The sequence below is a fragment of the Aulonocara stuartgranti genome, assembly GCF_965226115.1.
Source record: "Aulonocara stuartgranti genome assembly, chromosome: 18".
NCBI classification, from domain to species: Eukaryota; Metazoa; Chordata; class Actinopteri; order Cichliformes; family Cichlidae; genus Aulonocara; species Aulonocara stuartgranti.
In genome coordinates, this window is record NC_138954.1 from 29759518 (window position 1) to 29831606 (window position 72089).

General features: G+C 40.4%; 1 long non-coding RNA gene across 1 annotated transcript; it reads right to left on the reverse strand.

The window, feature by feature from the left end:
• Positions 1–31593: 31593 nt before the first annotated feature.
• Positions 31594–56876, reverse strand: LOC309693449. Its single transcript, XR_014272647.1, has 4 exons — positions 56828–56876; positions 42889–43019; positions 33388–33488; positions 31594–33267 (listed from the first exon to the last, which is right to left on the reverse strand). It is a non-coding gene; the product is annotated as an uncharacterized lncRNA (long non-coding RNA).
• Between the last annotated feature and the right edge of the window lie 15213 nt (positions 56877–72089).

The window sequence follows — 72089 nt, forward strand, 5'->3', positions numbered from 1 at the left end:
TGCAGTGCTGTTAATTAAGCAGGTTAATGCTTCAACTGTTTTACTGAGTCCCATCTCTTCATTAGCACATGCGATTTTTGTCTACATGTATGTTAATTTTCTGTCTCTGTGTCTGTAGGTGTGAAGCGGCTGTATTAGTACATCACTGTCTGTCCGTGTCTACATGCTGACAGCCATAAACCAGCAGACGAGCATGTCTCTTTCAGCAGAGTCAATTTTACAGCTCTGAGTCGCAGCTCTGAACTGACAAATCAATAAAATCTGAGGAAGTTAAATAATTTAGCGCTGGATCTAATTAGTCTTCTAGTACTGCAGTATAGATTCCTCTACAATATTGATGACAGAGTGCCTGTTTATGGAACAGACTGGAGAACTAAGCTCTCTTTTTATCTGCTTTATCAGAGATGACATAATACAAATCGCCACCCCAGAACATGAACATGAATTTAAAGTGGGTTTTTCATTTTGGGTGTAGGATGCAGAAGGGGGACACTTAACTGATTGCGTTAAAGTATTGTTTTATATTCAGATGGGTATTTTTGACTCGATTGGGTTGTTTTGTTTGTATGCAGAGGTTACCACCTGATTTTACTCCCATCATAAAGATCATGCTAACTCAGTATGAAGGCTTTATAGTAGGGTCACTGTATTAGAATTTCAAACTATACCACTTTCAATACCATGAGGAAAACTCTGACCCCAGCCTGCAACAAGAAAAGTAATGGTCAAAAGGTAATTTTCTGGAAAAAGCATGTTAATTTTCAACTATTCTTCTGAAATATCAATTAGATTTAACAAAATAACCATTGAATTAATATAGTAATATATATTTTAGAGTCTTTTAATAAAGAAAGGTACAATAGCAAAAATGGCAAACACCTGAATCAATGAAAAAAAGAAGAGAATTATGGAAAAGTTACAAATCAGCTCTGGATAAAGTGTCGTATTAGTTCTAAAAAACAGAGCGCTCACTGTAAAGCACTGAGCCTATTGCTGACTGCATTTTAAAACCGACCTTAAAGTTGGCTACAACAGAGGTGCATATCTGCCTCTAGCCCCTCTCCCAGCTTTTTCTTCAGGCCTGAAATCTGCCTGATTAAACTGTTCTGCATTTCACATTTTTTCTCTGATTAGGTCTCCGCACTCTGGCTTACTGCTCTGTTCAGCTACACTTCCCCGCTGCTCTGCACAGCCAGCAACCTGACGGTTCTCCATGTGTCCATAATCTACTCTGCCACAGCTCAATATTACATCTGTGACACGTTCAGCCTGCAACAACTATTCACCTTTTACCTAACTACAGTCCGCTAGCTGCTATGTGTAATGATGAATAGATATCTAATGTGGCTATTGATTAGTTGCTACTAGTTACATGGCTAATGTTAATGTGTGTGGCAGTCAGTTTAACACTGATGATAACTGCTTAATATTTTGGTGTTTGAAGTTGTATGTGAGTTGGAGAAGGTCAAGACTGCACAGTTGTTATTGTTGAAAATAAGCATATGTATGTTTATCAGGATTTTTTTTTTGTTTAGAAAATTCATTTCTAACATTGATTAATATCAAACTATCTTTTTTGACAACCCCAGTTTATAATTATTGAACTCAGTTAAGTTTTTATTTTTAAATGTATTATAAATGATAAATAAATATCTAATGAGTCATAGTGACATTATAGCTCTTTTGTTTTCTTGTTTTTGATTGTACGACTTGTTATTTATGTCGCCGGAAGTGTCAGTGTTATGTTTTTCCTTTTTAATTTTGAATAAATATGGGTTCAGTACAAATGCAGTTGTAAACATTTAGGTCATTTGTGCATTTTTATATGGAAGAAAACCTAGACTAAAAATTGAAAATTATTTTGAAGATGATAGAAAAAGGGTAAGAACAATCATCACTATTCACCATAAAAGGGGATGATTTTAACCAACCTTTCAGTTTTTGGATACTGAATTTTGTCAGCCTCTCCAACTTTTTTTTAAATGAAACTTCAAAAACACTGAAGAGGCGAGCAGTTAAATGTTGTGTGATTTGAACCAAACCTGCCGTTTACATGTAGTGATCCATTCAACGTGAACAGTGTGACATGCTCATAAGTAATGAATACATCATGTATCCTCAGCTGCTTGAAAATGAGCATAAATCAAGGCATTTTGTGTTATTGTGCCAGAGTTCATTTTTTAATTACCGCCCTCATCTGACCACTTCAGCTTGGAACACGACATTTTTGTGAAACTATTGAGATGCCTGTTAAATTCACAGTGGAGGGAAAAAACATGAAGAACACGGTTGATTACATGGCAGATGTTATCAAAAATACTTTATTAATGGCAAAAAAACATCATAATCTAGTGATGAAATTCACAGAAATGACCACTTTTTTAAAAATTAGAACTTTTTTGTGTTTATAATCTGAACAATGTGCCATTGTTCTGTCCTCACGCACACAGGTTCTCTATTCCTTGTTTTGTTTTTGTGCTTCTTCCAGTGTCAGCTTGCATGGATACTTGGCGAACCATTCTGTGCATTATTAGTGCTTGTGTGCTCAAATGCTTGCATGTTTTCCTGCATCTGTGTGTGTGTGTGTGCGTGTGGTGGTTGTTATCAGTCACTGGGGTGGGGGTTTGGGGGGGGGGGGGGGGGGGGGGGGGCTATCGATCATCTCTTTTAATTACCCCGAGCATAGCGAGAGGCCTAAATTAACTCCTCTCCTCTCCTCTGGCTGCTGAAAAAGCCATGCATATTTCAGGACCAGGAGACCAATCGTATGTCACTCAGCCCTTCTCCTCTCCTCTGACAAGACTTATCACTGTTATTTATCTCTCCCGCTCCCTCCCTCTCTCTCTCCGTTGTGCAGCAAGCATGTTGCCTGTGTGCAAAACAAAAGAGTGAATAATAGATATCTATACAGCTCATGTGTGCTTGTAGTGAAGCAAGTGTAACAAAAGGGGAAAAAAAATGTAAATCTCAAGTGTCGCCATCACTGGTTTGTTTGTGTTTGTGTGTATGAGTATGTAGTCATCTGTGTGTATATGTGTGTGTCCTTGCTGCTATATGAGAAGCAGTCAGAACCCACAGAGATGCATTAGAGGTGTTTTACCATGCTGCTGTCATTGTGGCTTGTCTGCCGGTGATGACACTGAGCGCTATTCTTCTTCAAGTGACTATTCTGTAAGGGCCTACTCTGTTTTCTCCTCTCTGCCTTCCTTTGACCTGAGCTGGACTTTACCTTTGACAATGCCTTCTGCTAACGTACATCCTAATATCTTCCTAACAAACTAAAAATAATGAGTGCTCCCCATTTAAGAGATGGAATTCTAGGCAAATGCATGCAACGTTAAAGACAACCATACAATCATTAAAAGACAAGCAAGTACTTTGATACTTAAATCAGGTGTTGTGTGTTGATTTACTTCATTATTTGGTTAGATTAAAATATAAGAAATTATCTGTAGACAGGATATGCATTCATGAAAATGGACTTCATCTGTATTTTATGTGTAGCTTATGTACTAGCAAAAACATGTTCAGTGGTGAGTGGATTCAAATTTTGTACGATAGGTTCAATATTTTGTTTCTATTGTTCAGTATGTAACCGACTGAACTGTGTTTTAAAAAAATATTTTTTTGAAAATGAAAAAACACTGCACAACACTAAAAACGATCATTTTAAGATTCAAACAAGCAATATGAATCTAACAAGTAGCAAGTTGGTTTACTTGTTAGAATAGCAACTTACATAAGGACCTACCATTTCATGGTTTGGCTCACCTCCTCCTTCTCTTGTTAACCCAAGAAGTATGTGAAATTATTGTGGCTGACTGTAGTGACACAAGGTCATACAGACATTATAGGATTTCTTCTTGGTTTTTTTTTAAGACCCACAGCTTAGACAAAGAAATTGAAATACGGAAGCATATTAGTTCTGTTTACAGATTTCTGCCCTGCTTCCTGCCCTTACAGTCGGCCTTTTTCATAATGCTGCACTAGCTGATTGTCAGGCGAGATCAACATTTTGTTTTTTCTGCTCCTTTTTACCTCTCTCATCTGCTGCTGTCCTCACATTATATTTTTCCTCTCCGAGAGTGTGTCTGTGTGTGTGTAAGTGGGTGTATGCATGCAAAAAAGGGAGATTTGTGTTATACTGGTGAGTTGACATAGTAAACAAGCTGTGCCTATCTGTCTGTCTGTCTGTTTTCCAACAATGAGTCAGTGAGTCAGTCAGTCAGCTACACAATCAGTCAGCCCGCAGTCAGTGAATTATCCCACAGCTACTAATGGTCCGTCCTCAATCTCTCTCTCATTCCCTCTCTACACACACATACATACACACATCCAGAGCAGCCATCCTCTGTGTAATTTAAATGACTGTCAGGTCAGTGGCGAGAGCAGCACCTTGCCACGTTAAAAATGCCAGGCGGCTGCCATCGTCACCGCCAACAAGCTGCCCAAACTGTCACACACTCACACACACGTGGACACGCACACACATAGACAGAGCTGTCAGCCACCGGTCACAATGCATTTACTTAGTGACAGAATTCTAATTAGTGGTCTGGCTGGTGTCACCTGACTTGGAGAGAGAGGGAGGGAGAGAGAAAACGGAGAAAGAGGGAGATTTGTATGGCGGAAGAGATGTGTTGTGGGAGATTGGAAAATGTGGACGAGGGAGATGGAAGGGTCAGGAAAAATAAAGGCGACGAGAGAGAAAGGAAAAAGGGAAGGAGAAGCTTGGAGTGACAGGTAAAGTGATGGAGAAAAAGGAGATGAACATTAAAAGCACTAAACTATACGAAAGAAAACAAAGAAAGACAATAGAATGGAAGAACACAACTACTGTTGTTCGGCTGGTAACATTTACATAAAACACCAAATTATCTCCTACAAGTGACTCAAGCCATCCTAGTAGCTCACGTGCTTAATTGTCAGGTAGATGAGAGTGCTAGAGTTTAACCCCATGTAGCTCGTGACATGACTGCACCCTCTACCATGACACGCCGTCACTAGCAAACAAGAAGGAGGGAAGCAGAGAGTGAGGTGGGAATACAGGAGGAACACAACACAAATGTGATATGCCCGGGCCAGTGTTTAGTTTACAACATCAAACTTGGCTCTTTGTACTGATACTCAGAAATGTATATTCTCATCTATTTGTGGACAGGTCAGGTGGCTCTAGGCACCCACTGACATCTGACAGTTCACAAGGTGTGGATCCATCATGTTTCTAATGTCCACTGGAAAAGTTTCAAAATTCATGGTATGGTCCATAACATCACACTAATCAAGATAAGTAGAAGACAGACTGCAGCTGAATTCTGTTTTTTCATCCCTACTAATTGAAGTGCATATTTCAAGTAACGGTGGCCGCTGTATGACGAAAAACTGTGAATCTGTAGTGAGTGTAGGCTGTCAGTCTGCTGTTTACCTCAGCTGTCAATATGCTGGGTGTCCTTATCTATTTAATTTAGAATAGTGAGAAGTGAGTTATTGTGGATATCCTGAACTTTTCTGTCAGTAAGCACTGTGGTTTTTGCCACTGTCAGTGAAACTTTAAAGTGGTTCTAATATTATTGGACTCAGACATTTAGCAAATAAACCTTCATACGATGTGAGAATGTAATCAAACTGTTTATCAGAGGGAAGGTGTGATTTTCAAGACACTCAAACCTAACTTATCAGCAGTACTACTCATGTAACCGGTCTCTAGCCACATACAAAAAAAAAAAACAATTAGGTGGAACGCTATTGTCCACCTCAGCCACTGTATTCAAGATGACGAGGTAACATGGTGGCCTTTAAGTGTTGGATGGTAAAGGCCTTTACACAACGGACACAAAATCTGAGCAACTATTTTCTGCATTAAATATACTTTTCACATTCACAACAAGCGCCTCACTTTGCTTGACAAATTTGTGGCATTTTTTTTTAACCAAGCTCAATTTTTCCAAATTTCTGAATTTGAATTAGCAGATCTGACCAATGAGACCAGTGCATTTGGGAACAGGTGAAGTGGAACTGAAAATGTGCACCAGCACCAGCACAATATTTCATCTCAGACACATAGCTTGGGGGGGGGGGGGGGGGGGGGGGTTAAACAAAAGCTTCAGTCCCAAGAGAGATGCAGTTGCTGCATTGTTTCAGTGGTCAGTGAAGAAGCATGCTGAACACTATCAGAACATATGGAGAGTTATCCTGTTTATTTTTGTCATATGCATGTTTGTTCCATTGTCTCTTTTGCTTTTTAACTTCTGGTTGTCATGTTAGCTCAAGCTATGTGCTGTATTGCACCAGCTCAGTGTTTACATAGTGAGAACTGATCAGAGCAATTATCCAGTTTATTGTTAATGGCCATCATTAGGCCAGAGTAGCTATGTCTTTTGATCATATAATATCTGGCATGGAGTTGCTATCTAACAGACAGAGTGAATGCTGTCAGAGCTCAGTGGATGCAAGATTGGTTATGTACAGTAGCTCAGAATAGGACTTCAGTATCTTGCTCTCTTTCCTAACCTGTGTTAACCTCTGTGTCTCTTCCCCTGTACTCCAAATCCAAGTTCACCACTCCATTTCTCCACTCAGCTGCCACTCTTCCTCTCCAGGTCCTCATGTGCTGCAGCTCTCCCAGCCTAGTTTTGTTTCCACTGGAGTTTTTCAGATGCCATTGTTGGAGTCACAACTCTGTCACAGCTTCCTTTGTCCAAAATCACAGCTGTACATCATTTTTAGCTTTATCTGCAGGTCTTCTTCCTCGTACTGACACAAATTTTTTTGTCCTATATTACTTTTTTTGGAAAGTTAGACTGATAACAATTAAAGTAGTTGTTGAAATTGAAGGAAAAAAAAAGAAAAACAGCGAGTTTAAAAAGCCTGAGCCCAGGGTACAGAAGAGGCTTTTAATCCCATTGAAGAGTTCATCCAGGCCCTATTACTGAGCTTCCAGAGTAGGGTTATGGGGTTAGCTCTGACCTATCTGGGCTGCAGGGGCGTAAGTCCAGAAGAGAGAGGGGGTTCAGGGACACTGTGAGACCCGGTTTGAGAGCTCTTCATGGGGTCACACATCCAAGAGGTTCCCCTCCATCCTGCTCTCCACTCTGGTACTATTAACTGCCAGTGTGAAGAGGTACTTAATTTCTCTGCTCTGCATTTGTCTCTCTCTGTCTGTTGGCCCACCTAGCTGCTTGTATGCTAGTCTAGTCTACCCCTGAATGGTTAAAGAGAGGGGTCCTTGGGACTCATATTCAGCTTAGAGAGCTCTTTAAGGGGCAAGCAGGTAGTGAAGTGGTCCCCTCAGTCTTAATCAACTTCCACACCTTTCACACCTTCTCAGCAGCTCTTATGTCAAGGACCCACATCAATGTTCCCTCTAAAGCTGGGCATACACTGTGTGATTTTTGGCCCATTTTGAGCAGATTTTTCAGTCGGGTGACTGTTTTGGTGATCGGCCCGATTCTGGCCTTCATCGTGCGTCGTGCATCGTGTAGTATACGTGGGGTAACGAGAAGCGATTAACACCTCACGACCAGCTCCCGATCATGAATCGCTTGGTCGGGAGGATTTCAAATCCTCCCGACCGTCGTGAGGGTGTCACAGCAGCTGCTCACACTGCGCACACGCAATCACATAAACGTCGGTGAAAAAGACAGCGTAGTACGGCTGTGCAGCGTGTGATCTGGACACAAGCGATGGAGGCACAACTTGTAGAACTTTGGCGAGCTCATCCAAGCCTTTTCCATGTGGCCTCACAAAATCATCACGACCACAACAACCATGAAAATAGTTGGATTTACACTGCTGCTCAATCACAGCTGCCTGATCAATGTAACAGACAAAGAGTTACAGGACTCTCTCCCAGACCACAGACTCATACTCATAATACAAGTCAGAGCTTTATAAAAAAAGAAAAGAAAAAGAAAGTTGTATTTTCAAAATTGGAGTTCAAGTTATTTTTACTTCCAATAGTGTTAACATACTACACAGGTCAATGACTACATTTTTGTTTTACATTTTCATTGTAAGTGGCCTAAAGCAGTTAATTAAAAGTAGTCGAACATAAATGTGAATGCTGTAATTTGATTATCTTAATAAAACAGGAAACTTGGATGGATTCGATGCTGGCGTGACCACAGTGCACACGTCTGATGTCGCTCACAGTGGTCCAAGGGATCGCTCAGAGAGTTTGTGTGTTCGCTCAGACACATGAAAAATTAGAGGGAACATTGACCCACATGCAGATCCATAATTGGCAGATTTCTCTTTTCTAATGTGTAATCCAGGAAAGAAGACGCCACATTTTCAACATAAAATTCTGTTAGAGTAATAAGTTACCGAAATACTGCAGATGTGTAAAAAGGTCTGTGTCAAGCTAATAGTTTTCACTTAAAGGCAAAAACGGTTAATGGGTTCTTGAGTTGCTTTGAGTTAGCATACAGGCACCAGAAGAAGGGGGGTTGAGCTCAAAGGCAATGTTAAAGTCAGCCTTTCAAAATACACGTTAATTCTTTTTTACAGGAGTCAGGCACCCTTGCTAACAATTTTTAAATTGTCACTTCAAACATAGATATATTTAATAAAAACAAATATTATTCAGTTTATTTGGGAAAATTACATAATTCCCTACATTCATCTAATGTTTCAAAGATATGTGGTGTATAACTTAAGTAGCTCTCTCTTCTTAAAAGTTTGCTTACTCTAGAGAATGGGTAAATCTTTTCAATACCCTATAATTTCAGGGTACAGTCAGTTCAGTAGACGCTGCCAAGTCAGTATTATATCATTGGGATTTCACATGCACTGTATCAAAATGTTACACCCTGTATACTATTCATTTTTAACTTTGAATTGAAGTCCAGGAGTTAAGATTCCCAATTTTTCTAATTTAATTAAATTTCACTCAGTCCAGCTCTCTTTCAGAGGGAACCCATAACGACACTCGCATCCCTACCTGTACAACCAGTCTGGTGTGGTTTAAGGGTCAAGAGCCTTGCTTAAAGGTACCGCAGTGGTGAGGGTGGGGAAAGTGCTATTTCAATTTTGTCCAGTATTAAATATGCATTGCTAAACTCTAGGCTACAACCATTAACAGGGCAGATGGCTGTGTTTCAAAATATAGTATGTTTCTGTGTTTTCCATTTTAATTGAGAAACTCTTTATCTGAGCTCATGTTTTTAACTTCATATCACAGACATCAAACTACTGTAAAGTTTCTCTTGTCTCTCTTGTCGCTGTACAGTGAAAAATATCTACACTTCTTCCAGGTGTATCAAGAAATAGGAAAGAGCTCCATTTTGGATCTATTTTAATGGTGCACACTGTCACCTATTCATCACTTTAAACCACTATTGACTGGTGAAACAGCACACTGTGGATAATGAGTGTATTAAACCAAACGGACAGAGATTTTCATTTCTCCCATACATCATATGCAAAATCAAAGGGCATGGGGGAACGATTTATGCTAATCTATTAACATTTCTATCAAGGTCTTGTCAATATCATGATTTGGGAAAAGTTGCCACTTGCATTCATGAGCTTCAGTGTGTTAGGACTGAAATGCATATGCAGTGTGTTTAACTGGAAATGTGGGACCGTGATCTCTTCCACAGCATGTCTTTATCCTGTCTTCCTTCTCTCACCCCAACCGGTCGCAGCAGATGGCCGCCCCTCCCTGAGCCTGGTTCTGCCGGAGGTTTCTTCCTGTTAAAAGGGAGTTTTTCCTTCCCACTGTCGCCAAAGTGCTTGCTCATAGGGGGTCATATGATTGTTGGGTTTTTCTCTGTATCTATGAAGCGCCTTGAGGCGACTTTTGTTGTGATTTGGCGCTATATAAATAAAATTGAATTGAATTGAATTGAAAATTGAATTGAATTGAATTGAATTGATCAAGTAATCCTGCAATTAGAGAATTAACTTGGTAAGGGTTGGTCAAGTTAGTTCTCTATTGTCACAGACCATATGACACTTTTGTCAGAATGCATGGTACAGGTACTACAGACCAGCATAAGGATGTCCCCTGTGAAAGTTCAACTTATACATGCTTCTTTTCTTGACCATGACTTGCAAGCACTTCATTGAACACAAATAAGGATTTTCAGCCATGCTAGTGATACAGTTCTAATGAGTGATTCACCATGCATGTATTTTTTTAGGGAGACACATTTCCCATCCGTTCACATTCACTACCACTCATGGCAATATAGGAAACTATATAAGGCAGGATGGGGCGAAAGGCAGCGTACATCCTGGACTGGTTGCCAGTCTATCGAAGAGTGGGACCCATTTTTCTGTCAAATATATTCTGTTAAAAGGATGAATTTTCATATTAAACATGGACAGCTTTTTTTTCTACTTTTAGCTTTGCATCTTGAGAACAGATATCCCAACAAAGGCTAACAGGGATAAAGCTGACATGTGTGCCTTAAAAAAATCCCCACCGATCACCTATTTAAATCTCTAATTGTGACAGGCATTGTGACATTTCATGATCTCAATGCATTTCTTCTTTAGCCATGTCTTTGTTGCCTTATAAGTATTTTGGGGTTATCACCATGCTGGAAGAAATCCATGATTCGTTCTGAGGAAAGGGAGGAAGGAGATTCTTATCCAAGATTTTACGGTATCTGACCCTGTCCATTGGCCACACAGTGCAGTGAAGTCATTGTCTAACATTAGCAGGAAAACCTGCCCAAAAATTTAACATTTCTATCTCCATGCCTGACCGGGAGAGTGGTATTCTAATGGTCATACTCAATATTTAGCTTCCCCTAAACACAATGGGTTAAACTAATGCCAGAGAGCTTGATTTTACTTTTATCTGACCACAGAACTTTCTCCCAAGCTTTCTCCGAATCATTTAGATCTTTGCTGGCAATCTTAAGATGTGCCTGTACATGTACTTCCTTGAACAGGAGGACCTCCCAGGTGCTGCAAGATTTCAACTCACTGAGCTGTAGTGTGTTATCAATGGTGTTCTTGGTGACCATAGTCCCAAATGCTTTCATATCAATAACAAACTCCTGTGTAATTTTGGGCTGATCCATCACTTTTCTCATGATGATCCTCAGCCCACAAACCAAGATTTTGAATGGAGCTCCAATCCAAGAGTCACTTTATATTTCTTTCATTTTCGCATAATTGCACCAACAGTTGTCACCTCCTGATCAAGCTTCTTGATGATCATCTTGCAACCCACTTCAGATTTGTGCAGGTCTATAATCAAATCAAAGACTTTTCTTGTCTTGTCTTTGGTTTGCCCATGGTAGTGAAGAGGTTGGAACAGAAGAAACAGATTATATCATGTGGACAATATGTCTAATATGCATAAAAAGTTGAGATCGGAATTATCTGTATTGATTGACTGATTGATATATCTGTGTTTTACATGGACACAGAGCCAGTATATGGGAGCCATAATTCTGTCTGAGTTCTGGGGGATCAAATACTTATTCCAATCAATGACATAAAATAAACTGATACTTTTATGTAATTTTTTTTTTCTGGATGTTTTTGTCTCCATTAAAATGAAACTACCGTAAAAAATTAGAGAGTGAGTCATTGTAAGTGAGGAAACTTAATTATTGCCCCACATTATTATCTCTTAACAATTAAATGCATTACTTTTGGCATGCTTTTGGATGTGATGTTTCTTATTTCAACAGAATTTTACAAAAGCATATCTAAATAAACAAATCCATAAACACAAAGAAACAAGAAATGAGCTCATATAGCAGAAAAGACCCAGACAGAAGAAGCCATTGTTACTTTATGGCCTCTGTGTGGTCCCTGTGGCCTTGACTTCCACTCCGAAGTGACAAAGCAGTGTGATGTAATTAGAAGTAGGTGTGTTTGTGTGTGTGTCTCTGTGCTCATATAAGAGGTGTAATTAGAGTCATGTCAGTGAGTAAATGTGCTATGACCCAGACCTCTGTCAGAGCACAACGTACTGACAGCACTGCAGAGACCCGAACACACACATTCACACATTAATAACCTCTGTGCTCCATTTGACCTATTCAGCTTGCTCTAAGATGCTTGCCCAGCTGATGGACGGGGTGCATGTGTGGGTGTGCATATATGTTTTGCAGCAAATAATGGCAGAATAAGACCAGCATGAGCAAGAGTTTATGTCTACGTGCCCTCTTTCCTGAAAAATTTTATTTGCGCTCTTTTTTTTTCTTTCAATACCCCCATTCAATACCGCACAGTGATGAAGTCATTTTTGGTAAATGTTGCAGGACAACAGTCAGCATTAGGATGTATGTACTATTACACCATTGGACAACATCAAGTTACTGAATCACTTAACTTTCCTCCTAGGTTGTCCACTTTATCCATTCTGGCCTTTTCTTGATCATCTTCCATCTTTCTCCAAACTTTCGATTCAATATTGACCCTCAGTTCTTTAATATAAAAAACACGTTTTTGTTTTTTTTAAATTGTCTGGACTGTCACAGAAATCCGCAGGTAGCAGACATATATGATTTGGCAGAGATTTATGCTGATGCAACCACAAAGTAAAATTATTTAACATTAAAGTATTATATTACATTATATATAGGTCTTTAAATGAAAAAAAAAAGTGTTTCTGTCTCCATCATCAGTGCTGGGGGTTAACAGAATACATGTACTGCTGTTACGTATTTAAAATACAAAATATGAGTAACTGTATTCCGTTACAGTTACCGTTTTAAAGGGTGGTATTCAGAATACAGTTACTTTGTTGAAATAAATGCACAACAATCTTTTCCTGTTTCACAAGGTTATGCCCTCTCTATTTTTGGTAATTCCACGCTGGTGGAAGCCCAAACAAAACACACATTAAGAGGCTCTAATGCCTGGGTCTCAATCTCGTGACCCATGTCACCCCTAGTTACATAATGACGTGAGGAAATATTTTTTAAAAAATGCTCTAATATGAAGGCAATAAGCAGAGTGTTAGAGGCATAGCCTTAAAGAATGTAGCCTCATGGGCAGTGTAGTCCGTGCTGCAGGGAGAATGAACTGCCATACCAGTTATGTGTCTGGGAGCCAGGGAGGGAAAAAAAGGAGAGTCGAAAAGTACGAGTTGTCACGGACCAGAAACGGGAAGCAAGCAAATATAATAATAACCACTGCAGAGTGCCTGACGAGCCAAGTTGTAAGTAAGCTATTAAGACTCGACCGTACGCTGTGTTCGTTTTTTCCTCTGAAACAATAAGTTCTGTTGGAGCAGCCTTTCAATGCTTCTCTCTGTCTCTCGCAGAGATGCAGAAAACCAAGTAAAGCTAGTTTTCGGCTACAAGCCCAACACGGAACCCGACGTAGCCAGAAGTGCCTTTACGGTTTTACGCCTTTACGGTTCGGAGCCGCAGACCTGTTTTATATACGCGTGGAATAGTTTTCTATATGAGATCGCTGCAAAAAGTGCAGCCTTACCCAATGTCCACCCTACTGTTACTCATTTATATTAAGATTTAAAAATCTAGTTGGTATTGGTATGGCGAGTAACCTTCAGTAATAGTAACACATCACACAGCAATAGTACATTCATTAAGCTGTAAAATCCATTACAATATATTAAGTAATCTAAAGTATTCAGAATACTCTCATTGAGTAACGTAATGGAATATGTTACAAAATACATTTTGGGGCATGTATTCTGTAATCTGTAGTGGAATACATTTTAAAAGTAACCTTCCCAACACCGTCCACCATAGGTTAACATTTTTTATTTTAGCTCTAATGGTTAGTCAGTACTGAAAGGACTGAATTTGAATCTGATACAGGATGAATGAATGATCTGGACTTTGATCATCTCTGTACAAAAATGCAGTCATTTAAAAGATTCCACACATTTCATATGGATACTCCATTTGGTGTGCAGTTTTTCTTTTCAATTCATTCTCATTTAGTGGGTTGTTGCAATTATGAACACTGCTACAGTGTCAAGGTAAGTTAATACTCAAATGTTTGATTTAATTTCTCTCTTTTTGCCTCCCAGAAGGGTTACTAAAATAGTTATTCACATCCATGAGGCAACATCATTAATGGTGCATGTCACAATATTATGATCCCTGACAACAGACACCGAAGAAAAGTTGGATGAGAAAAGCAAAAAAAAAAGAAGCATGGAGTGAGACAATGGCAACAGGCTTCAATGAATTACACTTATCTTTCCACTCTTACCAACTTCATTCATCTGTGATGGCATGCATCCTATGAATTATAGAAACAAGCTCATAATAAAACAACAAATGTATTTCTCAAGGAGAGCTACTGAGGTATTAACTAAAACATTAGCATAAGCTATGTCCTCTCCCTAGCACAGTGATTAACTAACAGCATGTACAGTATGTGTTTGTGTGCTGTATGTACAACTCAAAAAGAACAGACAGGACTTTACACCATTCAGCCGCAACATTAATGACATTCTTGTAGAGTGAATAACATTTTTTTAATCTTGTTATGAAGTAATATTGTCACGAGAAACCTTGGGCCCTAAAATCATTTAGGCGTTACTTTGATACACACCACCCACTGTGCATACGGAAGTTATTCACAGCACTTCACTTGTACCACATTTTGTCATGTTACAGCTTTATTTTGAAATGGATTATGTTCATTTTTCATTTCAAAATTCAACACACGATACTCCATAATGGCAAACTGAAAAAAGTTTTCTTGAAATTTTTGCAATGACTGGAGCTGGGCAAACCGAAAGACTAGCAGCTTTTCTTTGGTGGTTTAAACATGCACATTGTGGATAAACTGATGGAAAACCAGCGTGCAGGGCAAGCAGCAACTGGCTCTGCTTTCCCTATTCTGAGGGTTGGGCAGCAATTGTCTACACTCGCCTTTCTGTAAAAGTCCTCGCATGCCATTGGTGTATTCCCTAACCAGTTGTGAGCAGTTGATGGTAGTTACTGGAAGTTGCTGTGACACTGATTGCTAACACCTCTTTCACACAGGCCTAGGGACTGGTCCATGACCCCCTGGTAACTGCTAGAGAAAAGTATCCCATTCCTGTGTATTCCACATAGGGACTGATTTGATTCCTTATCAAATTCCGTTATCGATTCTCATTGGCTGGGCTTTGAGAGTCACCGCCATTTCTAATCAGCACATCAAAGACATTACATTCAGGTGAATTAATTACATGCTTGTGCAGGTTGGACGTATTTCCCCTCTTTGTTGTGATCAGTGCTGGGGTCAGTAAAGTAAAGAAGTTAACACACAAATACACAGTACAGTAATGCAGTTCGTTACACCCAGGAGAAAGACATTCGTTATATTACTCGTTACCAGTGTTGGGACTAACGCGTTATTAAGTAACGCGTTACAGTAACTACGTTATTATTGTGGTAACGAGCACGGTAACTAGTTATTATGCCAAAACCAGGAAGGCGTTACTCGTTACTGGGATTTAAATAGCCTCGTTATTCGTTACTTCGTGTGGTGGCTATCGCGGAGCTTCCACAGATTCAATAACATTAGCAAGTGGTGGAAGCCAGCAGGTGGATGAAGGAAAAGGCAAGAGGAGAGACCCGAAGCAGCCGCCGGTCCGAGTATCAGGTGAACTGAACTTCAGGTAAGAAGTTATGACCTGCAGTGTATCTGAGTCACATATAAATCAAGTTTAGTTGGAGTTTATTTTCGTTATGCTGACTTTTTCGTACTGCGTGCTAGCTAGCATGACGGGGTTTCTATACAGCTGGGTGGGTGCTATGATGTTACTGATGTTGAACTTTATTTTGTTCATACGGTTAATTATTAGAGTTGCCAACTGTCCCGTAAAAAACAGAATCATCTCGTATTCAGAGAAAATATTACGGGTTTCGTATTTAGGTGAAAAGGAACACAGTTTGTTCCGGACTTCAGCTACAATGAAAAAGGCACAAAGCTGGAGTTATTCTGTGTTTACGCTGCACAGCTGCCTCTTCTCCTCCCATTCTCTGCCCCTCCCTCTCCTGTTTCTACTTCAATCATGAAACTGATCAATGATCAGCTGATTGGCTTTTCTCTCTTGTTTATTTATCGCCCACTTTGCGCCAGAAAGAGGAAACGAGCGGATGCCGCGCTAAACAACAGCAGCACGTTTAAGCTTGATCAGCTGTTGTTAGAATTTATTTAATATTACTTTCTACTATCAGCTGATGTTTGCTGGAGCCAAGCTGTAAAGCTGCTGGTCATGATATCAGTTTGGTTATGTGGTGAGAGGGAAACATGAAGATGAAACCAGGAGATGTCCTTACTGGATCATCAGAGCTGAACAAGTGATGGAGAAACAAGTTTACCTTTTAGGTGACATGAATGAGTTGAAGGGAAGTTATGAACTGTTTCTGAGAGACAAATAACACCAGGATCCTTTTTTTTACTTAGCTGACAGCTGGTAACTGTGCAGGGGCGGGTCTAGCAAAGTGTTGCCAGGGGGCAGGTAGGGCATTAACAGGGAGAGGGGGGCACAAGGAAATACTTTTCTTTCTTATTCTCATTTAAAATGTCTCGCTTTTAAAAAAATAATTATCTGAGTCTTACAACAAACGACTGATAGATTAATACATATATACCATCAGAACAGTGTACATCACTGTCACAACAGCGTTTGTTTTCATTCAAAGGCTTTATGATTTTTCCTATAATGGTGGGTCGGTCTCTAGTCAAATTCCTCGGGACGATTTTTTTTTGTCCCAGTCCAGCCCTGTAAGCAGCTCATCTGCAGTCTGGTGTTACCTACATCTTCCTATTCAGAAAGCAGAATTTCCGAGTTCTGAGTACAATCGAAAGCACCACGACTGCAGTTTTTGTGTTGGATGTAAAAATCAGGCTAGAATCATGCGGCGGTCAACGACGGTCCAGGCGTGGGATTTCTCTCATGGAAGTGTGCACATTATTTTTTTCCTTTCTATTGGTAGGTGGCACAGTGCACTTGTGGCAAGTAAGCAAGCTAGAAGACTGGCAGTCTGGCTGGGTATTCAGTTACAAGAGAATTCTGAGTAAAACCAAAGTTACTTTCCCTAGTAACTAGTTACTCTGAAAGTAACAAGTAACTTGAAGTAACTGAGTTACTTTTGATAGAAGTAACTAGTAATGTAACTAAGTTACTAATTTAAAGTAACTTACCCAACACTGCTCGTTACGTTACTTTCATGTTACTCTGTAAAATTATCTCAAACATACTGTCTCATAGTTACCAATTAACAATACAAACCTACAGGTTACAGCCCTCTTCCTAATGAGGACACACGTAATCCTTCTCTTAGTCTTTAGGTATGAACCAATGACTGTAGAAGGGAGTTTCTACAGTCATTGGTATGAACACAAAGCCGACAGCACAAAGCAAAGATGAAAACCAGCACAAAGAGACTTTAAAGTGATCTGATGAAACATGAGCAGGTAGAAACAGCGGCTCCAGCATAACTGCTCATCAGTTAGTTACCTGTTGAAGTTCTGGAGCAGTCTCCACTTCACCGTCGCACTTTCATCATTTTGTTGCCCCAACCCAACTTTTTGAGACTTGTTGCTGCCATCAAATTTAAAATGGGCTCATTTTGTTTTTTCTTTAAATAGTAAAATGTTCCAGTTTACACATCTGATATGTTTTCTGTGTTCTATTGTGAATAAAATATAGATGCATGAGATTTGCAAATCATTATATTCAAACAGGGACATGGTTTTATGCTAATATAATCTAGATGCTCTTGCATTAATGTATAAATACACACGAGGAAGGGGAAAGTCTCCTAACTATAAATAACCACCCCTACACAGAAACCTAGTGCCATTTAAATACATGCTGATGTGGAATTAAGTTTGGTTGTCCCCTCAACATAAAGGGGAAACATATTTATCCTTTATAACAATGCAGAGAACAGATTTACAACTGGTTAACAATATAAACCGCTGGGATGATCTTATGAGTTTTTCCTCCAAGTCCAGTAAATAAAACCACCTCATTAGCATACAGTATGTAGTGTAATGAATAACACTTAACTCCTGTGTGGTATCTTTATTTGCAGCAACCCCCACACTGGCTTCCAAATACCATCATTATGTTGTTGTGTGTATGAATAATATTTAAAGATATATATGCACAGGCTCAGTAATATGCCACTTCAACCCTAAATAATTCCACTGTTTAGTCCAAGAAGAGCAATAATTAATTAGAATGTTTCCACATGTCTCTATGGGCAACATGCAGCTTTGAGATACAGGTTTATATATGGTCATCTGTTTCTTTGACTCTTCCTGGAAAAACAACCAGGGGTTTTATTATTTGTGCTTTTATTTTTACATGTGCTTTGACCTTATCAGAGGAATACAATCACATAATATTTTTGCATTTTTCAATAGCTGCTAGAATAGGCAGTTACTGAGTCATAAAATCTTAATTTTTGTGACTGAGAAACTTGACAGACTTCACATTGTTGCACTGTTGCAATCATGACTGCACAGACATGATAAGCTGGTTGAATTTAGGTGGTGCGTATTATACTGGCCTCCTAGTAGTAGTTCATTTCACTGTTCCACCTCAGCCTGTTCTCACTCCCGAGGCGCAACATCCCGACTCTTTCTCACGTCCCGCGGCGTTCCTGAGGAATGCGAAAGGTGACCTTCCGCGTTCTTAAGCTACGTGCCCGGTTATGGGTGAAATCCAGTAGAATGACTGTCCCGTGGTAATACACATTCCAGCCATGTATTCCAGCCCTAACCCTAACCTTATCCTTAACCTTAACCAGCACTTTAATTTAACATGTGTAGACTGATTCCAAACGGTTCTCATGTTTCCTTGTTTTTCCGATCTTGTCATTTAGGGACGTGTTGGATGCCCGGAAGCGTAATATGTTGACGATTTGTGACCTAGCTCTTTGGCATACTTTCAGACAACCGGCAGGACTGACTGAAAGTACTGGTACTAAACCAATTTTTGTTTCCAAAAGCCACACCCTTCTTTGTTGATATCCTGTAGTCTGAAAAAAAAAGTGAAACCTGCAGATGAAGACATGTATTTACTAAAGCCTTATTGTATTTTTTGTATACATAAAGTATTTCTATTAAGCCCGATCTTTTCTGTCCCACCAACAATCTAAACTCCTCTAAACAGCAGGGAGGAATGGAAGTCTCTCCATCGTTTCCCTCCGCCCTCTCCTCCTCTTTCTTGTCTATTTGCAAGACTGCCTTATTAGCTCTGCAGTTTCTCATCCTCACTAGATGAAGACCCGGTCATTTTTTAATGTTTGTTCGCACATGCCTGTGTGTGTGTGTGCAATACAAGCCACTTTGTCTCCCCATAAACTGAACTTCTCTCCCTAGTTTGTGTCTAATGAGCGATGAGCGCAGCACAGCCACTAATGACGTCTTTGTGTGTAAGTGTTACTGTATACATTAAGAGTGTGTGCGTGTGTTTTAAGGGACCGAGATGCTAGTTAGCAGTGTGGGTGTGTCTCATAGTAGCAGGTTTTGATTCAATGCATCCCTGATGCAAGGCACGAGAGGTCGTGGGGTCAGGCCAATTACTTCCTTGTTGAGAGATGTCTGCTCTTTGATTTGTCAATTCCAATGGTTGCTGGGACTCAGAGGGCTCTGGTCAGGGTTGGGGGTAGGGTGGGGGGCTGCTGAATGCCGATTAAGGGGGTGTTAATTGGAGCATGTTGTTTGGACTGGACAGGAATATACGTGTGGTGTGTCTGCAGTGGCTCCATCCCTGCTAATTTAGCATGCATTATTATACTGTAATGCCGGTATGTTTTAATACAACTGTTACTGTTACTGTGGAAAACCACACTAAGAGGCCTTAAACAGCAGTGTGTGTCTGCTTGACTTGAGGTACTGTATTTTATTCATGTGTGCCACTTCTAGTTGTCTAGAGCCATCCTTTACCTTCTCCCCCTCCCCAAAATAAAGAAGGAATGTAAAAGCTCTCATCGCTGTCCCATGAATCTTTCTCATGATCAAAAAGCCACACGCTCAGGCTGCAACACATGCTAGCACACCATTAGCACTGAAAAAAAAACTGCACATTTGTCATTGTTAAAAAAAAACATTTTTTACTTACTGAAACTTTGCTAAATACACTGCATCTTAATTTTCATTGTAGGAAACTAGAGCCATTCAGCCCATTGTCACTGTTTTGCATGTTGCAGCCCATAAAGTTTTGGAATTAAGATGTTTTGGGGGGGGGGGGGGGGTTGTGGCTTTTTCACCAGTTCCTGCAGGCAACTGACGTGAGCTCTCTCACCTCCTGCTCAGTGAAAGAGTTCAGCAAACAGCAGGACCTGGGCAGGCTCTATGAGCAAAGATGTCATGTTCATTCCTGTCAAGTTAAACATCTCAGCTATGACGATTTTTTAGTCCATGTCTACCCAAAGGTGAGCGTCTTTTAAAGTCAGCAAGTTTAGATGTTTGAGTTTAGTGCACTGTCATTTGGGGTATACAGTGTAGAGCAGTGTGCATGCTGTACGCTACTGCTGAATTTAGTTTGGAATATAAACCTCACATTAAATTAATTTAGAGCATGTGAAGTTCTAAAACATCTAGTCTGGCTTTTGCTACAATAAATTTCAGTGCTCACCTTTCTGCTATTACTAAATGCTAGCTATTTTTTCAGTTTTGTCTTTATTATCGTGGGTTGAGATGTAATATAAATCCTGACTGTGTACACCTGTATCCATGCATGTGGACTTTTCCTGAGTGTAACTGTCACCAATAACAGACAATTTGCTACGGAATGAGCTGTGGCCTAGGTGTGTGTGTGTGTGTGTGTGTGTGTGTGTGTGTGTGTGTGTGTGTGTGTTTCTCATCAACACCGCACAGTTTGCTCTGTGCTGTGATGAAGTATTGAACTGGACAGCTTCTCTCTGGGCTCGTTTCACTTGTCATAAAGCATGCTCCCTTTACTGGCCTGGCTATCCACACATGTTCACACACACACACACACACTAGGCACTTAGTGCCATGCCACCCACCCACCCCCATACCTCACCATTCCTCTTATGAAAAAGCAATCTCCTGGGTTTTGCGTTGTGTACTATTTAGTATGCGTGTGTGTGTGTGTGTGTGTGTGTGTGTGTGTGTGTGTGTGTGTGTGTGTGTGTGTGTGTTGTCTCAGAATCAATGTTGTGTTCTTGTCAGAAAAGTGTGTATTTAAACTACAGGGCAGCCCAGGGAGCAAGAAGACGAAGGAGGTGTTTGGAGGATGTGGAGAAGGTGGACACGATGAGAGATTTAATGTGTTTGCTGTACTTGCTGTTAAGTAATGATTCCCATATCCATCAGAGCCCAGAGGGGAACAGTGTTCATGTTCACAAATCACAGCTGAGAGAGAAAGAGAGAGAGAAACCTACTCAAGATTCATTGTGCTGTAGGCATTTTTTGGTTATCTGATCTTTACATTGACAGTCAACATGTGCCTAATGACAGTTCACCTTAAATGTTTGTAACTAAGCACATTAAAGGAAGATCCATACCATCTAAAATAAATCCTAACTTTTTGTAACGTTTACAACTGAATATGAAAACAATGAATACACATATTTCTACAGTTGCAGCAGGCCTTGAGGATACTCTGCAAAATAAAGCCATGGCTTCCACCTCTTCCCAAGGCTTAAGTTGCCAGAAACAATGTTTTTCATGTTTTTAGTTTCAGGTTGAAGTTGTGTAACTAACACAACTTTTCTCTCAACAAAACAGAACAAACAATAAATAAATAAATAAAAATAATTAAAATGCTGAGGCCATGGTCCTCAGCCGGAAAAGGGTGGAGTCCTCCACTTGGGGCAGGGACGAGACCCTGCCCCAAGTGGAGGAGTTTAAGTATCTCGGGGCCTTGTTCACGAGTGATGGGAGAAGGGAGCGGGAGATCGACAGATGGATTGGTGCTGCAGCTGCAGTGATGCGGACGCTGTTTGTTGTGGTGAAGAGAGAGCTGAGTGTAAAAGTCAAGCTCTCAATTTACCGGTCGATCTACGCCCCTCACCTGTGGTCACGAGCTGTGGGTAGTGACCGAAAGAACGAGATCGCGAATACAAGCGGCGGAAATGGGCTTCCTCCGAAGGGTGGCTGGCCTCTCTCTTAGAGATAGGATGAGAAGTTCGGCTATTCGGGAGGGGCTCAGAGTAGAGCCGCTGCTCCTTCACATCGAAAATTGAGGAGCTAGTTGAGGTGGTTCGGGCATCTGACAAGGATGCCCCCTGGGCGCCTCCTGGGTAAGGTTTTCCGGGCATGTCCCACCGAGAGGAGGCCCTGGGGATGACCCAGGACACACTGGAGAGATTATATCTCTTGGCTGGCCTGGGAACGCCTTGGTGTTCCCCCGGATAAGCTGGAGGAGGTAGCTGGGGAGAGGGAGGTCTGGGCTTCTCTGCTTGGGCTGCTGCCCCCGCGACCCGGCCCCCGATAAGCAGAAGAAAATGGATGGATGGATAATTAAAATGCTGTAAAGGTAGTGAAGTGTTTTTTTTTTATCTACAGTTTGTAGTTTAGTTTTAATGAACCAAAATAACCTTGATATCCCATGCCAACATAAAAATGTACATATGCACACATTCACAAAACCAAGACTTTTAGAAAAAGGAGGTACCCCACTGGTGCCTCCTCGCTCTGCTGAGCTAGGGTCATTCATCCATCCTTTCTCCCTCTCTTGCCCTCTCTCTCTCCCTACCGCTTTATTTATGTATTCACTGGTTTGTTTTTCTAAGCAAGACAAATTGAAAGGAATAAAAGTCCAGGCTTGTACAAGCGGCTGCTTCTATTGCCTTTGTGTCAAAAGGCTGCACACTGGGTTATGAATCATGCGTGGCTGCAAGACTGTTTGTGTGTGCGTGCAGTGTGTGTGAGTACAGGTAGTTAGTCCCGTGTGTTAGCTGTGTGTCTAAAGCTCACAGCTGGTGGCATTTTTAGATTGGTTGGTTAACTTATATACGTATACATAGGCTAAGCAAAAGATCACTGTTGCTACTCCCTTATAAAATATTCCAGTTAAACAGATCCAGCAGCTTCCATTCACTATGATACAAATTCATACTGATGTAAATATACTGTACAAAGTTATAGCAGTCTGTTGGAGAACAGATGAATTGCAGGATTATAAAGCTTTGGCAATAAATATATATAAATAGTTTTTCTATTTGTGGCAGTGGGAAACAGGTGGGAAAAGTATGTTTATATGCATACATCCATCCAGCCGTCCATGCATTTTCTAAGCAGTCTAAGCAGAGACCCCCTGTGAGGGACTGTGCTGGTTAGACATGAGGACACAGTAGTAATTTTGGAAATAAATTGATTTCATTTTCCCTGAAAATGAAAAAATAAATTGCAAAAATGTCAAATAACAGTACAATGCCCTTCAAAGAGGTCAAATAAAGACAAAGAGAACTTAAATACTGGCTGATCCAACCAGTCTAACACAAGGTGAAACAAACACTACAACAAGTTATCTACCAAAAAGAAACAAAGCAGGTTAGTTTAGTAGTTACTTCAAATTGCAGCAATAGTCATCAAACACAAAACTAAACAAATACTTTACTTGTGAATCAAAGAAAAAAAAAATCTAACATTTAGAGTAAGTTACAAAATCATACTCCCCGTGATGGAGCTGTGCTTGGTATAGCCCAATCAGCACTTCCTGTATATAATAGTGCTGCATTCAGCAGCCAAATGGAGCCACAGCACCAATAAAACAGAGAAAGAAACTGATCGCAAATAAGATAAAAGAAAGTTGAACATATATATGCAGACGTAATCATAAATCCACCAAGCTATAAACTTTGTTATGAACAGTCCAGTTAAATGAGTTCACCAACCAAACACAAATGTGCACTTACATGCTGCAAATGATGACGATCGTTATATGTCTGTCTCTGTCTGACTGAACACAACACAACCTAACATAAGCTATTTTCTTTAAGAGGTCAGCTGGGGGAAAACAAAAACCAACACTAAACCACACCGAGTGTGCTCGTGTGAGTGTGTGCGTATGGGTGTGAGCATATGTGTGGTTGCTGAGAGTGCTGTTAGATGCGCTGTCACATACTGCTTTCATATCTTGGTGTGTATCTGCGTGACTGACGAACTGGGAAGAGAATCAGTGTTTGTGTGTGTGTGTTTGTGTGTATGTTTGTGTATATAAATGTGCACACGTGCAGGTGTGTTTAGGAGAGTAAGTGACAGGGTGGAAACAGGATTAGAGGCCCGGCTGTGAAAGACAAGCTGAGTGGAACACGGAAGGATCTATCAATCAGGGCTGCAATGGCACCGCTCTCTCTCTCTCTTACAGACAGACAGACACACACGTGCACACACAAACACACACTCAGACATCATGTAGTATACAAATAACACACAAAAAATAAGTAAATCCAAGGTAAGTGGAAAATAAAGAAAAAAGCTTTGTGTGTGTGTTTCTGTGTTTATTATCACTACAACAGACACACTAAGTTTTTACAATTATCCTTCTGCGACTTGATTGCAATAATATTTGGAGGGGAGGGGGGGTGCTAAATTCTACTAAATCTGCTTGGGCCTTCATGAGCTCTTGTACACACTCGGTCTCTTTCACATACTTTACACACCCTTGTGTAACACACTTGGTGCTACACAAGGTGAACATGGTTTCATGTTTCTTGGAGCAAACTTTAGCACTCAGCTGAATGAGCGACAACATGGTAAAAAACACTTTTCCTTTTTGAAGCGTGCACTCAGAGTTTGAAGCAAAGCATTGGCGCTGCAGTGCAGAGTGACCCCAGGTGAAATCAGCTATAGAAAAAGAGCCTCACGAGCCAGCAACTCTTTTTCTTGAGCTGACAGCAACTATGCTTGTTTCTGTAAGTACTGTGGTCCTTTCCACAGACACAAACACGCAGGAAATTGATTTTTTCTCTACTGTTTCTTCCATTGCTGATGTGTTTTGCTTTGTAGAACGCAGGTTTGTTAAAAGCAAACTAAAATAAAATATGTCATTCACTTAATCTGCCGTATAACTTCAAATCTGGCAGATTGTTTTTTAACCCAGTGCTCTTCTCTGTTACTGAAACCTGCAAGCAGGGAATCCACAACACCCACAGAGGCAGGGTTAGGGACTACTATGAATGACTGGCACTGACTAAAGACTGTGTTCTTTATTTGCTCTAAACTTTACTTAGTGTTTCCATGTTAAGATTATTATTTACTTTTATTTACATGTTTCACTAAGACATTACTAAGTGATGTAGCACCTGCAAACATTACTCCTGCTTCTTTAGAAAGTAACTTTATCATCCAAATCTTGTCCGAGTCACAGGAGATGTCTCATTTTAGAGTTATGCAACCCTCAGATACTGCATATTGCTATTTTGAACTTTAGAAAGCGAAAAATAAATAACAAAATACTGCTCAACAAAGTACATTTAGGTAGCATATTACAGTTCTGCAGAAAGAGCACTGGAGTGGACTCTGAAGTACAGCACGGCGAAACTCTCAGAGCACACACGAGCTATCTTGTAATCCATCATGGTTTGTGGGTGAGAATGTTGTCAACACCTTGACCAGACCAGTGCATTGTTCTGGTAGGCTGATCTCCCTTGCTGTATGTAGTTTCAGTCATAATTTGCAGAGAGAAACTGAGAAAGATGGCTGAGGTTAGTAATAGTAGAGACAGACAGAAAGGGAGTGAGAGAGCAAGGGAAGAGGAGAAGAAGAAGAATACAGCGAGGGAGGAATAGGAACACAGAAAGCCCTGGAGTGTAACTCAATATAGGAGAAAGTGTCACATTGACAAATGTAACACTGTGTGATCTATTAGTTATATCACTGACTATGTTAAACAGCTGCCCTGTGCTTTCCTGTTGGATTGCACACGCACACTTAGTATAGTGGCCATCTCTGTCACTGGCTGCCTGTGGAGAGGAAACAACAGTTAGACAGCTTGTTTGTGACAGAAAGCGTGGGGAAACTCATTTATTCTAGCCGTTCTCTCTCCCCCCCTTTCCCTCTCGCTTGCTCTTTCTCTTACTTCCCCTTCCTTTCTTAGTTTTGGAACAAACAAATATTTGTTCTCATTACTAATTAAACAGCACCAAGAGAAAGTGCACAGAGGGAAATTGACGACGCTGCGCACTCCCGTTCATGAACAAACACGTAGGCCCTCTATCTTCAGGCTCTGTAGTCTTTAAAAAAGAGAACGTGTGTAAGTGTGTGTGTGTTTTGATTTATGAGCAGTGTTTCTCTGTTGCTGTTGTAGCATCCACCTGTAAGCCATTCATAAAGCGAGCAGCTGAATAATGAATGGCTGGTGTCTGGGGCCGAGCTAGGCTACACCGTGCCCTGGTGACTATTTTAAATGAATAGGAATTAGTGGGCTAGAATGGAGCGCCGAGCTCCTTCTGTGTGTGTGGGTGAGTGTGTGTATGAGAAAGTGGTTGCTGTTTATAGGCACAGGGGATGGCCATTTATCAGGCAAACGCCATGGTGGTAGGAGCATGTGTGTAAGGGTTGCTAGGTTTGGACAATAGGACATTTTAAGGGACAGTAGGGTTTTATTCAGGTTGAACTTTGTACTCAGGTTTGGACTTTATTCAGGTGGTTGCTGAGATTTAAGAATGTCTCAGTTTCCCTCCGTTTCTTCAACGTCAAAGTATCTGGTTTCTTAGTTAGGAGTTAATTTTTTAGGGGTATTTCCTTGTGATTACCATTTTAAAATGTCATAAATAGCTTAAAATTATTGTATGAATACCTAATCTCACAGCGCCTTTTAGAAGTTTAGCTCCAGTCTGTCTACTCTCAATCTGCATCCTTGGAGTATGATACTGAGCCCTTAACTACTCATGATACATACATTGGAGTGTTAGTGCAAGCTTCCCAATTAGAAAGCATTTAAAGCACATAATAAAGTATAAAGTATAAAGTTGTGAATCAGTGATTCTAACTCATAAACAGAACTCTGAGTGCTCTGAGTAGAAAAGTGTTGCTTTCACTGTTGCCTCACATTAAGAAGGTCCTGGTTGGTTCAGGAACGTTCTCCCTGTTTTTCCTTGAGTTCTCTCCAGGTACTCCAGCTGTCTGCCACTGCCCATAGACATGCCTTGTAGGTTGGCTGTAGGTGTGATTGTGAGTGTGAATGGCTGTCTGTTTATGTGATATAATCTGACTCTTGTACTACAGAAACTGGGATAGGCTACAGGTGAAACACATACATCCGGAGAAATCTCACATTCGTTAGAGCTTCTTCCAATGGAGCTTTACATACATATTGATTGGTGTATTCTGCAATCCTCTTGATTTTATTTTGATGAAAATTCAAATTCATGAAAAAAAATAATACAATATCATTTTTGAATTTCTAGGAAAAAATTCTGCGATCGTGCACTTTAGTTGTCTTCTGTGGTTTACCAGTGCTTTTGGTGTTGCTAAACTGGCCAGTGCATTCCTTCTTTTTAAAAATGTACCAGATTGCTGATCTGACCACTTTGCAATTTCTGTCATAGGCTTTATTCATTTTTCATTTCCGTTATGGCATCCTACAATAGTCTCAACATCCATGTGGACCTGATATTGAGAGTTCTAGTAAAAAGCTATGAAAGTTCAACAAGTTCAACCCTTGAAATCAACTCCAGATCCTCCATCTTTATGCAAATGTACTGTTTATAAGATTGGGGAAACCTGCAGTCAGCTGAGACTGAAGAAGTCACTTGGATGAGTGACGAAACGTTTCTCCCACAAAACGCTACGTCCAGATGAACAGAATCAACTTTTGGAGAGCTCCATCTGCTTCATCTGTCATGGAAAAATAAGGGATGAGGCCTCAACTGACCATGAAACTGTCTTTCAGTCAAGTCCAATTACTTCTAAAGCTCCAAAAGTTTAAATTATGTATAAAATGGCTACAATTACTGAACCTATAATGTGATATTTTTGTTAATAACCACTTGAGATAAAGCTCGAAGTCTGAATTTCACATACTGATTGTTTGGTTCTGAATCTTTTGTGGTGCTTTACAGAAATGACAAAAATTGTGTCAAAAAGCTTCATGTAAATCATGTAACCTGTTCATGGTTAAGAATCAAGACAGGAGATCTAAATCAGTTTGTTTTTTTGGGTTGCGTGGGTTGGTCACTGGTGTTAAATCTCTTCAAACAATCTGCCAGGTTAGTAAAATCAAAGTGAAAGAGATATTTAAGGCACAAATCTCTGAACTTCAGATTTGATCAGTCTGTGCTCTGAGCACATGCTCACACCACTACAAATTTTTCAATACATGAAATACAACAGGCACCAGAGGTAAAAATATGATGCATAATATAATAAAAACCTACACATTTGAAATATACTTGAATTTAATGTAAAAAAAAAAGTGTCAAAATCGCAGCAGTACACATTAATGACAGTGTGAATAGAATGTTTTGGTTTTTTGTTGTTTTGTTTTTTAAAACAAGATGATTTATGAATTAGTATTTTAATTTAATGGGAGCTGGAAATCAGTAGAAACAGTCCTAATAGTGCAATCTATAAGTAGTGAAATGAATCAACACTGCCCTTAATGACTGTACCTCTCCAGTGAGTGACAGCTAATGAGTAGTTCATTATTTATTTATGCACATCTTCATGTGCAACAACACCAGTTGTGAGGATTTCCAAGAGTTACGGGCATTTCCTTTTGTGCATTAACTGTCTGACTTACTCACTGCGGCAACGCACACATGCATATGCTGACAGACGGGATATTGGTCTACAGGGATACACTCCAAATCACTAATGTCACAATTACTCTCTGCCTCTGTGTATTGTTGTAGGCTTTAACTATGGGAAAGTATTATGCCAGGGCATTTGTGTCTCCAAATTGGCTCATTTGTTGCCTTGGCTGCTCTGTCAGCTCCTGTGGTGCTTTGGTTCAAATGGACGTTGCACAGTATGGTAAGCGAAACAGAGCCGAGAACGTGAGATAACAATAAAATCCCTCTCCTCATTTTACTCATTTTACAGCACTTCAGTGGTTGAATATTTACAGAGACTGTGACATTTCAAACCCTTTTAAATATGATGTGGTGATCTCATCAAGTGGACCGCATACATAAGTATTTAAGTCATTTCTTGTTTGCTATCATCTCCAACAGCAAGGAAGGAATAACTCGAGAAACCTATTTCAAAACTTAAAGATTTATACTTCGTGCACCACCTAAAAAAAGAATTAAAAGCACTCAGTACCAAACAAATTGGCTAAATATATGTCTCTGGTAAGTTACAAATGTATGAATTAATTATCTGCCCTTGCACAACTTAAAATTTGGTTTTGTGTGTCATGTAGTGTTGGAGTAATAGTCTATAGTCTATTAGTATAGGCCAAACAAAGTAAGTAATTTCCAATACTACAAATATTATTTTGAAATGATACTGACAGTTTTTTGAAATCTGTTAATTCTTCTTAGGAACTTCAAACAAAATATATTTTAAATGCACAGCTGGTAAGTTATTTTGCTTCCATTGTGAACCAACACAGCCATCACTATTGCCAGTAGGGATGATGGATTTTGGGGAGCCTAGTGAAACTCTGGCAGTGATGTGTGTGTCTCCCCCAGCAGATGTGAGCATGTGTATGTATGATCCCAGTTTAACAACCACCATCTGCTGCGATCACCACCCTCTATATGTGTGCGACATCAGCCCAGTGCAGCTGACAGTCAAACAGCTCACAGACAGTGACCTTTTCTTCTGTCTATACAGTATCTACATTGACACACATACACGCATAAATTCACAGTGCATATGGTCTACTGCTTCTCAGGCTTTGTGACAGCTGTCAGTCAGCGAGCATGCAGTCAACACGTGCACAGTTAGGGGCAGTGTTGTGGTTTAGTGGTCCGTATGATCAGATTGGTGGACAGACAACGTACGGGCCACATTAGAACAATAACAGCCCTTCGAGACATGATCTGTGTGTGTCTCTGTGTGTGTGTCAGAGAAGCCTCCAGCTCTGCTGCTGGAAATACCAGTTTGACAACTGCCACCCGAAGCTGACTGACACATCTGGGTTTAAACAGGACAGGCCACACACACTGGAACAAACACACACAAGTATTCAAATATTCACTCTGGTCAGGAAGCCAAGTTTCTGAAGCCATTTTCATGCCCAGCTTTGGCATGATCCAGCTGTCAAATCTCAGTTGGTGGGAACAAACTGATGATGACATGAGTCAAATTTCTCTAACTCGTCTTTGGTTTATATTCGCTAACAATGAAAAGGCCAAGCGGGTCACGGCTGTGCACCAGATGCACAGCATCTTTTGGATCGGTGCTCATGAGATGCACCAGCTGGAAGTCACCCATGCAAGCTGTGCCACACACTTGGCAGCCAGCTGTTCGTTCAGCAGCATGCCATTGCAACGTAACTGCCTGGTCAACTGACTTTCAAATATTCCACAACAATTTGCCTAATAAATGTAAGCTGTGGTAATCTAAATTTTTATACCAATAGCAATTGTCAATAATAGTATAAAAAGAAGAAAAAAAGAAAAAGAGTAAAATTAAGGCCTGTCTCACTGTTATCTCGAGACATTTGTGTTCATGAGCTTACATGTGACTGAACAAGCCCAAATGGCACTTTACACAAGGTTGAAAGTCTTTGAGGTTATCAGTAGAGGAGAGAATAAGAAAAGATGGGGTAACAATTCTAAAACTGGGGAAACATTCTCGATGGATTAAAATACATGACTTCAGTTTTCTTAGTTAAAATGACAGACGTGGCTTAGGAACAGTTAGTTCAGAGAAATGTTGATTATTGGTCAGCCTATTAGGTACAGTGTATTGTCACCCATCAATCTACCCCAGTCTCTTTCTGTGCAAACTTTAGCCTGCATAAGTACATTATATCCCTTACATGCAGGGTATGGTTTAGGGCATCCGTACAAGTGACCCAAAATACCATATTTTATGGAAGGCCAGACAAGAGTCAGAAAAAAAATTGTAAGAGGTGCCCAAAGTTTTTCACAAACAACAAAAGAGACAAAGAAAGACAAAGAGAAAGACAGAAACTGATGCAAAAGATGGGCACCATGGAAGAGAGAGAAACTGAGAGAAAGAGAGATGGTGACACACACACATACATACACACAAGTGCCTTTGGGCAGTACTTTCACCTCCACTGACATTTAACTAAAAACCAATCTCCATGTCTGCCATCTACAGCCCCTAACCTCAGGGCTAGAGGATGAAGAGGGCTGTGTGTATAAATCTGTGTGCGTGTGTGTGTGTGTGTGTGTGTAACGACAGCAATTTGCAAGCAGGGATTCTGGGGGATAGAACACATGTATGTATCTGTTTGCACGTTTGCAAGTCTCGATTTGTGTGTGTGGACATCTAGAGAGAAAGCACAGGGATGTCCATGTCCCCTGGGTGAGGTCAAGGTCTCTGTCCCCACTCAGCATCATCCTCCTCTCCATCCACACACACACACACACACACACACACACACACACACACACACACACACACACACACACACACAGAGATATTGCTCCAATAATCAAGCCATTGAATCAAATATATAATCAGAGAGGAAATGTCCTCTCTTCACCACCATGCCATAATCCAGCAGGAATTGCAATTGGAAAACTTATACAAGGGTTAGCTGGAGCAGGCAGATGGTGCCCCAGGGCCTCAGCAGAGCAGGAGGGAGAGAAGTGATAGTGGAGGTGAAGAGATGACACACAAGACAGTGAGAGACACTTACACAGAAAGACTAAGACAGGTTGGAAACTGAAGAAAACAACCCCCCCAAATAAAAAAGATTGTGACAATATGACAGATTCGAAAGACAGACATTGATGATGGTGACGGTTTGAAAGGATGCGGTATAAATCAGGCATGTCTCTCCTTGTGTTTGACATGGTACTCAGGGAGTTACAACCCCTTTCTGGCCTACCTATTCTTTTCTTTTACACCTTAACAATCTTCAGCATTTCATAGGAGAGGGTATCTGAACTCAGGTTAACTACTACTGCCAGCCCCTAACCATCTGTCTAACCCAGCACCACCTTCTAGGGGCGACAGCACAAGACTACAGTACGTTTAGAGGCACAACCTTACACTCCTTACACTCTAATTATGTCCTATTGGTTGTTAATCCATTTGTATCTGAAAACAGAGAGTGTGCTTGTGAACTCCTGCCAAATACATTTGCTTTGAAACCTTCTCGACAACTTTCTTATGTCAAGCTAATGTTGGATAGTGCAAACACAGAGGGGGTGATTATGACACGTTTGTAGTATCCAGCGGTACTCTAAACCAGCGGTCCCCAACCTTTTTTGCGCCACGGACCGGCTTATGCCCGACAATATTTTCACGGACCGGCCTTTAAGGTGTCGCGGATAAATACAACAAAATAAAACTAGTACCGGTACCGAAAAAAAGAAGATTTATTCATAACACATGTGAAAAGACCCAGGAAAACCGAGTTAACGATAAAAACGATAACAAAATAACGCTGAAAACCGATAAAAACCCTGAAAACCATACATTTCACACCTAAGCCTCAACTCTCGCGGCCCGGTACCAAACGACTCACGGACCGGTACCGGTCCGAGGCCCGAGGGTTGGGGACTGCTGTTCTAAACCACTGATGGACTAACAGAATAGTGTATGTCTTAAGGCAGACAAAAAAATAAACAACTTTAGTTTATGTCAGGGTTAAATCACCACATGATCTGCTTCTCGGTCCAACATCTCCAATGTCAATGAACTGTTTTTTGTCTCATTCCTTATCACAAGACACTCTCGTGCCATTGATTTTTTTTCTCGCCTCTCCCTTTGCTGTTTCCCTTTTTTCATCCAGTCTTTCTCCTTCTCATTTCTTTTCATCCGTCTCTGTCATTACCCCAATTTGTTTCCTCCATCTTCCCACATTGTCTTTACCTCTCGCTCATTCCGTTTCCTCATCTCTCTCTTTCCTTGTTGTCACAGGGAGGCTACTGCTGTCGGGGAAGTTTTCCCAACCTCCTCATCCTCTCATTTTTCATCAGCACCGCTCTGACCACCCCCTGCTTGTACACACACACACACACACACACACACACACACACACACACACACACACACACCTTCTCCCATCTCTCCATTCATCCCCTCTCTCCCTGTCCATCCGTGGCACAAATGCATTTGTTCAATACCTCCAGCAAACAGATTAGTGGGCTGTTATCAGCGACAGGGAGACGATGATAATGGTTTTCACCACATCTTCTCTCTGCCACAGATTAAAATGGGCCAGGTCATCCGCCACACAAGCACACCCACACACATTCATGTTCACTCACTAACACGTCAGAGCACCTGCACCTGAAACCATGCCAAATATTTAAAGTCAATACACAGTTTTATCGAATACACATTAAAACACGTAAATCCTAACACATGCATATATTAGGAAGATGCAGTAATATAAATGTTCACACGCACCTACACATCGAGCACGCTGACAATCTATTTTCCTTCTGCTTTTCCATCCCCCTCTTCTGCTCTCCTTGTCTTTCAGCTTGCCATTGGATTTCCTGTCCAATCTATTGTCACAAGCCGGGGCCAAAAGATACAAGGTGAAGTCAGTTTCAATCTGATGGGCCATTGTTTTGGCTTTTCATATGCAGGCACACACACATACAAATATGTTCACGCACACATTTACCGTAGCTGACTCCCTGTTTGGCCATCGATTGTGACTTTGCCCCTGCTGCCTGTCACCTTGGTGCATGTGTGTTTTGTAAAATCTGATCAACTTGAACTTGATAAACAGGATGAGAGACCTATTTTTTCAGAGTGGTCAAGCTTGGCTGAATTTTTCAAAGCTTATAGCCCTCCAGTTCAGATCTACTTTCCTACATTCTGGATGTTAGTATATTTAATTGTGACCCAAACCTGTACAGTATTTGTCCAATCCTGAGACTAAATTTAGAGATTCAGTTTAAGAGGATAAAAAGAAAACAACATCAGAAGTAGACTGGAATGGAAAACTAAAAAGGGGAAAGAGTGAAGCTTCTACTCCTGGATCAAACTTCTGTCCAGTGGAGTATTTATTTTAATGAGGGATGACACAAATAATTGTATTTCCAACAATAAATATTTATCAATAAATTTCACATTTTCAGCATTACGATGTACAAGTGGGCTTGTTTAACTGCACAGTTGGTTTAATCCCAATTGCCAAAGTATCCTTGCTCAACACACTGGAGCTGCTGACTTTATTAATATTAATGTAATGCCAGCTATCACAGGCATATTACCATCATCAAAGGCAGATGTCACAGCCAGGGGATGTTTATTGTTAAACGTTATTTAACCTTTTACTGTTTACATCACCTCTGAGGTTACAAATAAAGTACAAGACCTTACAATATATGACACATATACTGTATATATATGACATTTATTTACATTTGATTATGAGCATACTTAGCAAAAAGAGCAACACCATAAAGAACCCAAAATGAAATGCTTTTCACCTTAACATTGCATTTACTCCACGCCCAGGAATCAGTCTCGCCAAGTTAGATCAGATGAGCCATTTTCAAGCAAGGTGAATAACACACACACACACACGGTTGAAATGATTAAAACTCGGTGTGCAGAACCCGTTGATAATTTCCATCAATGATTAGTACAACTTCTTGGCTAGTAAGAAACCTGTGGACATCCACTGTAGTTTGGGTATATCCAGTGTTCAGCTGTGATCAACTGTGCTGGTGGTCAGTGTCATGTTTTCTCCCCTTGTAAACCCTTCTAGCAGCACCTCATCCATGTCAATAATTAATGCTGAGGATGCAGTGTTTTATAGGAGAGCGCAGCTGTCTTTTATCACTATACCACATCATTTTATTAGGTCAGATTCGATCAAGACTCTTTGTATACAAAGACAACAGAAAGACATGTCATTATGTCCCTTCTGCTATCGTTCCTCTTTCATTAATCGTTCAGTTCTCTCTCTCTCTCCCTCTCTCGCTCTCTCCCTCCCTCTCTCTCTCTCTCTCTCTCTCTCTCTATGTATATATATATATATATATATATATATATATATATATATATATATATATATATATATATATATATATATATATATATACACACACAACCCTGTCGCTGTCATTTGGTAGCACTTACAACTAGCGAGTAGGTGTGTGTGAAAGAAAGCATTTGTGAGATGGTTGCATGATAAGATATACATATTTAATGAGATGGAATGAGATGTGGGTGAAGGCAAGGTCAGAGGTGACACACCCATCCACGTACACACACAAGTACACTCACCACCTCAAACATGCATGTGCAGTCACTAGTTTTAATATATACGTACTAAGTGAATATGCAAACGCACACACAGACCCTCAAAGGTGAGTGTGTGAAGTACGGTCTCATTAGCCAGGCTGTATGGGATTAACTGCAGCCATGACATTTGGTGGCTTGTAAGCGGCCACTCTATAAAAACAGACAGAGGATAGGTGTGTGCGCTTGTAGCAATGAGCCTGCATATGTCTGTGAGATATAAAAGCGTCCACATTTTCTTTTTGTTTTTTTCTCGCTTGCTGTGTTGCTAACACATACACAGACACACTTTTATACACATACACCTGGCAGCAGATGGTCCCAACACGTTTGATAGGGGAACCTTATTATTTGTCCCCTGGGTATTTTAGCTGGTCTGGTTTTCCGCTGTAGTCAAAGTGATTATGTGATCTTACTTTTATTACGCAGCTTTGTCCTAATACAAAGCACCCTCAAAGGATTCTGGGTAAATGTGTTTGTATGTGTGCCTTCTTACACCACTGCCATTTCCTTACTTTGTGTCTGTCATTCTTTTTTCTCTGCCAATCCCATTTTTGCTCACCCCCAGTTTGCTTGCCGCCTATCTTCAACAAACACATGTAAGTACACCTACACACTGGGACTGCATATTCTAACAGGCACGCACCATCACCATTTACTGTCCTGAGGATGGTGGATGGCAGAAGTAGCTCAGCATGTGGCAGCAGCCGGATAAGCCGATGTAGAGGAGTTATTCTGGTTAACGAGCTGCAAAAAAACATCTGTGTTAGAAGGTGCGTTTGTTTGAGAGAGAAAACAAAGAATAACAGTGAAAAACTTAATCTCAGATTGCCTATTCTGAAACTGTCCATGTTACCGTGTCTATATTTGCTCGTTTTAGTTTTGTTTTTCGCACAAAAGCTGGACCAAGACACATACCGTCCCCCTGCTTGTTGTATCTCCACTGGGGAGTTGGAGCTTTCCATTTAAGCTTCAGGGGTTTTCCTGACTCAAAAGAGGTCTTTGTAGGGGTGACCGAGGTGCTAAGGATGATTTGTCCACAAAGAAAAAAGCCAGAAGTCTTGTCTTGTTAACATTAAACATGTTAACAACAGAAAAGCCATATTAAACGCAGACTACTTTAGGCCCGGAAGTAGGATTCGTCACGTCATCACTTAACAATCGGATAGAAGTCTACGGGAAAACTTTAGCTCTGTGAATAAGTTTCTGTAGATTGCATTGTCTTACCTTACAATTTGAAGACCATTTTTCAGATTGGTGAACATCTGTCCAGCTTTACTTCTAAGAAACTATGCCGCTCTAAGATGTTCTTCTTATACCCAGTCATGTTATGTCCTGTTGTCAGTTAACATAATTCACTTCAAAATGTTCCTCGTGCTGTTTGTTTTTAGTACCACATCATGGAAGCTATTTCAAGATTTCTTGCTGCCATCAACTTTACAGCTGAAACTTGTTTTCTATTTATTATTTATTTATTATTGTGAATAAATTATGAGTTAGCAATTTGCAATCAGTGCATTCTGCTTTCATTTCTGTTATATACAGCATCTCAAACACATCTCAACAATACTTAAGTACAAAACTGCACTTAAGGACTGTACACAAGTAGATGTTACAATTGGCCACTGGATGTGTGCTTGTATTTTGTTTTTTGTTATTCATTTACATTGTAGGCAGGCTATTCTGTCTTCCTTCAAAACTAATATTGGACAGTCACAGGCATGAACTGTAATCAGGATTTTATTAGACTCATCTGGTACAACATGACATGCAATGAACCTGCAACATGGCTGTTATTGTGCACTACTGAAGGGCCTCAAGGTAAGACATGGTTAAAATGAGGCAGTTAAACCACCTGGTTATAGGGAAAATAGGCAATAATAGCTGAGTCTGAATGGGATGCATTACACACCAATCCATTCTTTTTTTAAAGAACAAGCTGCTTCCTGCATTGCCACTGAATATTGACATTTGATATAATTTACTAGGTTGAAGACATTCCTAACCTTGGACCATAGCTTCAAAATCTTGCAGGGGTTTTTGGTGCTGCCTGCGGTTCCAAGCATCTCATAATATAACTATCACATCCTAATCATAGGGAAAAAAGACAGACAGGTAACACTGCTACAGTTCACTGCAGCAACACTGGTGTGCAGTATATTCATTACAGGGGTGATAAAACAAAAAACAAAAAAACCCAGAGCCAGTGCAGAAAGACCACCGTGTTCTCTGTCCTGATTGTTTCATTTCTTCTACTTCTCCACTACGCTTTCTCCTTTCATTCCAGCTTGCAATTAAATCCCAAACCATTTCACATCACCTGTTCTTCTATCGTACTCTCTCCTCCCTTCCCCTCTCTCCACATCTCTTCTGTCACAGCAGCGATGATTATGACTAGTGAGCATAATGCATAGCCATGAATAGGACTGTCCGGCTGATTGTGATGTATAGTTTTTCATTACGGCTCCCCAGCCCTCGTCATTAGGCACAGGGTGAATGGGCGGAGTTGGCAAAGGAGAGGGGGTGAATGGTGGTAGTGTGGTGGGGTATCTATTTATCCACTAATTTGTAAGAAAAAAACCTCTCCCTCCCTGTATGATGGCAATCAGGGGACAAGGTAATCGTCTGCATGTGCAAGAGGCCCTGACGGCCAGCACCTGATGAAGAGCTATGTGGTGTCACGAATTATGTGAAAGAGGGGACCAGAAAAATCAGCTAGGGAGGAAGAGGATGCATGTACATTGCACACTTTAAAAAATATCCATCTTATTGTATATAAGTAAGTGAGAAAAGCTGCCAAGGTGGTAAGGTAATTCCACTTTGAAATCAAAATGAATTTTCTTGGAAGAAGTAGTCTACCTTACTCCAACTTATTTCAGTGGCAGCCATTCGGCTACACTGAGGACAAGTGAAAGTGAGCGCAAATGACTGAACAAAATGACTTGTTCACTGGATTTAAGGCCACTTTGTGCTGGATCCTCTTAACACTTTCTTGGGAAAAGAAAGTGCTTCTTAGTTTTCTTTTGAGAAGTGCCAGTCTCTTAAGGAACCACTCCAATAATTTCAGAAAATTCTTACATTAGCAGTTAACAGACCAAGGAACAGATATCAACTCCTTCTGCTTTAAAAATGTATTGCAAAGGTTTTAGAATTTAGACTAAGCAAATCTAAAAAAACTGTATTAACAAGATGACTTAAAAGTAAACAATAACAGTTTCACCAAAAAACCTTGAACATCCGACAAGCTGCACGTCAAGACACAGTGCTTTGGTTTCTATTTATAAATGTTAAAGGCAAAACTGACAATCAGAGACATCAAAAAGCAGACAGACATCAGTGAAGGACATTTGATTATAAAACATATTAAGAAGATTTTCTTAATGCCAAAGATAGTGCTGTCCCACCTTATCTGTGAAAGAGCCAATCACCTGCTTTATATGCGAGATGGAGAGGAAAAATGGAGCCTGGACATGTTGTTGCTCGAATCATCACGGTGTAAAAAATTGTGTTTAGTGTAAATATCAGCTTTCTTGGTTACTCCACATGAAAGAGCATCACGTTTGTTCAAGTACTCTGACACAGTGAGCAAGAGACAAGGACTGAATCTGCTCTCAGAATGAAATAATGCAACAATGTTGTGCAGATCCATAGCAGAAGTATACATTGCTGGGAAAGTATATATATATATATATTAGGGGTGCAACGATATTCGTATCGATATTGAACCGTTCGATACAGTGCTTTCGGTTCGGTACGCATATGTATCGAACAATACAAAATTTGTAATTTATTTTATCAACTTTCCTTCTGCCGATGCTGTCTGTGTTGAGCGCTCAGTGAATCTGTGTTCGACTACTCCGCCTAGGGTCGACAGTGCAGCCTAGGCGGAGTAGTCGAACGCAGATTCACTGAGCGCTCAACACAGACAGCATCGTCAGAAGGAAGAGCGCACGCAGGGCAAGCTAGCGAGACAGAAGTTAAGCTCTCCTTGTAACATGGACCTCCCCCACCCTCATTCAGATCTGGCGTTTGGAATTATTTTGGTTTTCATGTGACGTATGACCCTGAAGGTAAGCGAGTCATGGACTAAAGTAAAACAGTATGTTGGATGTGCCATGCAATGCTCAATTACATGGGTGGGAGCTAGTGTGTTAGCGCAGTTAGCTCGTTAACGTGTTGGCCGTCTAGCCCCACGCACGGAGCGATCGGCGGTAGCTCGTTAACGGAGATTTGCCGTGTTGTGGCGTTAAGGTCATTTCAACGAGATTAACCTGAAAGCACTAGTGGGAACACAACGAATATGACTGCACATTTACGCCGACATCATCCTAGTGCAAAGACAAAAACAACAAGCATGCTACTAACTTTAGCCGAGTCATTTAGACAGCTGTTTAATATGCTGCTGAGAATATAGCCCAGAAGAAGCGGATAGTATAGCTTTTATTTTAGAAAGAGACATTTCTCTGTAATAAACTCTCTTTTCCAAAGATGAGTGATTCCTCAATCAGATACAGGGCTCGCAATATCGCTAGCCCAACGTCCCGGGGCTAGCGATTTTTTCAGTCGGGGTACCAAAATCTATCTCTGCCCTGCCCGTCGGGCTATTGTAGGAAGGAAAAATATATGTCAATGCTTTTGCATCCTTTCGGAAATGTAGCTGGGTAATTATGTCATTGGCATCGGTGAGCCACTGTCAATATGTGACATATTGAAATCGCGTTTGAATTTGCGCTTGTTTTTTGCTTTCACTTTGCAATCATGCGAACTGTGTATAGAGAGCGACAGCACTGATCTGTGAGTGATGATAATTTGCGCACCAATTCCTCTGACATCGTCTTATTAATTGTTAGCTTACTATGCAAACATGACAAGTGAAATCTCCCGCAGCAAGCTTAAACATGTGAGAGGTTGATCGCGCAGAGAATCGCTGAGCTTATGTGAGTGCGTGTGTAAAAGCAGCAGGATATATATTTGACTACGATGACCTGGATGACTGAGAACCTTCACAGACAAATATATATTTTAGTTCTGCTGAGCCAAATAAGACAGGTCAGGGTGAAGAAGTGACAGCCAAAGATAAGCTTACCACAAAACGGAAAAGTTATGACAAATCAGACTATAAGGCAAAAAGAAAGTGCAGCTTTATGGTTTCATGGACAAAAGAATTTCTGTGGCTGCAAAATGACGAGCTAAATAACCAGGGCTGCACATAAGTGGTCCGCAGGTGCGCATTCGCTGTCAAAATAAAAAACACGCACAAGGGTTAGGGTTAAATTTAAAAACTGTACTTTTGAGTTAAAATATATATTTATAATTTTAATAAATGACAAATTAAAAATGCATGAACATTTTTTTGTATCGAAAAAATATCGAACCGTGACACCAAAGTATCGAACCGAACCGTGAATTTTGTGTATCGTTGCACCCCTAATACATATATATATATATATATATATATATATATATATATATATATATATATATATATATATATATATAAAATATAGGAATACATTTATGTAAGCACAAAAAGTCAACATGGCAGTAGCAAGACTAAACTGTATTCACGTGCTCATTCTCTGACCTAATGCTAGCCAAACTCTAGGTTAGGTTAGCCAAACTCTACAAACTAATTTCTGTTTACCTTGGAAAGAGGTACTAGGACCCCTGCTTTAAGGTTTTATGTTGAGCTAAACTAATTTTCTCCTGTTTCAACCTCCATATATAACATGAGAGTTACATTGATCCTGATATTTGACTTTCACAACAAGAAAAAAGAATCAAGCAAACGTATCTAACACACTTAACTGAGACATATCAGTTTGTATAATTATACAACAGCTTGTATAAAGTTTGTGTAATTCAGTATATATTGAGTCTTCCAAGATATTGGATCTTTTAGTAAAAAAACCGAATAAGGAATAAAAATATTTTCTTTTGCAGTTCAAGAAAAATGCAACTTTCATGTCATAAACTGGCTATTTAACCGGAGCGTATTTGCACATTTAGCAGACTCAATGGCAATCTGCCACTCTGATGCTAATGCCCGCTCCTCCCAGTCTAACCATGTCTGGCAATTAATAACCATTTGGTGTAAATGCCATACGGCATAAAGAGAGTAGGCTGCTGTGATTGGTTTCTGATGACTATGTAGCTATCCACATACTTCCATGTGAGCGAGTGGGATAACACCCAGACGTTGCCAGGGGGTCTAAAAAAACCCCAAGTGTATATGTCATCAAAGGTGGAGATGCAGACTACTAGGTGAAAAATGATTTAATGAGAAGGGTGGAATCATGGTTTTCTCATTAACGTTTTCACACACACACACACACACACACACACACACACACACACACACACACACACACACACACACACGGAAACACTGTGATCAAAGTTTTTATTATTTGATTGATGGTGATTAAAAATATACATATAATGTTACCAAAAAGAGCTTGGAAGTCAAAATGCTTAAACAACAGGACAGATCAGTAAATCAAGTAGTTGATTTCAGCAAGAGCACTTTAAATCAAGAGTTTATTTGGCTGCGCTCCATCTATAGATGGGGATACCAGAGCATCATCTTTTTATGATGCTCTGGTAATTTTGTTGTGAAGCACTTTATCAAAAGCTGCAACAGAAATAAAATTTCACTTTACTTGCAAATCATTTAACAACTAACTAATTAATTCATTAACTACAGGTTTTCTTGACATGAGTTGATAAACAGGAATAATCGATACAACAGTCAAGAGCGTCACAGCTGAACATTACACCAAGTGTTTCCGAACTAGTATTGTTGCTATGCTTGAAAAGTTGCTTGTGTGTCATCATTCCTCTGTACAGCTGTGTCCTAGCAAGTCTGCATCAGTACTCATCAGCTGAGTGTCTAAAGCAAGCCTGATTATGTTGTTTTGCCTGTACGGGAAGTTTGATAGCGTGACACAGAGAGACGGTCACAGCTGTGTGTGATCTGGACAAAAACACCGCAGAGACACGACAAAGGAAGCACATGGTTTGCACACGCAAACAAAAAAAAACAAGCAGGATGTCAACACGTTGTCATTAGTTGGAAACTTACCAAAGTCCATAAACACAACATTATTTTATTTTATTTTGTCCTTACAAGGACACATCATGCTTTGCCCAGTAGAAGTTGTTACAGGGAAGATAGAAGATAAACAGATCCTGTGATTGTCAAACACCAAGGCCAGATGCACTCTGATGAGAATAAATATAACAATCTAACTTTACTTTGTACGTCTTTGATTGTAGCTATTTCACAAATAGGTTATGAAGCTGATTATTGTCACCAAAACATATGAACAAATGAATGAGAATGAATTGGCTTGGTTGTCTGCACATTAGACTGGAAGCACCGGCCTGTTATTAGGATACAATGTGTAATAAAACATCAGCTTTGCTCTAAAAATGTTGCCCTACACTGTTGGAATGGCCAGGCTGGTGCTCAGGAATCTATTAGCCTCTGTGTAAATGGCTTGTTGCTTTTACACACCCTGGCTCTGGAGTGCTGCCATTCGCTTTGTAATTAGTGCTGCATTTCTGCCAAAGAACTGCTGGCTCACCCTGCATATGTACTTCCTCACACAAACACACACACACTCAACAATTAGTGTGTTTTACCTGATAATGAAATTATGTAAATGACAGAAGAGTCCAGGAGATGCTTGCTTATTCAATTCAAACAAGTTCAGGCCCCATTACCATATTTTGAAACATCTGACTTAATTAGGAGGACGAGGAGGGTCCGGGACCTGGGGAGAGGAATGAGAGAGATGAGAGAGACAAAGACTTTTAACGCCATCCATTCGCCTCATAAAGAGGTTATTAAGAGTCGGTGCTGAAGATGGCCACTAATGATGTGTTGGGGAAATTAGGCCGATCAAACATTAAAAGCCGAGGCCTCCTCCTGTGGGCAGAGAAGCAGCCAAATGGGTCAATTAGAGAGGTATTATTTCTCCCTTTCTCGCTCCCTCTCTTAAGAAAGGGAAAACAAGTGGAAGCTCATCTGCATAAAGTGTTTATCAAGACAGACGTGTCCACTTCAGGGTGATCACACTGAAATACCTCATCCTGCTAGATGCAAATGAAGGGAGGGGACAAAGCTGGGTATGTGTGCATCTTGGCATGAACGTGGGTTGTCTTAATTAACAGGATAATTTCTTCTTTGAACGTGTTCTTGCCTGTGTTTGTGTCCTTCTGGCCCCAAGCGTGGGCCGTATTACCATTTACCTATTGCAGAAAAGACTTGTTCATGCAGAGTTTACATGCAGCAGGATTTGAAAGCAAGTGGGCAATAGAAGGGGGGGGGGGGGGGGGGGGGTGCTATTAGTGATCCTCAATCAAGAAGTAATTCAGTATCAGCTGCATAATGCCCTGGTCATAAATTAGAATAACCGAATTAACGTGCAAAGCACTTGAAATTGCTTAAAATAAAGCAAAGGCATACATCATTTGAGGATGGGACGAGTAATGTTCCTGGCAGTGCATCTACTATCAATAAATTGTCATTTTTATTTCTTTTCTACTCTGTTTTTATATCACCTGACTGTGGCATTCTTGCAGTTAATTGCTGCATTAAACTGAGTTAATTTTTGATGTCCATGAGCAGATAAAGTGTACAATCTGCTTTGTTATGGGTTGTACACTTTTTTTTTACATTGAAGTCCTGTCTCTCTGTGGGTACTTTGTTAATTTCCTTACTTGTGTTTGAAATTGAAGAGGATGAGTGCTGTGTGTGGGTGGAAGATGGGGAAGTGCTGAGGAGAAACTATAATTCTTGCGCAGGGTTTGAAATAAATTAGCTCCTAGCCATTCAGGGTTAGGCTAACATATTAGAATTTTCCATCTGCTTGCTCTAAATCTTCTGTGACTCCGCTCAGCGCAAAGGGCAAGCTGCTCATCTCTCAACTCACTGGACAGGTTGCATTACTGAGCAATATACCTTTATTTCCCCCATTTAATTCGCAGCACAGAGGAGACCAGTGTGCATTTGGAGGTAATAAGACACAGAGTCATGTATGTGTGCAATTAAACATTGGGTAAATGCACACACAGCCATGCGCGATCCGCACACAAGAAGGAATGACTACACATGAGTGCACCTCCATCGGGTGTCATTTTTAATCAGCTGATAAGGTCTTTGTGTTTACCCACTGCTTTGTGTTACAGAAAGAGGTGTCAAAACAGGGTTGACACATCTGAAACACTTAGCAAAAACCACCCAGACACCCAACACACGCGTCACTCTTGCTCTTCAAGTAGCTGGTGTCTCGTCTGTCTCTGCCTGCGCATCAGTAATCAACCTTGATGCTCGGTGCTGTTGTGGCCATTGATTTTTCTGTTCCACATGTGGGTGAAAATTGCACTTTAAGTTACCCTGAGTGTTAAATTAATAATGAAACCGCAAGAGTGCCCTCTCCTGACTTTCAATTAACACCATCAGGATTAGAGGGGATGGATGGAAAAATGGCAGAGAGGAGAGAAAAAGGAGAGAGAAGGACTATTCATGACACCCACTCTCAAGGTCTGAGTTTCGATCGTTTCGGTGTCCTCTCCTCATGTTGGAGTTAAAAGAAAGGGTCAAGCTTTTCAGAAGTTTTTGTAGTTTAATTGGGAAAACCCTATTTCACAAGAAATTTAGCTATTCTTGCTTCTAGGTGGGAAGGACCAAAGAAATAAATGAAAGGAGCAAAACTGGAGAATAGGAAAACAAATATGGAGGTAAATAAGTTAACTAGGAGGGAAAGAGAATGATTTACTCAAAATAAAGAGATATGGTGAGTCTTTCTCAGATTAAACAGCTTTCACCTAAAGCAAACTGTGCTGTGTCAAACTGAGGAATCCCTGTGGTGTCTCCAGTCATGCTGTCCAGTCAAGCAGACACGTGTCCACAGGAAGCCAGAGGAAGCTAGCACACAGATAACAAGGCAAAGCCAGAGGACACAGGTGGCTGTTGGCAGCTATCCCTACTTGGGACAAACACAAACACACACACGCACACACACATACAAACACACACACACTGCCAGTTCATTGTGACCCTCCTTTCCTGTCTTCCAGTCTGGGGAAGCAGCTGCCTGATAGAGCTCTATATAAAGAAAGTGAGAACATACAGTATTCTGCTCAGCCAGTAATTCTGAAGTCAAACACTCCTCATGCAACAATACTGTCACAAGTGCTCAGTAGGCATCCAGGCATGTAGAAAAACGGACAACTTAGCCAACCAGCTAACCAGATTGTGCATCAGCCAATCAAAACATTATAGAGTTTATTTCATATAACTTGACTTACATCCTATATCCTGAACAGCCCTAATGAGGTCACTTCTTCTTTTTGTTGGCCTTGAAGTTCCTGGTTTCTTAGGTCATTCACGCAGGGTGCACTTAGGACAATAAAACACTGCACTTATAACTAAAATTACTTAACTTAGTAGGATGAGGTTACCACACAGTGTTGAGCAAAATAAACCACAAAATATATCTTGATATTATTAGGCTGAACAGCAACAGCTGAATTGTCACAAGCACGAATGATAAATTCTGCTTTTAAATTAATACAAAGAGCACTTAAATCCATGTTACATGCAGAATTTCATTGTTTCATATATATTAACACAAAGGAAATGTTCATTTGTTTGGAATTTCATATTTATTGATTTTATCTAACCTCCAAAGACAGTTTAGTTTTGCGAGTTATGCTAGGAAAATTGAACGACACGCTGTCAACAGACTGTTCTTTCCTTTATTCAGGTGCTTCCTTTATTTCCTTTACGTTGGAGGTTTACCTGAGTCTCACAGTGTTTTCAGGAAGTGCTGTGTTGTGATGACTGGCTGTGATGCTGCAGGTGTTGGAACAGTGACACACACACACACAACACACACGTAAAGACAGTATAGTCTGGCCTCAGACATCTGCCTATCTCTACAGTCTTCCTCTTCCTTATTTTGCACACCATAATGCCAGGTGCAGTAAATGTGCGTGTGTGTGTGTGTGTGTGTGTGTGTGTACACTGTTGCTCTCTTAATGTACTCCACAGCCCAGTGTGTTCAGATCATCCTGGCTAATAACTTCCTGTTTCCTGTTTCTGACTCTGCTACTTCCTGCCCACTGAGCCACATGGATTCATGCCCCAAGAAAACATGACAGAGGTGTTTACCACAGATTTACACAATACATCTTCGACCTTTACCATTTGTGCATCTGCACTGAACACACATCCTTGTGTTATTGTAGATGACTTATAGACAAAGACCCTGAAAGTTCATTCAAATGAGGATATTACATGCACTTACTGTGTTACATTGTAACAATCCAAAAATATACATGTACGTCACACAACAACAAAGAAGTAAACATGTGTTCCATTCTCCAAAGCACACACTGTCGAATGATAATAAAAAGGCTGGTATAAGACTTAAAGCAAAAGATTCACAACAAACAAAAATACAACAAAAACAACAACAAAAATTCATATGGCAGCATGTGAGTTAAACTGAAAAACAAGTCTAAGAAGTACTGATTAGTAATTAGGAGAGTCCTTGCAAATCTGCTTGTTAATTTAATATATCATTTGAATGGGGAAGAAACAGGAACATGGAGAACTAACATATAGAGTACAAGACCAAGACCAAGGCCTATAAACACAACAAAGGAAGTTGGGGGGATGCAAACAACTCTTTCCACTATTTAAGTAAATGCTAACCAGATATTACCAACTCCCCACCCAGAGATCAGTTCACAATAATCAAACTGCAAGATGTCAAAAGATTGCATTCAATAAAACCAACCGGGTAAGAGATGTGATGCAAGAAATAAATGTTTATTTGGCAAACACTTGTAATGTTTGTGTCCAAGCCCTTAACTAGACGAGAGCAGTTTGCTTTACAAGTGGTGCATAGTTATATATATCCACAAAAAACGTGATTTCCACATATTGTGTGACGCAGCTGCATCATAAGATGAGTGAATCAGCATTGTTCACTGTTGCTCTACTGTCCAGTTGTTTGATGTTGATAAAGAAACAGAGACTGAGTACCTCACAGGATGTTTACAACGCCTGTGTCCCACTGTAACCTCACCCAGGGCTCAAACTCTCCATTCAGCTCCCTCTTCTTCCTCTACTTTGCCCTGCTCACTGCCTGTTCCCTGCCCATCCTCCTCCTGATTTCCTCCCTTTCTCCACCCTATCTGCCCAGCCCCTGTCAGACTGCATTATTCAGCTTGTTAACAGCTCACTACAGTCATGGGAAATAGCATGATGGTGAGCTAATGTCAGCTTCCTGTTTGACACATTCATGTAGTGTTTTTTGACACTGGTCAAGGTGAAACCCGTCACACGTAAACAAGGGCAGGCAGAGCAGGACATGAACATCAGGGGTTAACTAGAGGTTGCACTGTGGCTCATAGTGGGTAAATAATACATCACCCCACACGTTAATTCCAGACAGTGACGCGGGTTAAAAACTCGGTATTTCCTCCCCTTGTCAGTCGCTTTCCCGTCTTTATTTTGTGGTACGCTAAAGCAGAAATATGATCTTCAGCAGCCTTTACCTGAAGTGCTGAAGATTATCTTGCAGTGACCTGACCAGTCAGCAGAAGTGAATTTAGGTACTGTTAATTTCAGTAAGGTGGGAGGCAACATGTTTACTACATGGTCTTAAACTTGTATCAAGGCCCACTGAGGGTTGCTTGTGGCTGGTTGGTCTCACACATTATTCACTAATGAGTGAGTGACATCTGCTGGGGACCTGTGTCACAGAGCGCTGTCTCCCTGCCTGACACTGGGAAAACATGTCTATTTATCCAGCCAGCCAGCCAGCCTCTGCCCCTCTACTGCAGCAGGCAAAATGTCATGTCTGAAAATTCTCCTTCTAAGGACAGATTTTAAAAAATGGCAATAATTCTGTAAACTTTATTTAAATTAATATGTCCTATATTCAAGAATTAGCTGGAGAACAGGAGCTTCATATAGACCATATTACTGACATCCAACCCCCCCTTTCCCATCTCACTCATAAAGTCACTGTGCTTCTGCTTGCCTCAGCACTCAACCTCATAACAATTTGTGAGCAGTGGATTATGAGCTTCTTTTGCACAGTAAGATTCACACTGGTGTTCTGACACCTGACATCTTCACTTTCCCTTCCTTTTAGCGCCAGTTGATGGGTGACACTTTCCTGTGTGGAGAAAATGGTGATGATTTACTGTAAAATGCTCCAATTCTTTTTTACCAATTCATCACTCATCATATTTCTCAGGTTTCTTGGAGATAAATGGTTTCTGAGCAGTATATCAACTCTTTTTCTGCAAGATTTCTCAATGTACTGCCTTAACCCTAGAACACTATCGCTATAAATAGTAACACAATCACTAATGCCGGGTGATTTTTACCCGATATAATATAACCAATAAAAAGTAATCAAATATATCAAAATATGACAACACATGACAAATTAGAGTGGTCTTCTTTTACTTTCAACTGTGCCGTGTCTAACAAAATGAAAAAAAAAACCTAAAACAAAATAATGACTCTGGAAAGCTGGTCTTTGGTCCACCCATTCCTGGGACATTTGAGACTTCCCTGGTGAAGGCACAGGCTCCTCGACACGCAAACAGCTGCAGGAGAGAGAAATCATGTAAATGTATTTGCTCGGGTGTAAATCACCCAGCGATAGTGTTCTAGGGTTAATAAAGTCAAATGAAATCTGAAAAATGCACACACTACTCCTGCCTTTATTAATCAATGTAACTGAAACTACAGCTTAGGGATTACTGAACTGATGAGCACATTTCCATTTTCTCTTATGTTATAATTTACCCAGCTCATCCCAAGGTAACTGACAACACTCTTATCAAAATTATTTTACAATGATCTAGTTGTCTGTCTTCTGCACTCTTCATTAGAGCAAGACATTGAAGACCAGTCGTAGAGCATCGATCCACAAGTTAACCTGACCTTTAATCTCTCAACTTTCTATGGAGCAGAGAATCAGATGTTTCCCACTTATGTCAGTAACATAGTATTCATTTCTGTGATTAGCACTAGAGCTTAATTACTAGATATAACTAAAGTAACCTATGCCAACAGGATTTAGTCGTATCATTAAGCTAGACTGGGCGTTATTGTTTCTTCAGTTCAAATACATGTTCTGAAGCTGCTAGTCTAAACCCAAAGTCCAAATTTCACACTACACTGGAATCCGTTACATGAAGGCCTGCATCAGGCATCCCACTGCTTTATAAATGATGAAGAGCTATGAGGAGAATGAGAGGTTGAGCTGTGGATGGAAAGAGTAGAAAGGGAAGGCATGTGAGAAGATGACATCTGCACACTATAAATTAGCTGGAGGTGGCACATTGCTTTGTTCAACTCATTTAAAATGAATAATCTGGCATCTTAATAATCCGTGATCCCCAGAGGCATCTTATGCCTAACGGTCAATACTTTGGGGCTTCTGGTGGAGCCAATGGATATTTGGGCCAAGACTTTTGTTTCATGTGCTGATAATTAATGCTAATGCAAAGCATAAAGTTTTAGAAGCTAGCAAAAAGGTAGATCAGTGTTAGACAATAGCTGGTTGTTTTAAGGGTGCATTTTAGTAAAGAAATTACAGATTTTGCACTTTAAAAAAAACCTTGTACACCTCAGACTAGAGTACAACTCCAGATTGTGCCGCCTACAGAAATACTTTTAATTCTGCACTGGTTGGATGTATACGTGATGGACAGGGGGAGGAATACAGAAGTCTAGTCTGATTTTACAGAGTGAACCTTGAAGGAATCACCTGCTTCTAAAAGTGGAAAAGTTTAGAACGATGGTGATCAACTTGAGAAGGAAAAGGACGGCTAAACGGCCCATGTCTTTCCTGGGACAGGATGTTGATGTGGTGGAGGAGTTCAAGTACCGGGGTATCCACAGCAACAACAGGCTGAACTGAAACACCAACTCTCTCATGGACGCCAGTTTCTTTCTTACTTTTGAATCACGAACACTGACTTTTACTAAAGCAAGTGAGGTCTGCAGTTCTGGGTTCTTTTGTGACCTCATGGATGAACCGTTGATGCGTTCTTGGAGTTATTTTGGTAGATCAGCCAATCCTGGGAAGGTTCACCAATGTGCGAAGTTTTCTCCATTTGTAGATCATGGCTCTTACTGTGGTTTGATGGCGTTCCAAAGCCTTAGAAGCAATGTTCCCTCCAATTTTCCATGTGTCTGAGCGAACACACAAACTCTCTGAGCGATCCCTTGGACCACTGTGAGCGACAGCAGACGTGTGCACTGTGGTCACGCCAGCATCGAATCTATCCAAGTTTCATGGTTTATTAAGATAATCAAATTACAGCATTTACATTTATGTTTGACTACTTTTAATTAACTGCTTTAGGCCACTTACAATGAAAATGTAAAACAAAAATGTAGTCATTGACCTGTGTAGTATGTTAACACTATTGGAAGTAAAAATAACTTGAACTCCAATTTTGACAACACAACTTTCTTTTTCTTTCTTTTTCTGACTTGTATTATGAGTCTGTGGTCTGGGAGAGAGTCCTGTAACTCTCTGTCTGCAATATACAGTATATAAAGACCAATGTTGGGCAATTAATTATATATAGTTACTTCTTCAAAAAAGTAACTCAGTTTGGGAAACAACAAAGTTTTTTGCAGCTATTTTATTTAAATGCAGCCAAGGTGTATTTTTTTAAATAAACATTTCAAACTATTTACAGAACAATCAGGTGTTCTGCATCAAATTTGATGCCACACAAATTATTTGTGCCACAGCAAAAATAATTTCTGTCAACTATGAGATAAAGGAGAACAACAGCCTGATACCTTCAGGCCTGACAACAGATGTGTGACTCCTGTAACACCTGTAACATTCAGCAGTCGCCTCAGTGTTCTGACCAGAGATGGGCAGTAACGCGTTACTTAACGCGTTACTGTAATCCGATTACTTTTTAAAATAACGAGTAAAGTAAGGGATTACTATTGCAAAAACGGTAATCAGATTACCTTTACTTTCCCGTAGGAACGCTGCGTTACTGCGTTACTAAAACCGTGATTTTTTTGCGAGAATGTCTCATGACAGTGACGTAAGCAAGTGCGACGGTCGTGACAACAGCTGTGTGCAGATCAACAGTGGATCATATATCGAGTACGGGAGAGAGTATGAGCGTGCAGCGTTTAAAGTGTGGAAGTACTGACCTTACTTTAAGTTTGATTCCATAAAAAGTGACAAAAACGTTAGCGTCCATTAGCATTGTGCGTGGGAAGAAAACATCTTTTTACAGCGAAAAAAACCCCTAAACTTCCAAGCAAGCTCCGAGTGCGCTACCACGTAATGGGAAATTCACAGAGAAACTCAGGGATTCTTCCACTGACCGCTGCGGCACACCTGCACCAGGGTAAACCTCCGCCTACCCAACTCCTGCTTTACAGGTGAAAATAGAGCAACAGGACCGCTAGTCTTTGATTTTATTTATTTTCTGCTGTGTTTTACTTGCATCTATTTGAAAGACTGAGTGTAAACACAAAAAAAAATATTTTATGTGCTGGAATGTGCAGAAAATAGGTTTAAATATTAAACAAATTTCTTCCAGTCAGAGAATGTTGCATATAATTAAATTTTTGCTTGATGCATAAAGTTAAAAGATTAAAATTAATAAAACTATAAAAGTTTTAAAAAGAGACTTTTCCATTTGATTACATTTTGTATGATGGATTATGCAGAAAAAGTAGAATTGGGCTGAAAGATCTATCGCTTTATCACCTATTCAGGTTGTAAATCGTGTTTTTAAAAAGTAATTAAGTAACTAAGTAATTAATTACTTTTGAAAATAAGTAATCAGTAAAGTAATGGGATTACTTTTTGGGGGAAGTAATCAGTAATTAGTTACTGATTACTTTTTTCAAGTAACTTGACCAACACTGGTTCTGACACACACAACAAAACTACTGACTACACTACACACTAACTACTAGGGATGGGTATCGTTTAGGTTTTATCCGATACCGGTGCCAAATCGGTACTTTTGAAACGGTGCTCAAACCGGTGCTTAAAGAATGGAGAACACAAACTTTGTCCAAAAACCTCTCATGTTCAGCTGGTTTTTTTTGTAAAAAGATAACAATGTTAGCCTTTTCTGCAGCTATGTGGCATATATGGCATCACTCTTGGCTGGAAGCAGTGCTTAAACAATGGAAAAAACTTAAACCCTCTCATGTTTAACTGTTTCCCACTTTTTCTTTGGTCATTTTAGCCTTTTTGGCCAGGGTGAAGGGAGTATCTGCCATCAAACAAGAGGACAGCCGCATGTAGCTATGATGATGTTTGCTAGTTCACCTTACATGCATTAATGTAATAACGTGGTTAGCCTACTCAACGTAAATTACACACGAACAACATGAAGCTACTCACGCAGAGAAGAACGGCTGCTGCTGCCATCATCATCCGTCATCATTTCTGCTACACTGGCAGGGCTAGGGGCCAGGACTCTATTCTTCGGGTTTTTGGGGGATGTTGCTCCGGGTCCGATAACTGGCAACCCACCCGACGTGCACGGTGTGAGGTCTCGCAGCAAGCTATCAAATACGGCGCATTTCTCGGCTTTTAAAAAAAACGCTATGCGTCGCCAGCTGTTTAATCGGATTCTTGGTGTTACCTCCTTTGACAGTATCACAGTATCAGCTTAAAGCACTTGTTGCAGGCTGCTGAGTTTGCATATTTTGCTGTGAAGTACAGCCAGACTTTTGACCGCTTCGCCTTGGACATTTTTAATCTGTAGCTCTGCTCTAACAGAACGTACGTACCTGGCCCCGCCTACTATCCTCGGAAACGTAAAATGATTGGCTAGAAGTGTATCACAGCTCAGGAAAAAAAAGCACCGAAATAAAGCACCGAAATGTGCTGCTTTTCGGTCTGGTTACTACCGTTTATGTCAGAACCGGTGCCATCATGGCACCGGACACCGGTACCCATCCCTATTAACTACACAAGATTTGCGCTAAACGTCGCAAATCTCTCACATCTCAAAACTCCTAAAACTTCCCCCCGTTTCTTAACAACTTGCCATATCATTTTTTGATTGGTCGACATGGCACTTTTTTCGACCAATAGGAAAGGGTGGGGGTGTTTTTGGTTTTGTTTTTGCTCAGAGGCGAAGAGTGCTTTCGAGCCTTTTTTCTTATAAAACGTTTCTTCCCGCAGTAAATATAAACAACGATAGTATTCAGGAAGAAAACCAAACATTGCATATATTTTTATTATAACTCTGGTTTTACGTGGCCTATCAACACAATTTAAAAACTGGTATAAAGTTCACACTTTTTCCGTCAATTGTTCCGTCTGTCCTGCTCATATCTCCAATGGTTGTACACGTCATTAACGTGGCTTCACTCCACATCAGCCTCGCCACTTTGCTAGCTAAAACACCGGTGTCGGCACATAAGGACGCTGTCATAGCGACGTTGATTAGCTGCGTATATACGAATGTGAATCGCATTATTGGCTGGACTATGGGATAAAGTGGCATCGTTCTAATCCCATACGGGAGCAGCCAGTCACTTACTGACTAACACTGCAAAACAGAATTGTTGAAGTTTTAAATTTTATTTCAATTCAGGTTAGACTTTTTTTTTGTGCGCAACGCAGATTTTCTATGCGCAGAGACCGTGCCAGCAGTGCGCAATTGCGCACGTGCGCAGCTTAGGGGAAACATTGCTTAGAGGTGGTTTTGGAATCTTTTCCACACTGAGAAATGTCAATGAACTTTGTTTCTCAGCCTTTTCTTAAGATTGTGGGATGATGTGTTACTTTTTAAGATCTTTAGTCTATTTTACTTTCTTACACAGGTTCTATTTAAGTGATTTTATTCAGCAAGTTACTACTAGGTCTAGCAATAATCAGGCCTTGGTGTGGCTTTCAAAAAAAAAAAGTAGTTAATCACAGGTAATTCATGTTTTAACAAGGGAGGTAGCTTCACATTTTTTCCATTAATAAATGAAAATGTTTCTTAAAAACCACATTTTGTATTTACTCAGCTTATCTTTGTCTGATATTATAATTAGTGTGGGTACGTACATGTGCAGAAAACTAAGAAATCAGGAAGTGTCATGGTCTGTGTGTAGGTAGGCAGGAAAAATGACCTAAGTGCAGGACTCGTGGAGGCAGAAGTAAACTCTAAAGAACCACAGCTTTATTGCTGGCGAAGTACATAACTCGAAATGGCACATGAACAGAACACACAGGCAGGAACGGTGGTACGACGCTACAACGAGCACAGAAGGATACACACTATAAATACAAGGCCAGAAGGGGAACACAGCTGATACAAATTAACTAACGGGACCAGGTGGACGCAAGCAAAACTAGAAACATCAGCATAAGACACAGACTTTCAAAGTAAAACAGGAAATCCATAGACAAAATCCAGTGGCACCCAACCAAACTTATATTAAAAGCCAGAAATAACAAATTACAATAATAATAATAATAATAATAATACGCAAAACCCTGGGTCACAGACCCAGGACCGTGACAGGAAGTGTGTAAATACTTTTTCATGGCAATGTATATCTGTCTGGCAGAGATGTATCTGTTAAACATAATAATTAAAAACAATAACATTATTAATAATAATAACAATAATAATCACATCGTATGCACAGCAGGGAATCCAAAACAGTCGAGAATCAGGGACCGCAGGGCAAGGAAACACACAACAATGAGTGAGGACACGCAAAGAACAAGGGGAGATTCAGACAATGAGATAACAAGGGGAAAACACAGCTGAGGGTCGGTAGCATAATGACTTAGTGGGAAGTTAAACTAAACATGAGACAAGGAACAACAGTCACCGAATTAAAACAGAAAGCAACTACACACAGAGACAAGAATAACATACAAGTTGACATAGAAAGACATGGAAGAATTTTGTAAAAGCAAAATTCTACGTAGTATGCTACATAGTGTCAACAAATAGAGGTAAAATAAACCACACATGCACATAAAGCATGCTAATCCGCAGGTATGCTCATCAAAGTAGCAATCAAGCCTTATTTTACTCTAGTAAAATCATCTCAGTACATGAAAAGAAATGTAAACCTCACTGTGCTCGGAAACACCAAAATTAAGGTGATATGCAACAGCTCCCCAAAGATTCAGGTGAATAGTATCCTAAAATGCAAAACAAGTAAGAGACTGACAAAGAAAATGAGGAGGCTGGAGGTGAGGTGATTGGGGAGGGCTTGTTTTGCTTCCCTGGTCCTCCCTCCTGACATACACGCTGAACACAAATATCATTCATTAACAGTAATGTGCCATCTTAACACTGATGGATGGGGCACAGGCCCACAGTCGCACACTCACACACGCAGAGCTATAAAACACACAGAGACAATTTAAAGACGGACCTGCAGGGGAGCTGGGATGGCTGACTATCAGTCTCTCACACACACACACACACACAACCACACACACACAACCACACACACACAGGCGTGCAACCAGGCACAGACAACAAAGTCATACACACAGAAGCCTGGAGCTCAGGTGTCAGGCTAGCACGCTGCAAATGAAGACATTTCCTACAGCTGGCAAGCTTTGATGGCTCTATGATTTCTTTGCCCCTCACTAGCACTCCTCAGAGGAAGGAGAGGGAAGACTGACCAATATAAATAGAGAGAAACAGAGAACAGTAAGCCAAAGAAAATGTGAGCAAGATAGCAGTATGAAACATCTATGTGGCTTTGTGTGAACTGTTTTTCTTTTTTTTCTTACTTAGAAGACTAGTTATCTTTACTGGATTTACTGAAAGACAACAAAACTCAAATGAATTTAATATCACTTCTTAGATGTTTGTCCTCTAAAGTGCTAAAGGGAAAAAATCAAGATCATCAGCTCTGCGAAACTGGATGGTGTCTGCTCATGATTGTACCAATAACCAGAAAGGAGCAATGGCATAAATGGTTTTTAAATAGCATGAATTATAACTGTTACCTAAAAGAGGGCAATCGCAGGATACAGAACATGATACTCTAATTTCCACAACAGAACAGCATTTAAATATATTTTAACACTAGCAAATGAGCTAAAGAATTTAAGTAATAATTAATGTTTACAAAACCTATAGAAAAAAATCACTAATGATTTCTAAACAGAAGAGCATAAAACAAAAACTAATGCTTAAGTGAGGAGTAAAAGAAAACTTGGTATATTGCAATTATATTAAATATAATATATTAATAGATTGCTGTTCAGCCACCCATATGGCATTTACATGTCTTTACACACTGCAAAATTACCTGAACTACAGCAATTAAAACTCTAAAACAGCAGAATTTAAAAGTAAGGAGCTACAAAACGTCAACAATGACTTCCACCCAAAGAACAAACTCACTTAAACCCATCTATCATTTCCAAGCTAAAGCAGGCCCTGTCCACAGTATTGAATGTATAGAAAGTACATAACATGTAAGTAATGACCGTCTTTACTCTGACCACAGTGATACAAACAACATTTTATCTATTTCACAAGCTATACAAACTAAACACTGGCTCACGCATTAGATTTGAAGTCCTCAGTCCTCTGCAGTGGAGGAATGTTGCTCCTTCTCTCGTTCTAATTTGCTAGCTTGCTAGCTAATGCTAGCTTTCAATAAAAAAAAAAGGCAGGCCGTTCCACCTTAAAAGAAGTTACTCACTGCATTATTTCTGGTGTAGTGTCAAAACCTTTGCTTAATAACTTCTCAATAACAGACTTCACCTTTCTTACAGCAGACACTTTGTCTTGGTATAGCAGGCTAATCACAGCTGGAGCCAAGTGACAACTTTTTAAATGGTTGCTGCCCTGCCATGGGCTAATGCTTTTACTTGTGCTTTCAATCTTTAACAAGTAGTGGTTTAAATAAACTTGATATTAATATTTTCTACAGAAATTTTTTTTTTTTTGCTATCTTTAAGTATTTATTTAACCTTTAATTGTTTGTTCATATATTTATTGCTTCTTTTTAGATGTTTTCTTTGCACGCCCTTCAAAAAAATGTAAATGTGAATTTTTTTTACATTTTTCTTTTTTTTCAGATGAAACAGCAACTAGTCATCAATATGTTAGCTTTTTTTTTTTTAATAGTATGGCGCCACAAGTCAGCCAAAGTGTACTTAAATGCAGATCTTATGTTTTGTCAGTATTTTATAGCCTTGTTGTGTTTAGTCTCTCTGGTCATTCACTGGTGAAGATGCAGCTAATAGGAAATCTTCAGAATTAGGAGGTTCAAGGTTCGAGGTTCTTTATTGTCACATGCATAGTTATACAAGTATAACACAGTGAAATGTAGCGAGTAGGAGTAATAAGAGCAGCTACTACTTGTTTAAAACATGTGCTGAACTATCGATAGTGATCAGCCTCATTATTTATTTTTCACAGTTAATGCCAGTTTGCATTTAGGGTTGCCAACCGTCCCTTAAAATACGGAATCGTCCCGTATTTAGAAACAAAAGTACACGTCCCGTATTGAGCTAATAAGGGACGCACTTTGTCCCGTAATACAGTGAGAATCAAAAGTAGTCTATAAATGTTTATGGAATTAACGCTTTGTTTGAAAACATAATTCCCAGCCCCTCTCCTGCTTTGTGACCAATGAGCTGACAGCACACTTATGACAATTCGAGTATGACAATTCAGATTACCGCTCATCTCATTGGTCGAGGAAAGGTCGCTTGCGGAGAAAATACCGGAAGACAACAGATGACCACAACAACAAGCATGGCCAACAGGGGAACAAACGCCGTCACTGCGGTGCAAGTCTCGGACGACAGTACACCTAAAGCTGGGCAAACACTGTGCGATTTTTTCAGTTTTTCAGCTCAAACTGCACGATTGACTCGCAGGGGTTAGAAGTTGGTAGGTCACGATGCAGGTCTCACACTATACCGCCCGATGCTCTGATGCGACCTGAGTGCTCACACTGTGCGTCCATAAAATTAAGGTTATAACAGAAAATCTGTCGCTCGCTCTCTCTGTCTCTCACTCACACAGACACACCACCACCATCAACTTTGCTAAATTGCTAATGAAAAACATGATCAGGCAGCTGTGATTTAGCAGCGATGTAGATCCAACTATTTTCACGGTTGTTGTGGTCGTGATAATTTTGTGAGGCCACATCGAAAAGGCTCGGATGAGCTTTTCAAAGTTCTACAAGTTGTGCCTCCATCGCTTGTGTCCAGATCACACGCTGCACAGCCGTGCTGCTCCGTCTTTTTCACGGCGTTTACGTGTTTGCGCGCGAGCAGTGTGAGCGGCTCACGAGCGATTGATGATCGGGAGCTGGTCGTGAGGTGTTAATCACTTCTCGTTACCCCACGTATACTACACGATGAAGGCCAAAATCGGTCCGATCACTCAAAAATCGGCTCAAAATGGGCCTAAAACCGCACAGTGTGAGCCCAGCGTTAGAGCAGCAATGTTTGTTCCCCTCAGAGAAAGGGAAGAATGGGAAAAGGAAAACACCTGGCTGGAAAAAGTTAATATGGGCATGTGCAGTGAATATCAGCGCTATGTGGCCAGAAGTGTGATAATATAATTTATTTTGTGTAATAAACGACTGCAAGGATAGATGATTACAACAAATAGATGACTAATACATAAAAGTAATACACAGATGAATAATGATGATGAGTTAAGATGCGTAATCATGGGAACAAGCGGGTTTACAAACAGGAGCAGCTGATTAGCATTAGAAAAGCTGAAATAATACCTCAGCTGAAGCCAATTGTACTAAATGCACTAAATGTGCACTGTTACAAGAATGTTTTTCTTTCTATTGTTTTCTATTATTTTAAGTTAAGCAGGACAGAGTTCTTTTAAAGAAAGATTTACTTATATTCTCAAAAGTTAAGCATGACAGGCTTCTGTTTAAGAAAGAGACCTGTTTTATGTGTTAATGTTGTCATTTTGAGCTAAAAATAAATGGCTAAATGATCATTTGTTTCACATGTGTTCATATCACAAAGAATACACATCTACTTAAATCAAATTCAAGTCAAAGGGTTAAAAAAAATAATTTCACACACAAAAAGAGAGCTAGAAAATTCACCACACTGGGAAGGGTCGCCCGGCCCTGGCCACGAGGTGTCCCTTATTTATTTTTCAGGGAGTTGGCAACCCTACATTTGACAGTTAGAAAGTGACATCTTGTAATATTCTTTAGATATCTAGAATGTCTTCATACTATATAGTCTGTAAATTCTTTTATCAATCACTGTAACAGCCAGATAAATAAAATAATGAATAAATGATTTGCCTGGATTTTCTGGGGATATGCTAATAGGGTTAGTGGGCACTTATTCCACCTTTCCTAATATATTTTTTCAATCTGATCCCTGGTCCAACATCCCATCACCTGCTGGCTATTCAGATGATAATATTGGGAGATGAGAGGGAAAGAGAGAGAGAGAGATTCAAATGATGATATTAGGGGAGAGGGATGGTTAGAGAGATGGCTGCTGTCACCGTTATGCGTCTGTGACACCTCAATGTGCAATAGTCATCTGTGTGTGTGTGTGTGTGTGTGTGTGTGTGTGTGTGTGTGTGTGTGTGTGTGTGTGTGTGTGTGTGTTTGTGAGTGTGGTAATATGAGAATTGATGCCGAGGGCTGACCTCCTCTGCCCCTCTCATTTCCATTCAGCCATTTTAGTTCTTTTCAGAGGCAGCAGAGCCATTGTGGCTCAACTGGGGAGCAGTTTGTCCTCATTAGAACTGTTCTGAATGAAACCAGAGAACAAAGCATTGCAGGTATAAATTCTGATAAAAAAAAAAAAAACAGCTATGGAAGATAAGAGAAGAGATTTGTCATTTGTCACTGCATGGTTAATTAGTGTTTATGTTTTTAATAAACATGCCATGCGCACAAATGAAATATTAACTAGCTTTTGATTTATGATGCGAGAATAAGGATGCCAATAAAGAAATCCTATGACTTTGCGCCATGTGGCTCTTACAATGTAAAGTACTAAAAGAGGTGACATCTGTTTATGTGTGTGGGATCAGTAGACACAGAGATATGGGTGCTACAATGAGCATTATCATATGGAGAAAATGTCGTGATATACAAGAGCATGCTGCCACGCCTGCGTTATGGTTATGGATTGGGCCCCTCACATAAGTGCGAGATTGTGCTGTGAGCAGAGGCAGAGATGTATCGGCCATATAAAAACTGCACCTGTGATGTAGTTAATCATTTATTCAGCTAGCTTCTTCATTCCTTTAACCCCTAGCACCTATGGAGGACCATATCTTTCCAGGCACAATAATTTAAAAGCCATTTCCTCTTTGGTATCTGTGTGTACCAACTTCCCTTTTTTCTCACCCCCTTTCTCAGCCTCCATCAGAATGCTTCTTCTCGTCTTTGTTGCTCACTTTGATTTTACTCCACTTTCTCTCTTTTGCCACTCTTTTGTCTCTTCCATTTTTTTCCGAGCTGTTTCACATACAGACAAGTAACAATCAGGCCTTTCACTGGAAGCAGTCACGTTGAATGGTTTTGTACAAAAACACACCCATACACACTCAGGTGAACTTACACATGCAAGCGGTCAGTGACAAATAGTGACAGATTGATCAAGTGGGAGTCCAGTCAGTGTCACCTGAAACCACATATGAAGTGGATTTGGAGAATGTGTGTGTGGTATATAGAAGGCTGTATTTTGTTCTCTTTTTAGTGTCACTGGATGAAAGTGAAGGTGTACATACAAAAGGATGTTGTGGAAAAAACTGACAGAAAAATGCTTGAATAACTTGATTTAATGTCACAAAAACAGTCAACAAGCTTCATATATAATATTTAGTTTCAGTTAGATAGCAAGATTTTCTTTGTGCATACATCGGTGTCAAAATGTATAAATGCAGGTGATTCATGGATTTAAAACCTTAGATTAAGACAGTCACAACAGATCATGCTGTCATTCATCATTCTTTGCTGTTACTTTACATCTTTGTAAAGAGTAAAAATAAACTGAACAGGTAAGAGCAAGAGTCAGTGCACTAGTTTAGCAGCTCTAAATTGATGTAAATCACTCCAGTAAGACGCCTATTCTCAAAGAGTTCTCAAATAATTTCACCCATAAAAAATCTGATCTCCTTTTGAAGGTCATCTCCTTGGCCAGCAGTACAATGCTTCTCCATGGCTCTTTGCTTCTCCGTGAACAAAGAGCCTGCATGAATGCATGAAACACAGTTCAACTGCTCTGATAGTTGAATATACTCATCAGCATATGGGGCATGAATACTGTGGACCCTCTGATTTTTAGCCTGAAAGGTATAGAAAAAAATGTCTGCATCATTTCTATAAACTCACTCACTCTCAAGCGAGGGAAACATACAGTGGGGCAAAAAAGTATTTAGTCAGCCACCGATTGTGCAAGTTCCCCCACCTAAAATGATGACAGAGGTCAGTAATTTGCACCAGAGGTACACTTCAACTGTGAGAGACAGAATGTGAAAAAAAAATCCATGAATCCACATGGTAGGATTTGTAAAGAATTTATTCGTAAATCAGGGTGGAAAATAAGTATTTGGTCAATAACAAAAATACAACTCAATACTTTGTAACATAACCTTTGTTGGCAATAACAGAGGTCAAACGTTTACTATAGGTCTTTACCAGGTTTGCACACACAGTAGCTGGTATTTTGGCCCATTCCTCCATGCAGATCTTCTCGAGAGCAGTGATGTTTTGGGGCTGTCGCCGAGCAACACGGACTTTCAACTCCCGCCACAGATTTTCTATGGGGTTGAGGTCTGGAGACTGGCTAGGCCACTCCAGGACTTTCAAATGCTTCTTACGGAGACACTCCTTTGTTGCCCGGGCGGTGTGTTTTGGATCATTGTCATGTTGGAAGACCCAGCCTCGTTTCATCTTCAAAGTTCTCACTGATGGAAGGAGGTTTTGGCTCAAAATCTCACGATACATGGCCCCATTCATTCTGTCCTTAACACGGATCAGTCGTCCTGTCCCCTTGGCAGAAAAACAGCCCCATAGCATGATGTTTCCACCCCCATGCTTCACAGTAGGTATGGTGTTCTTGGGATGCAACTCAGTATTCTTCTTCCTCCAAACACGACGAGTTGAGTTTATACCAAAAAGTTCTACTTTGGTTTCATCTGACCACATGACATTCTCCCAATCCTCTGCTGTATCATCCATGTGCTCTCTGGCAAACTTCAGACGGGCCTGGACATGCACTGGCTTCAGCAGCGGAACACGTCTGGCACTGCGGGATTTGATTCCCTGCCGTTGTAGTGTGTTACTGATGGTGACCTTTGTTACTTTGGTCCCAGCTCTCTGCAGGTCATTCACCAGGTCCCCCTGTGTGGTTCTGGGATCTTTGCTCACCGTTCTCATGATCGTTTTGACCCCACGGGATGAGATCTTGCGTGGAGCCCCAGATCGAGGGAGATTATCAGTGGTCTTGTATGTCTTCCATTTTCTGATGATTGCTCCCACAGTTGATTTCTTCACACCAAGCTGCTTGCCTATTGTAGATTCACTCTTCCCAGTCTGGTGCAGGTCTACAATACTTTTCCTGGTGTCCTTCGAAAGCTCTTTGGTCTTGGCCATGGCGGAGTTTGGAGTCTGACTGTTTGAGGCTGTGGACAGGTGTCTTTTATTCAGATGATGAGTTCAAACAGGTGCCATTCATACAGGTAACGAGTGGGGGACAGAAAAGCTTCTTACAGAAGACGTTACAGGTCTGTGAGAGCCAGAGATTTTCCTTGTTTGAGGTGACCAAATACTTATTTTCCACCCTAATTTACGAATAAATTCTTTACAAATCCTACCATGTGAATTCATGGATTTTTTTTTCACATTCTGTCTCTCACAGTTGAAGTGTACCTCTGGTGCAAATTACTGACCTCTGTCATCATTTTAAGTGGGGGAACTTGCACAATCGGTGGCTGACTAAATACTTTTTTGCCCCACTGTACCTACCTGTTTCTAATCTGTGTATCCAGTCTACACCACTCAAGTTCTCTGCAGATTCCTCTGGCCTGCCTGCTAAAAAAGGACAAACCGGTAAGCTAGAAAAACACGATTCCAAACATGATTCCTGGTGTTATGACAGCATGTTAAGTGGTTCAGGTTATGATTAAAGTGCTTTGGTTTACAGTAACAATATCCTTAGATTAGCTTCTTTGAATGATTATTTCTAAAAGGGCAATTGCTGTGGCTTATCTACAGTCAAATATGCAGTGTAAGTAACTTTTGTTTAAAAAAAAAAAAACCTGCAAAAAAGAAAAGGTCCCCTAACACCTCTCTCCAGTATACTAATATTATCTTCCTATCCTTGAGTAATCTACTTGGTTTCACCTTTTTTCCGACATACTAACACTGATTACAAAATTCCCAAAAGGTTAAGCTGCACTGAAAAGAGAAGAAATTGTATGCGGTGATTGTCATGTCCCCTGTTCACCACAATAAAATCCTCATGCTCTATCCTGGTTTCACCTCCCTCCAGGCTAAACACTCACACTCTGCATTGAAATTTATGAAAATCATCCCTGTAATATTCAGCCAATGCCTGCCTGCTATATATATTTATATATAACAGCCTTATTAAATCAGTTCCAAGTAGGACGATCCCATGATTACATTGAAGTGGGGAGAAGAGGAGGGGAGGAAAAAAAGAGGCGAAAAGGGGAGAGGGAAGAAAAATCAATGCCACTCGGTAATTGCATATTACAGCGTTATTTTGCGCATTGATATTGATAATACGTATGTTTACATTTGCTGTGATTAAAATCAATGCTCTAAAGTGAGTTATGACAGCATGGCCTGATGGGACGGCTTTATGGCTGAGGGGCACTAATGAGGTGGTTGATGGGAAGGAAGGATTGCCTCCATCCATCTCTCCGCTGAATACTTCCTGCAAGGGACTGAGGGGCCCATCTACTGACTGTCGTCTGCATTAGGTCATACATGACGGACGTTTAATATACAGTTTTATATAGATCTGTCAGTATTGTGACACAAATCCACATATTTTCTGCCCGTTTTCCCTTGTTTTAACAGCATCTCTGCAAATATGAATAAATAGCTATATCCTTAAAAACACAGTTCACCAAAAGAATTCATGAAGTCATACAATGCATTGTGTTGTAATGGTTAACATTTTCAAGCTGTTATCATTTGGATTGGCTGGTCTGCACCAACGATTGGATGGATTTCGTTTGCTTTACAATTTGACAGTGGGAGAAACAGTTATTTGATCCCCACAGCTCATAGTGTTTAGTGACAAAACCTTTTCTCAAAAGTACAGCAGTACGACGTTTTCTTGTAGTTGGACACCAAGTTTGCACACATGAAAGCAAGGATTTTGGCCCACTCCCCTTTACAGAAACTCTTTAAATCCTGTAGGTTTCTTGGCTGCAGCTTGTCTGTTGCAAGTCAAAACTTTAGCTCTCTACACAAAACGCTGGAAGACCCATCCATTACCCTGAGGAAAGAAGGTTCACATTCAAGATTTTACTGTGCATGACCCTGTACATTGGCTCCTCAATATGGTAAAGTTGTCCTGTAGACTTAGCAGGAAAATATCTTCATATCATAGTGTTTCCACCTCCCTACCTGACTGTGGGGATGGTGTTCTTTGAGTAATACTCAGCATTTCTCTTCTTCCAAACACAGCCGGTTGAGTTGATGGCAAAGAGCTTGATTTAGGTTTTATCTGACACCAGCACTTTCTCCCAAGCCTTCTCTGAATCATTTACAGTGGGGCAAAAAAGTATTTAGTCAGCCACCGATTGTGCAAGTTCCCCCACTTAAAATGATGACAGAGGTCAGTAATTTGCACCAGAGGTACACTTCAACTATGAGAGACAGAATGTGAAAAAAAAATCCATGAATCCACATGGTAGGATTTGTAAAGAATTTGTTCGTAAATTAGGGTGGAAAATAAGTATTTGGTCACCTCAAACAAGGAAAATCTCTGGCTCTCACAGACCTGTAACGTCTTCTGTAAGAAGCTTTTCTGTCCCCCACTCGTTACCTGTATGAATGGCACCTGTTTGAACTCATCATCTGTATAAAAGACACCTGTCCACAGCCTCAAACAGTCAGACTCCAAACTCTGCCATGGCCAAGACCAAAGAGCTTTCGAAGGACACCAGGAAAAGTATTGTAGACCTGCACCAGACTGGGAAGAGTGAATCTACAATAGGCAAGCAGCTTGGTGTGAAAAAATCAACTGTGGGAGCAATCATCAGAAAATGGAAGACATACAAGACCACTGATAATCTCCCTCGATCTGGGGCTCCACGCAAGATCTCATCCCGTGGGGTCAAAACGATCATGAGAACGGTGAGCAAAGATCTCAGAACCACACGGGGGGACCTGGTGAATGACCTGCAGAGAGCTGGGACCAAAGTAACAAAGGTCACCATCAGTAACACACTACAACAGCAGGGAATCAAATCCCGCAGTGCCAGACGTGTTCCGCTGCTGAAGCCAGTGCATGGCCAGGCCCGTCTGAAGTTTGCCAGAGAGCACATGGATGATACAGCAGAGGATTGGGAGAATGTCATGTGGTCAGATGAAACCAAAGTAGAACTTTTTGGTATAAACTCAACTCGTCGTGTTTGGAGGAAGAAGAATACTGAGTTGCATCCCAAGAACACCATACCTACTGTGAAGCATGGGGGTGGAAACATCATGCTATGGGGCTGTTTTTCTGCCAAGGGGACAGGACGACTGATCCGTGTTAAGGACAGAATGAATGGGGCCATGTATCGTGAGATTTTGAGCCAAAACCTCCTTCCATCAGTGAGAACTTTGAAGATGAAACGAGGCTGGGTCTTCCAACATGATAATGATCCAAAACACACCGCCCGGGCAACAAAGGAGTGTCTCCGTAAGAAGCATTTGAAAGTCCTGGAGTGGCCTAGCCAGTCTCCAGACCTCAACCCCATAGAAAATCTGTGGCGGGAGTTGAAAGTCCGTGTTGCTCGGCGACAGCCCCAAAACATCACTGCTCTCGAGAAGATCTGCATGGAGGAATGGGCCAAAATACCAGCTACTGTGTGTGCAAACCTGGTAAAGACCTATAGTAAACGTTTGACCTCTGTTATTGCCAACAAAGGTTATGTTACAAAGTATTGAGTTGTATTTTTGTTATTGACCAAATACTTATTTTCCACCCTGATTTACGAATAAATTCTTTACAAATCCTACCATGTGGATTCATGGATTTTTTTTTCACATTCTGTCTCTCACAGTTGAAGTGTACCTCTGGTACAAATTACTGACCTCTGTCATCATTTTAGGTGGGGGAACTTGCACAATCGGTGGCTGACTAAATACTTTTTTGCCCCACTGTAGATGTTCAATGGCAAACTTAATATGGGCCTGTACATGCAGCTTCTTGAGCAGGGGGGGACCTTGCAGATACTGCAGTTTCAGTCCATTACAGCATAGTGTGTTATCAGTGGTGTTCTTCATGACTGCGGTTCCAACTAGAGATGGCACGATACCACTTTTTTATGTCCGATACCGATACCGATATCATAAATTTGGATATCTGCCGATACCGATATGAATCCGATATAGTGTTTTTTAATCAACAAAACTGTTTTTTAAAATATCTTGCTGCATTTTGCAAGTCTGCAAGTTCATACTCAAGTTTAAAACAACAACTACACTAAAGCTATTCTGTTATACCTGTATACAAAAAAAATATTTCATAGTTCAGCAATACTGATCAATCTAATAAACTTAGACCTACACCATCCTCCCTATTCTGGTATTTTAAAGAGTACTTAGCGTAAATATTAAGCAACCTAACTAATAGGGTTCCAACTCCCAGCAACAACAAAAATAAATAAATAAAAAATAGGGAACCACCCCTCACGCTCCACCTCATGATGCTTAATCAACGTAATCAACCTTAATTTGATGCAGTGTGAAAAAAAATGCACAGAAATCAATTATTTTTCAAGAAATATTAAATAGATTCAACATCTTTCTTCAGCAAAATTGCAGACTGCACAGATGGTACCTTCCCAAAGGAAAATGTACTATAGCTTACTAGGGTATATATATTAGACTTAATAGTTACTATATACAGTAATTGACTTCTATTCATTTTACATCAAATTAAAACTTTGGGTGTCAGATAATTATTTATTAAAAGCTAGACATTTTAAATGAGAATAAGAAAGAAAAGTATGTCTTTGTGCCCCCTTTTCCCAGTTAATGCCCTATCGGCCCCCCTGGCTAAACTTTGCTAGATCCGCCCCTGCACAGTTACCAGCTGTCAGCTACGTAGAAAAAGATCCTCGAGTAGAAAGTAATATTAAATAAATTCTAACAACAGTTGATCAAGCTTAAACGTGCTGCTGTTGTTCAGCCGCTGGTTTGCTCTTTCTGGTGCAAAGTGGACCAAAAACAAACGAGAGACAGACTCGCGACAGAAAAGCCGATCAGCTGATCATTAAGCAGTTTCACGATTGAAGTAGCAGCCGGAGAGCGAGAGGCAGTCGCTCGTTAAGCTTAACGTGGGAATGCTTTACAAACATTCAGAGATGGACTTACACACTTGCTTTACTTCTCTCGGGGATAACTTTGTCGGAGATGAAATGCCAGGTTGCTAGCGAAGCTCCAAATGCTATCCAGACCACCACAGGTCCCGCATGCCACAGCTGCTCTATCACGTGATGCTCCGACGTTCTGAGGCGAGTTATGGCGTGTTGCAAGTTTTGTGAGGTGCTTTCGTGATATTTAATGGATCGGATTACATTTTTTATTTTTCTCCGATATCCGATCCAGTAATTTAGGTCAGTATCGGACCGATACCGATACGTAATATCGGATCGGTCCATCTCTAGTTCCAACTGGCTTCAAATCATTAAAAAGCTCCTCCCATGTGGCTTTTGGCGGAACCACCTCCTTTCTCATGATCATCCTCATCCCATGAGGCAAGATCTTACATGGAGCTCCAGACTGAAGGTCACTGTATTTTCTGAATCACCGTGCTAGCACTTGTCATCTCCTTACCAAGCTTCTTTCTGAGGGTCCTATAGTCCATTCCAACCTTGCATAGGTTTCTAGTCTTGTCCCTGGCATCCTTTGACAGCTCTTTCGTCTGAGAGGTAATCTCTGCGCTACACACATCATTACAGAAGGAGTCAGACTGAATGCAATGTGTTGCGATCGGTCTGCATTATAAATTAGATGGCAGGTATTTGGAAATCTTGTCCAGTCTGACTGAGATTGTCTGAATCAGAGTATGTTTCCTCGGAAAAAAGCTTCTTCTCCTGTGCAACTGACTTGAAATCAAAGGTAGTGATGTCACTGCAACGGCCTGAAATCAGTCACGGAATGTAAGCAAGCAAGCAATTTATTTATATAGCACTTTCAGATCAGCCCCCAGCTGAACACAAAGTGCTGTACACTTGACATGCCAGAAATGAGACATTGAACAAGTTAAAAAAAACAAACAAATAGAAATAATATAAAATAAAGAAAAAATATTTTAAAAAATAAGATGATAATTAAAATGACATTTAAAATAAGAAAATTGGCACAAATAGCAAAAACAATAATAAAATAGTATAAAATGATAATTAGAATTACATTTAAAACAATAAAATCATCACATTAGATTAAAACAATAAAATCAGGGTCAGACTGTGTCATAAGCCAAGGAGTAAAAATGGGTTTTAAGAAGTGGTTTAAAAGTGGACAGTGAGAGGGCCTCTCTAATGTGCTGGGGAAGATTGTTCCAAAGATTAGGAGCAGCAATAGAGAAGGCCCTGTCCCCTCTGAGCTTTCTCTTGGACCTGGGTACCTCCAGGAGCAGCTTGTCAGCTGACCTGAGAGACCTGGGGGGGGGATGAGTAAGGATGCAGAAGCTCAGAGAGGTAAATTGGGGCAAGACAATTTAAACATTTAAAAACAAACATGAGAATTTAAAAATGAACTCTAAGATATACAGGCAGCCAATGGAGTGAAGCAAGGATGGGAGTTATGTGCTCTCTTTTTTGAGTTCTGGTTAAAAGTCGTACAGTAGCATTTTGGACCAGCTGCAGACGAGAGAGAAGACACCGACTAACTCCACAATACAGTGCATTACAGTAATCTAAATGAGATGAAATAAAAGCATGGATTACTGTTTCAAAATGCGGCCGAGATAAAATGGGTCTTATCTTTGCCAAGCACCTTAAATGCTAAAAACTGGACTTTACAGTAGCCCCAATTTGACTGTCTAATTTAAAATCACTTAAAACCCAGGTTTGTAACAACAGATTTAAAATACTCTGCCAGGGGTCCCAAATCAATATCAGAGGGTTCCACTAGGACCAAACAGAATCACCTCAGTTTTGCTTGAATTACATCTTAGAAAGTTTAGGGACATCCAAGATTTAATGTCGTCTAGACATGCTAGAAGTGGCTTAATAGAGAAGGCCTCTTTCTGCTTCAGAGGCAGATAAATCTGACAGTCGTCAGCATAGCAGTGGAAGAATATTCCATGCCTTCTGAGGATGGTTCCCAGGGGCTGTAAATATAATGAAAAAAGCAGAGGCCCTAAAATTGAGCCCTGGCAGAGGTTGAGTGGCAGAGGAGGACTCATTCTCTAAAAACTTAACACTAAAAGTTCTGTCAGAAAGATCAGACCGAAACCATTTCAAAGCCACGAATGCCTGCAAGATGGTGCAAGCAAGTCAGTAAAATGTTGTGGTGTCAAAAGCAGCTGTTAGGTCAAGGAGGACAAGAACAACATGATTACCAGAATCACAGGAAAGTTGGATATCATTAAAAGCCTCTAAGAGTGCTGTGCAGTGCTATACATGTGAGCTCAAAGCTGGAAAATGAGGGCTGTAAAAAACACTGTTTACATTTAAAATCCGTACCGCCGTACCTCCTCATCTCCCTGATGTCCTCGGTGTGTTAAAATAGGAACAACCCGCTGGTAAAAGTTCGGATGAAATACTGGACTCACCAGTGTTGAGCCAAGTCTCCGTGACACATGAAGTCCAGTTTCCAGGAGGTGAATAACTCATTCAGAATAAAGATTTGCTCACCAGCGATCTGGCGTTTACCAGCCCAATCCTGACAGGAGCCGGGGATGAGGTATAAGTCCCAGCGGCACAGGAAGCCCGACACAGCGGCCTCAGATTGCGGAGGTTCGCCCGGCGCACGTTGAGCCGAGGAGGACAGGGGTCACGGAGGAGCGGCACGTCATCCTGGCAGACCACGGGGATGAGGCAGGAATCCACAGGGTCCAGGAAACGTCGGTACACAAAAACACCAGGAAATAATCTATGTATTGCTTTGACGGTAGAGGGATGGTGCACCAAAGAGAGCTTGAGTTTAACCAGCCGACCACTGCGCCTACCCCGATGCCTTCGCCGGGGAGGTAGCATCACAGCACGGCATAGGCAAGTTGGGATATGTGACAGCAGCGGACACTTTTAACTAAAATTATAGTTTTCCCTGACCTCAAACATTTGTGTTTATGCTAACTGTTGATGTGACTCAGTATACAAAACCTGATCTTGTAATTTGTACACCAGCCATTCAGCCATGTCCTGATCTCTTAAGTGTTATTATGTAGAACTTTATTCAATCAAAATAACCAAGCCTGAACTTAAATCAGCCCAAAATTAAAACTGTTATGCTGTTCTGTTCATGTTACTGGGAAAACCATTATCTTAATATAATTTCAGTTTAAGTGGTTCTTTTTATAATCCTTCACCTTTCATCTAGTGTCACATTCAGGTCAAAATTTTAATCTGTCACAACTTGATTTATGACCAAATATCTGCAACACTAATTGCATTCCCATCAGACTTTGCTTCAAATTGTATCTAGTGCAAAATATTAAATGTAAGGATGCTGCCTTCTAAATGTTAACATTGTGATCATGCACTCTTATTCAAAGCATTAGTGTGCGTAAGTACAACCATACATAATATGGATGTAGACCACACCTGGCCAAAATACGGCCTGATTACCAACTCAGGCATCTCTAGATGTCTTTAAAGGGAAACTAAACAACCCCAGGTTGCTGTCAAGAAAAAAGAGAGAAGGCAGACAATAGAGAAATAATGGTAAAAATAAAAATGAAACGGGGACTTAGCATTAAAGTGGAAGGTTTATGCCAACAGTCTTTTTCTGAGAAACTTCTTGGTTTTTGAAACAAGGACCCGTTTGAAGTGTACCAAAACTCATGTTGTTTAGCATAGCGCAGCTCTATGTGTATAATATTTATATAAAATGTGGCCCCTCCCTCACTTTATCTCTGTCAGGAGGGTCGCCTGAGAAAAAAATGTTGTTTAGCCTGGTCAAATTTATAATGTTCTTTTGCCCTATTGTTTATACAGGACGCTTTTTAAATTACCTGAATGAGGAGGGGTTTTTTTTATTTCTAGAAACTGTATGTTGCCTCTTATTTCCTTGAGCTAAACTTTCCTTTGTTTGTCTTTCTTCAGATTTTGTAAAGCTTGCAGATTAATTCCCCTTCGCCATTTAAAGGCTGACTCTTACAGGAAGAAGAACGATTACAGCAACCAACGAATCCTTCAACGTATATATCAAATGCAACCATGGAACTATTGCATTAGGTCTGAGCTGACCCTATATCCTATATCTTCCCTTAACAACCTAATGTCATTCTCTGCTGAGAGCTGTCGAGCACCTCTCGTTTGCTAACACTGTTATGTGGCTTTTTAAACTTCATAATGTGCTTTGGCCACTAATGTTGGCCCAGCGTTTTTGGCGTCAGGTGCCCGTGTTAAGTGTGTGCTCCTCTAGTGTGCAAATGTGTTAG